The sequence below is a fragment of the Trachurus japonicus genome, chromosome 4, assembly GCF_045865225.1.
Source record: "Trachurus japonicus isolate A0001 chromosome 4, Traja_1.0".
Lineage (NCBI taxonomy): Eukaryota > Metazoa > Chordata > Actinopteri > Carangiformes > Carangidae > Trachurus > Trachurus japonicus.
In genome coordinates, this window is record NC_140910.1 from 1,529,120 (window position 1) to 1,599,960 (window position 70,841).

Here is a 70,841-nt window from a genome sequence, read left to right on the forward strand (position 1 = left end):
CGTGCCAAGAGCCAACTCATGTGAAGCAACAAGTTTAGTATATACCCAACATGTTTCTAACCTTTTCTGCAATTTGCATGTTGGAACAAGAGCAAGATTGTACTTGCAAAAAAAGATGATGACCTTTTCACTTGAGTGGACTTAAAACTAAAAGGTTGGCTATTCTGGGATAAAATCTGAGATTACTTGAAATCAGCTTTTCCCCTGCAAGTGAAATGTGACCTTTGGCCCATATTTATTCTGAGGGGAGAATTCCTATCGTAGTTGAATCTTAGTGGGAGGGGTATCATCATGACCACCTAAATCTACATAATATAGGGTACTACATGTTTACGTCACTTCCCCATGGGACACGCCCCCTTCATTCCGATTGGAAAAACACACCTCCCTCCACCTGGCGAAGGACAGAGGAGGACACAGCAAATGGGGTGAAATATGAAAATAACTATCAACAAGTATCAAAACAACTTAAGGTCAGAAGGTCTCAACAATGATCCATACCAACTCCCCAAAACCACCTGGTCCACGGACACTGACATGTTGCCAGAAATCATTGAATAGATTCAATCAGCCATTAAGACACAGCTGATCGATCGGTGAATTTACTTTCTGTGAAAACTGGTTCTTGACTATAACTCTAGTAAGATTTCTTGCAGTTCTGTTAGGTCATGCATGCTGTAGCTACATGCTGACAAAGTTAGACGTATCAGACTTGTATGGAGAAAATTGCTTTGTTCCTTTCGGCGGTTTTGAATTTTGCCAGCGTAACCGCAGTGATTTCCGAGTACCGTGATGTTCTGTGCATACCCTCTCTATTGCAGCTAAATTTACTGCTGACGGGATTAAAAGTAACACAGAGAGGCAAGAAGAGAAAAATCCACGCTGAAGACCCTTTTGAGGCTGAAAAAAGAGAAATCCAGAATTTATTGGTGCTTGTGTAGAATGGGGAGGGACAAAGCCTCCTGCACAGAGGGAGACAATGGATTATGTCAGAGCTATTCAGTCTCTGTTACTGTAAGTGTACAGTACTTTAGCTTCACACCTAAAAATAGCCGAATAGAGACATTCCCACTGACCACCAGTAGGCTATGTAAACAATAGTACTGTAGCACTTGTAGCAGGCAGTGTATGTAGGCTGACCTGCTGCAAAGGTGTCAATGTGTGGCCAAGGATATGCAAGGCAAGGCAAGGCAAGGCAAGGCAAGGCAATTTTATTTGTATAGCCCGTTTTTACAAACAGTTTGTCTCAAAGGGCTTTACATGGCATCGTAGCAACATCCTCTGTCCTTAGACCCTCACATCGACTGAGGAAAAACTCCATGGAAACCCTTTTACCAGGGAAAAATCTGAGAAACCTCAGGGTGAGCAACAGAGGAGGGATCCCTCACCCAGGACGGACAGACGTGCAATAGATGTTGTTACAGACAAGAAAACAGTTTACAGAGAAGAGCAAACCTCTGTGGTGCTGCAATCAGGTTGTTGATAGAGCACAGGGATGTAGGTGACAGTGGCGGGTGGCTTTATGGCCATGTGAAACTGATTCAAGTTAAAGGGTGCCATTTGCAAACGTGCACAGATGCCAAAAGCATGCAGATAAGCACACCACTAAAAAGACGTCAGAGTGCGTTCAATCTGAAAGGCTAGGGCAAAACCCTCCAGTCGTACCTTCGCAATGATAATGTATTGTTGCTGCTTTTTTTTTTTTTTGCCATGGCCAGTCACTAGAACTGATCGTGAGAAGAAGTGGAGTCCCGCACACTGAGGAACTTGCTTCAAGAGAATATTTATTGCAATGTCTAGATGAGATGAAAGTAATGGTTAGAGCTTTGATTTTTCTAATATCACCACTAAAGCCAGAAAATCAGAATTACCACAACAATAACACAACATGAAAGTCAATTCTATCATTAATAAACACTTAATTTCTTTAGTCTAAAGATTCCCTGTCATACAGGGAGGGGTCACCAAAAACATGTTAAATGGTAAATGGACTTGCACTTATACAGCGCTTTTCTGGTCACTTGGACCACTTAAAGCGCTTTACACTGTTTTTGTCACATTCACACACATTCATACATCCAATGATACATCAGAGGGCAAGTGTGGGTTCAGTCTCTTGCCTGGAGAGATTGAGTTATGGGATATCCCTAAATTTCTCCCTACAACAACAGTTTACCCATCACTGCAAATGAAGCCTCTACAAAGACCATTCTATCAATCATCCGACTTAAAGAAGGGTTACTTCAATGTGGGCCGACATATATTAGCTGACCTTATTATGTATGAAACATCACACCTGACCTGAGGAAAGTGAGAAAGGGGAGGAAATGCTGGCCATGGAGCAGGGATTATTGTGTAACAGACTGGCTATGGCTCAGGGGCACAGTAACATCTTTACTGAGAAACTGGGGCAAACCATAGTGTGTACAGTATGTGCTCCTGACCTGACACTTGAGACTCTTGTCCACTTGATAGCATGATAGCATTGATAACATGGTGACCTATGATTCTGACAGAGAAATGACTATTGGAAGGGATGGATTTGCATGTACTTATGTTTGCCTGTGAGAACACTTAGGGGAAGGCAAGCCTCAGAGACTGGACAAATCAGAACACAATAAGTGCCTGCGCTGCTGAAGATCAGCATTTTTGATGACATAGCAGGTGTGATAAATCTATTCAAATGCTTCATGGCAACAAGCTATTGGGAGGGATTAAATAAGCAACACGTGAGGCCAGGCTGCTACAATATCACAGAGGCTATTATGTTATACAAAGTCAAAAAAGAACAAGAAATATAATCAGACAAGCCAACTGGTATTTTATAGTCCTCCCACTTGAAACATGCATAGCACCTGTCCTGTCAGGTTGGAGTGTATGCTATATTTAAGGTTAAGTATAACAAATTTGATGATATTTGATACACAATGAGCTGCTAAAGCTCAACTTTGTTACACAGAAAGCAATTAATTTAAAATTATGACAAGAATATGATTGACCATAGGCCAAATTAAATAGCTGCACAAAATGGCCTTGATGGGTGTGGAAACAGCAGGCTGACAGTGTTATGTCTGCAACTTCTGATGAAAACAAACTCACTCTGGGTGTGGTACCTTCAATTTGTGTAGTTCTAGGTTAACAACAAATTTGCTGGTATTTCTACTGACAAACAGCTGCTGGTAATACTGTCATCAACACGCATCTGTCACCAAACCGTTCCATTGTATACACTTAGAACAACCAGGGTATGTGTGCTATAGCCGTTTTAGTGGCTTTATTCTAACGTATCTGCTTACGCCGGCAAAAAGAAATGCTCACTGAGGAACTGTTTTAAAAGATCTTAAATTAAGAATACTAAATTCCTCCACTTTTCACACATCATGCCTGCGCAAAATCCTACATATATTCTGGCCCAAGACCATCTCAAACAATAAACTTCTCAACATTACCCAACAAGATCACATGTACAATATAATCACTAGGCGAAGATGGTCCTGGATTGGCCATGTCCTCAGGATGGACACCAACGCTATCCCAAGTCACTCTACATTGGACCCCAAAGGCAAAAGAAAGAAAGGGAGGCCTAAAATGACATGGCGTAGGACTATAGAGAAGGAACTACAACAGCACCACCAGAGCTGGGGAACCATCGAGAAGATGGTCAAAGACAGACAGAAGTGGAGGGACTTTGTTGCTGCCCTATGCGCCATCCGGCGTAATGGGGATAAGTAAGTATTAAATTCCTTGTTTGTGTGGTATATGTGTTTAGTTGGTGTCCGTGTCTGTTTTGCAGGTGATCTAAGAGTGACTGCAAAAATCAAAAAAAAAGAAAAGAAAAGAAATGAACTTGATGTTGAGTCACAGCGAAGATTAAATGCTACATTAGAGATTAATATGTGAGAAAGTAAATGCAGTTGGTAAAATAAGAAGAACAAAAGAATAGCAATTGATTTTCATAGCAAAATGTCAGCAAATGGGCTAAGAGATGCCTCATCCATTGTTGAGCAGCAGGTGCAGCTCACTGTCCGCAATGAATGGGCAGGTTTTGCTGGAATACCAGGACATGACACCCCATTACAGATGGATTGTCATTCATTGAAGTGAGCTGTCTTTGGCACAGCTCTCAGGTGTGAGATTTGGACCATTGCACACTCGGCAGCTGTTCACTGCTGTAGCTGGTCTGATGGCCCTAAATGCACTGGCAATCAAAGATGCGCTGAAGGCAGTGGTGAAATCCCTCAGCTGTTAGACCTAGTCCACAGCTGAATACCTGGAACGTAAAGAGAGAGGAGAGAAGCACATCCTGCAAAAACCAGCAAACACATAGAAATCCTGTTTGGTTTATTTTAGTGCATTCTGAATATGCAGAATTATACCATCCCTTGTAACATAATAATAAGGACCTGACACCTGAAACACAGCTCTGGGAGACCCCAACAGTATCCTGCAGTGACCCAGGCCTGAGGAAACTTTTGGCATAGCAGGTATTGCCAATCTCCTTTTTGTGACTGGCTCCAACCCATTGTGTGTAATCCATTGTGTGAGCTGATTAGCACCCTCTTTTCAAGAGTACTAAGATGCAGTCACAATAACCACAATTACCCCTGGGCCTTAGAGCCTTTACTAAATTAAGCTATTAGCATTTTCTCCTCCCAGTGTTCTGCACACCAGCACAGAGATACCCCCAAATAAAGCCAAGGCATTGTGCACACAAGAGGTCAACAGGTGAGAAGGTGGAGCAGACGGCACCAAAAAGGAGGAAAAAATACTAGAGGAAGGTTGTTTAATAAATTTGCAAGTATAGACAGTGTGCGGGTGTTCTACCTCTAAATTGAAATTTTAATCTGGAAAGCCCCCTGAAGTCGGATCTCCAACTCGGAAAGTCAGACAAATCCCACCAGCCCCAACATACTGTAAGCATTCATGATGGCTGCTACTTGTGTAAATGGCAAAACACTCATTTTACTGTTTATTTAATTTCTCTCATAATTGGTTCACATTTAAGTCAGCGATGTGCATAGCACTGTTAATTTCTTATACCTGGACATTTTTCTTTCACTGTTTGTATGTGTAAAAAAAAAAAGTGCCTAGAGTGTTGTTATCAAAATAGTATTGCTAATAATTAATTCTTGTCTATTTTTCTGACTTCCGTGTTAGTATTTCCACTGGAAAGCACTCAGCTCCAAGGTGATGTCATTCCAAGCTCCAGGTTCTGACTTCAATGTAAATGGACAGCATGCTGTGTTTCCCATTTCTCATTTCCCATCCTAACATGCCATCCTCAATGTGAACTGTTAGCTTGCAGAATGGTTTGTGGGTGATATCAAGTTTGCACACTTTTTAAAATCAGGCCCAGAGGCAACAACTCGCTGTGCAACATTTACTGTCACCACTGTCACCATCGTAATGCGTGCTAGCAAGCTAATACTTGCCCATGTGGATGCGGAGCAAGTAGGTACTGAAAAGTCACTGAGGTATCAAGGTTAAAAGGATTCATTGTTTTGGGATTGTGGATATTTAAAATTTCATAGCATATTTGCCAAACAGAATGTTGAAAGACACTTTCTTTAGATCACAAGGCTGACCAAGGGACAGATCAACACTACTATGCCATATTGCTAGCACGGAATAACAAAAATAATTTTATATTTAAAAAAAACCTGATCAAAGCCGCTTTCGGTTGCAGCGCTGAATTTAATACATAAACAGCTGTGCACAATATGGCAAAATTATTACATGCACTTATGGTACTAAGATGTTACTTTACAAGTGTCTAATGCCTCAAGCTGTGCAAGTTCTCAGAAATGACAACTGACCTAATCTGGCATTGACTCAATATGTGCAACAGTTGTGGCCCAACCTAGTGGATTCCTGTTTCACAATTCTCATTTCCAGGATACAATGGTTTACTCTTACCAGCTCATTATGTCACTTTTGGAATTACTTGAAGGAGAGGATACTCAAATAGAATTTTCTACTATCAAGCTGACAAGGCAAGCAGCCTTTGTGCAAAATATGGTCTGTGTGTGTGTGTGTGTGTGTGGGGGGGGGGGGACTGAAACAGACAGACAAGACCATGCATTCCCTCTAATTCCCCTACCCACTCCTTTCCGCTTCCTCCACAGGAAGCAGTGTTGCCAGTCGGCTTCTACAGTGTGAATGTTTAAACATAGGGTGGAGACGTTAAAAATAGAAGGTACACACAACAGCTAAGGAGCCAAGGACAGCATAGCAGAATGTGAGCCACACGTGAGTGCATTATCAGATCAAAATCAAAATCACAAGCAATGAAGCATATGTCTTACACATGTCTGCTGCATGCAGTCATGCCTTTTTTGACCTTTGTGCTTATTGTTCCAGTGAACTTAGCACTTCATGAGGCTCTGTTGTCAACACAGCAACACAGCCCTCAAATGTACTGTCCAAGCATGAGTGGATAAAGAAGAGGGAGAGCTGCGTCATAGGAGGGCTGAAGTTCAGCCCCTGACATATGCAGGGACACTCGGCAATGCCAGCAGTTACTACAGCACTCTCAGGATTGGAGGGAGGCACAAAAGGCATAACTGGTTGTAAACGAAATGAACAAGGCAGAGTGTTCTCTCTTACTGACCTGCTGTCATGCACCTGGTTCAACTCTCCTCAAAGTGGCTCTAATGATGTAACTTCATGCACTTGGTCATAGCTAAAAGGAAAAAAAAGCTTATTGAGCAGATAGTAGTGCAAGACAAGTATAATCAATTGACATGTCTGTCACACCTGTCTCTTAATGTGTATTACAATAATTCTGCTAGGTCAGTAACAGTCTAGATGTAATGCACCTCAGCAATATTAGATTGTCACTGTTTATAGATAAAACATTATGCTACAGTCGATTCTGGGTTTTGATATGACATTATAAATGTGCAGCACCCGTCTATCACTTACAGCCAGATTAGCTTAGTATGAAGACAAGAACTTAATGGTATATCCTGATGTTCATATTACCACACAGACATGAGAGAGAGTTAGCTCTCATCTGACCAATGCTCGCAGCAATTAACTACAATCCTACAAACCGAGGATTCATAAAAAAGAAAATGTGATCTGTATGTAATCTTATTTTTGAATCAAAACTTAAGTCAAATAAATGAGTGCAAGAGAGACCTCACTCCAGTAAAGCAAACACAAACAGGAAATGTTCCCACTGTGTAATTCCTGTATGTGGACTGAACCTTTAAAATCCTGCTAGCCAAAAGAATGTCAGCAATGCCTTCTGCTGTGGTGTGCCTGGCTGCCTAGAACATGTGCTGTCTATATAACATTTTGCACACTGAAAGCATTGATAAAAATATATATTTGAAGTGTTACAGCAGGGAGATTTCTTTGATGAGCTGCAGAGCTTTCCACAAGTGGGCGACCACAGTGCCAAGCACATGGTCCTGCAGAGTTTATGACATTATATTTTCCCCTCAAGTGTGCAACTGTTCACTGCTTAGATCTGATCTGCTGCCCGAACAACACAAAAAATTCTAGTGTACCTCTCCAGTATTCAGAAACCTTTTTTGAACATTTTTGAGTTTTCAAAACAATTTATAAAAAAGAGAGAGAGAGATCAAGAGAAAGATTTTAAAATCGAGCTGACTTTTTGTCTATGTTATCCTTTTGTGCCACAGCAGACAGTGTTTACTGTCCTGTTGTGGAGGGATGGAAACACTGAATCTTGTGATAAAAAAGACATACAACTTTGGAAAATACAAGGATAACCTGACTGGCTTTAGCTGAACACAGTAGAAACAATATGTTGGCATGTGAGTCTTCACTTTCAGCTGACATTATCCCAGTTAAAACGATCACTTGTTGCAGCTCCATAATATCAATGAAGTATTTTCTTTGATTATGCATTAAATCAGACACATCCCCTCACCCATGAAAACAAACCCTACAGTGTAACAAGCAAGCATAATAAGAATCTTGTTTTCTGATTACCAAGGTGTTGTTCAGCGCCTGATAAACAAAAAGCAGGCTGAGAGCTGCAGGCTAAATGATTACTTATCAGCTGTCTGGTTTAAAAAGTGCTGGGCCGTGGGACGGTGAGCAGCTCCATTATCTGCCCATAACAGTGCTAAAACTGCCTGGCAACAACAACAGCAGGCTCCACATTCCACTCCTGGGCCAGGATCTGTGGCTGTGACTACAATAAGCACTGAGGCTTAGGCATATGTGAGAGGTACAGTGACAATGCAGATGGGCTATCAGTATTGTGCCACACACCAACAACTACTGTTTGGGCATTGTGCTGTTGAACAGAGGCACCAGGGCAGGTGTCTAGAGAAGCTTTTACAAGGTTAACTGCATCCTCATGAGTGCTAATCTCAGACAGCCTGATACTATCTGGGAGCCAGACCGTCCAGTCAGGCGTGTAGAGGAAAGAGACAGAGGCCTCCCAAAGAGAAACAACATACACACAATGTCTCCTGTGCACTCTGGTGAGACAAACTGTGTGACTCAGGCTACTTGTACAACATTCCAGTCTAGGCAGGGACATTATCGATTACAAGATTTCATGGTGACAGATTTTTCAAAGCGTCGTGGATGCTGTCCAAAAAGCTTTCGATCTACTGTGTGACATGAAAAGACACAGAAGGCGGCAGTTTTTGCGCTGTAGACTTCAATAGACAATGAGGCTTCCAAGGCTCTGAGTCATCGTCTGAAAGTGTCTCTCTTGGCCCCATACACTGTACACCTTTACCCCCAAAGCCCTGCAGCAGGAAAAAAACAGCTTTGGCAAATGTGAGGTCAGCAATAGGACAGAACAAAGTCTCACTCCTGTTTGTTTCTGTCCTCCTGTCCTTTTCTTCCCACACGGGCCCAAACGTCCTTTTCTTCTGGTCTGCAGACAGTCACAGCCATTTCACAAGTTCAAAACTTTAAAGGATAATTACCCTTTTTTTTTACAATCTGGACCTTATTTCTAGCATAAAATACGATCATTTACTCACCCAGATAACTTTGGTGTCATTACAAGTCGTTCCGATTAAATTTGATCCAGCTGAGAGCCGCGCGTATAATGCGAGTCTATCGGGCACCGGAATGAAGTCTCTAAATAACACATTATCCGCCGCGAAACTCATTAATTTCACCAATATTTTGTTATGATATGCTAGTGCTATTCCCCTCTGAGTCCAGGGTTAACTGTCATCAACATCCGGGGTCTGTAGGTTGACCTACTGACCTCTGACCTGGATGACATCATCTCTGAGTGCCGCGCGGTGCAGCTTTTTGCTACTGCTAATACTATGGTTCGTTTCTGCGTGTTTCCGACTTGTCAGAACAAAATGAGCAGCTGGATGAAGTTCAGCTTCCACAGGCTTCCTCTCTGCAGCCTGGACTCACTAAAGCTCTGGCTAGTTGAGATAAAAATGGACCTGAATGCCGAAGCGGAATGATTATTATCAGAATGAGCCGGGCAGTGGTCGGAGATGACATCATCCAGGTCAGAGGTTATAGGTCAACCTACAGACCTCGGATGTTGATAACAGCTAACCCCGGACTCAGGGGGAATAGCACTAGCGTATCATAACAAAATATTGGTGAATGAACGAGTTTCACGGCAGATAATGTGTTATGTAGAGGCTGCATTGCGCTGCCTCGTGTACTCGCATTATACGGATATACGCAGCTCTCGGCTGGATCTAATTTCGTCGGAACGGGTGAGTAAATGATCGTATTATATGCTAGAAATAAGGTCCAGATTGTAAAAAACGGTAATTATCCTTTAAGTAATGTGCTATATGTGCAAATAGCATCCATGTGTGGCAGGACGAAGGAAGTCTGAACCCCCGTCTCCCAAGTAAGAGTCATGTGCACTGACCATTCAACCAAAGGGACGTCCCTGTGGCCAAGTAGCCAGGGCTAGTGACAGGACCGTCAACTGTCTGTCACACATGGATTAGGGTTCTCTTTGAAATTAGGGTGACTTTTGGAAATCAATAGCAACACGTCTGATTGTCACAGTCATCCTGCATTTGCTCTGCAGCATCAATCTGTCTGTAATGAAAAAATGGTTCATTTTACTGAAATAACTTATCTATCTGTTAAAGAAAATCAGCTCTTTCATTCCAACTACATAGGAATGTACAACAAGCTGCAGAAAATCCCCCCACCCTAACTGCAACACACTGACCACGTTCTGCTTCTTTCACATCAAGCATCTAAACAAGGATTATGGGATGCAAACATTGCCATCTGAGGGCATGGAGAACTGAATAACATGTCAATCCAAGAAGCCAACACACTTTTTTCTTTTCTTTTTTTTTTTTTACACAGCCCACTGCTTTAGGATAAACATCAGCAACTCTTCCTCCACATTCTCACCAAGCTCTAAAAACTGACCTTTTCACACTATTCCTTCAAGGTTACTAACAGGGGTTCTCTCACCTTTTCCCCACTTCCCTCATGTGCCAAGCACACACCCACCCACACATTTTACATGCATGCAAAGGAGGCTTTGTTTCATTCTTTTATTGATTTCTCCCCTTCCCACTATATTCCAACAATGCTGTACATGAGAACATTCAGCAACAAGCACATTTAATTCTTAACATATTGCTTTCATAGTTCAACTTCATTTCTAAATGCTGCAGAATGAGGTTTCATGCAATGGATCAATAAATGCTGATTGTTGTAAGCCCATGGTTCTATTCCAATAATTCCCCAGGTTGCTAAACTCCAAATTTCCATCTGGCAGTAAAGTAAAAAATTAAATATGAGTTTAATTTGTTTTATCATTAAATGCATATTCTCAAATTCATTCACAGCAAATGTATCTCATTAATACATTGCTAATACAATTTGAGACATCAAATGCCTGATACTTGACTTGTGGACCAAAAATGGAGGGGCTTCTTGTAAATATATTTCAGTTTCATAGTAGCCCTTCACCAACCGGTTTCTAACAGAATAAACAATTCATTTGTTTTTCTTCTCAACTTTATTTAAGTTGTAGCAATAACAACATCTCAATCTTTCCAGCTCACATTCGTTACAACAGTAACAGTACAGTAAAGTTACAATTATATGACAGTATAACAAAGGTTAAGCAAAAGAAAAACAATCAAGATAAACAATTAAAAATAGATCAACCTGGATTAATTGAATGACATCAGCTCCTGCACGACGAGATTTACCTCCAGACTGTGACACAGAGTCACAGCAAAGGCTGCATTATAATTAATGAATATTTCACATTCTTTCTTTGATAACGTCTATGCAATTGTCATTGCTGTTTTAACAGCATAACAGCTGTCACGTCTGTATCATTTGCTGGCATTCATCTGCATGAGTCGACGAGACTCATACAGTGCATAACCCTAAACATACACCTACTTGTCAGTCAGTAAATGTCCCTTAGACAAATCTCAGACACTTCCAGAAATCCTTTGGGTCGTTGCTGGTTCACAAGTTACTTCCAGTGACAGCTGCTAATTAAACCAAAACTTTCATTACCAACAAAAACCAGATATCCCATCTACATTTTACACTATTCTTACATTCACCAAAAAACTGATTGAAACATTCTGCAGGAAAACAGTGTGTGCTTCCTCTAAAAATGTGCACAAGTGCCTGCGGTGCCCCTTACACAGAGCTGGGTGAGGTGGATGTTTGGGATTCTTTCACTATTAGTAATATCGATTCTCTTGGCTGACTGTGTATGCAAATTCTCTGGTAATAGCATGAAGGCTTACAGTGGCAAAATGTCATTAAAAGCTTCAACCAGTGGTGGAGCCTCCCTAAAAGGACACACTGGAGATGGTATAAACCCCAGTAAGTCTTATGTCCATAAGCCTTCTCCTTTGCCTCCCACATGATTGCTCATTATGTGAAGTTTAGTGCTCACTCAGCTCTGGGGCACTCCAAAGTTCACAGGGAAGACAAGAGGGGGGAGACATTTCTGTGACTGAGGTCAGAGGGCTGTGTTTTTCCCAGCCCTCCCCTTATTCTGTCTGTCTCTGTCTTGTTTATCATGATAAGCAGTCAGGTGTCTCCCTGTCACCTACCACCACCACCATGCTCCCTCAGTGATGGGCATGTGCTGATTAAATCATCCTCAACAGCTTTTTCCCTGAGAACACTTACAGAATAAGGTTGGACAATACAAGGTAAACACAGTTTTGAAGACACATTGTCATGCTTAAGTTAATTATTTACATGAGTGAATAACATTTAGTTTACAAAAAAGAAGATTTCTCCTTGAAAAGGAAGGGGCGGAGACCTGCTTATTATCCAAAATACATGATATTCATGCCCTGTCTGGCGCAAAGAGTTCAACTAATCACTGAGTCTTTTTCAGTCATGCATGTTAGAGTATTATGTTGTGTCCATTCAAAGCACCAACCAGGATCTCACAGGGAAAATATGTGTGGGCCAGTTGCAGTGGTTTGTGTTCAGAACAGCATAACTCCAATGGAACGTAGCTGCAATGCTGAGCAGCACACCACCCTATTTCACCCCTAATGAACATCAATCAAAGGTGCATGTTTACAGCAGCATGGGCTGCCCAGTGCATAGTCATAAGGCAAAGCAGTTAAAGCAACTATTTTTGGACCAGAAAATATTTCCTTTGCCTGGTGAAGGAAAATGTTTCAGAAAAAAATAAAACCAGGAAAGAGTTGCTTGTGGAAAGCATGCATGGCATGTAACCAGTGGCTGGGCAGACTTTCATTGTGACATTCTGGTCGCTGCTTAGTCTTCCTTTCTTAACTGACAGACCCTTATGTTTGTTAACTGCATGCATGCCGACATTCACTGGACAGCTCCTGCAGCAAAGATCACGGTGACTGGAATTCTAGACACATGGCACGAAAGTGTCTCGAAGAGGACACAGTAGTACATGAAAAGATAAAGAAGTCAGTGTGGACTGTTTATTGTCAGGACCCTGTGGCCTCAACTAGGGTTTTTTTTAACAGAAAATATGTTGCCTTGCAGCAACACTTTGAAGGGTATCAAAAACAATTACCACTTGCTAAATGCACACATGAAACTGTGGTAATAATTCATTCCTGTTAATGATTATGTGTGGGCTCAGGATGAGCATTTTCTTCCTACAAAGCATTATGGGAATGTTCCTGTGCTAAGAAACTACTTAACTTTTATGTTATTAATTTGATGTGTTAAATTGTAAATACTTTTTCAGGGGAAAGAGAAAAATGGTTGAAATCAGTGGGTGAAGAGGACTTGTAAAAACAGCAGTGATACTCCCATGAGCCCCTGTGCCAAAAAGCCATCGTCTACATTATAGATGGGACAGAAAACACAGCTAATCTCAAGTGGTATTTGCATGCATCTAGGGAACTAAGAGGTCACCCAGTCCACATGGAAACATTTCCAAGATTGGAGTCCATGTCCATAAATAACATTAAGAACATACATTTCCAGGAGTCTGAGATTTATTTCTGTAAGCAACAAAGACTGCAACATACTGAGAAAAGAAGACTTTCCAGGGATATTGCACATCAAAACAATATGTGTACAGTTTTTTTCCTAACATGTGGCATGAGGGTAACAAATGACTTCACATTCCATCTGTCTTAACATATGGTTACAGATGGAACCTGCACCCGCAAAAAAAAATACACAACCAGTGCTGACTTTCTGGTCATGGATGCAAGCCATCAGAAATGTTGATTAAATGAGTATTAACCATGTTACTTCCTGCACAGGGAATAACCACTCCCATCTCTGCCCATAACTAACCTAAAAGTGTAGGAGTGTGTATGTGTGTATGATGGGAGTGGGAAGGGGGTTGTTCAGGAAACGGATGTAGTGCAACAGAGCAGAAGGAAGAAGGAAGGAATATGCCCATATATGAGCAGATGCTTATGAAACAGGATGGAGGATATGCCTGAAGAGGCCTGGGCTCTCCCCTGGGTGCAGCAATTATGCAGTAAATGTGTAAACCTCCTCCTACATGTATAAACACACACCAACCAGTGAGAAACTCAAGTTGCACCGAGCCTAAACTTTCATTCAACCTAACACCTACACCCTGGTCTAAAGTGCTGAGTTATCCTACCTGAATGGCCAGTGCAAGTGTTTACAATGCAATCAGGGAATGGAATTCTTATCATTTAAATAACCAGTGGTTTCAGTGTTGAATCGCTTAACAGTAAGCAGGTTTCTATATTTGCCAACTCTGCAGAAGGAGGCCACGGAGCTCATTACAGTAAGAACACACCTGCACATGGTTAACATGGTAAAAAGAGTTCTTTTTCATTCTCTGTTTCAATGCACTGCAATGATAGGCCTCTTTAAGCAAAAAGTGCCACCACACATGAATGTCCATCAACACGGAAAACACAACAAGAATACAAAAAGGAGTGTGGTAGATGTTCACACTGGATTCAAATAGCTTCAATTGTGTAGACTAATACTGTATTACTAAAGAGAGGTGATCTGATCTAACCATATAATACAGTGTACACAGCTCTACAATGATGAATGTTCTCCTTGGAGCTGAGATGTAGAGGTTTAGACTGCCTGATAGTGCCATCATGTGGAGTAAATGTACTACTGCAGCACTAAGGTCTGTGGTACTCGGTTTTGACAATTGTTTACACACTTAAACTGGAACTTGAAATGCAGTCACTCAAACCTGAAACAAGTGCTGTTGGGTCAGATGTTAGGATAAGGCAGTATGCTAGAGACGGCAGCATCGGCACTGGCTACTATCTACTAGATAGTGTGGTATATTGATGTGTTGATGAAAAGAAGGGATCGCCGCCGACACGTCTTCACTTGTATTAAAAAAAGAACAGTGTACAAAAAATGCTGAATCTTGGAGCATCTCATGGTGCCAATGTGAGATCTCTCTCTATGGCTCAAAACCACAATCTTTATATGCTTTCTAACTCCAAAACTCCACCTTCTCCCCACATAAGGATGTAGCTTACCATATTAGGCATTAACTGTTCGACCTTAACAGAAGAATGCTGTAAATGCAAACAATACCTGTATCTGTTTAACATACACAGTTCATGTTTTGTGTTCATAAACACAAGACAGGATTTATTGAGATAACATATAACACTTTGTACATAAAGACAACAATAACTATCTTACAATGTTGATGGAACTGCCAGTTTTCCAGATTGGCAGAATAAACTATCAAAAATGAATCTGCTATCTCAAGAGCTTTATCCCATGCAGATGCTACCTCTATATTTGTATAAAGGTGGCAAGAGAGGTTGAAAGGGATTTTTAAGATTTCCTTCAGTTCAACAGCTACCAAAAGATATGCATCAATTAATAGATTCATAATTTATTTTATATACACATTTTACACTAGTTATTGCAAACTAGTGAGACTTGTTGCGTACGAACTGATGAAGCCCCTTGGAGGCTTCATCAAGAGGCGAAACGTCTTCCCAGACAAATACAAGTCCCGTTGCCTATGATTCAATTTGCCCAGAAAAGAACGATGACCTGGATGAATGAGAATATCCATAGAGATGTTAATACTACATTGCTTTTGGAGCTGTCCTGGATTATCACAGTGCTAGTCTTGTGTAGCCTATCTAAGGAAGTGAGTACAGGATAAAGATCAGACCACTTGTTCTTGGGACTGCCACCCAGGGCTGGATTGGCTATAGGTCGATGTCTGGTGCGCCGTTGGCATGTTTTGTGCTGGTACAATCACAGCGGTAGTCTTTAAAACATGGAAAACAGCCCAACTGAAATCTCAGCCATTCCTCCTCGGCCCGCTCCCTCCCCACTGATATTCTGAATTCTCCTGAAGTTATAGGTTGAAAATGGAGAATGAGCAGAATACCACCATCTATTGATCAAGATAGGAATTGCAACAACACACTTAGGGATGCCGATCAGAGGAGCACAAAGGATTACATTTTTACCTTCATTAAACAGCTTCGGACTAATTGTGATGTTAGATAAAGCAGCTGCAAAAGAACGTGAGCTCTGATCAAGACAATACTGTAGCTATTACGGTAATCCAAAAAAAAAAAAATCTCCTGTGTTCCACTAAATAAACATTTATTCTGTGCGTTTGAGCAGGGGCAACTCAACAGGCACAAACAAACTTGGCAGCAACTAAAGATTAAATATAAAAATAACTTTGGTGTGGTATAATTTCATATACCAAGGGGTATATATCAAAGATATGTTTAAGTTATATGTTATAAAAGCATTATCTGTAAAGCATAACCTTATTTCTTAAGCTGCAATAGAGAACGCTAGACCACATACTCTAATTCTACTTACAATTAATAATAAAATTTGACTCCTTACCAACTGAGGCCCCAATAATGATGGAAAGAATGTGGAGAGCAAAATTGAATAAACACAAGGAAATCAATTTCTGAATGCTCATGTTCTCGATGACTGCCCCTGACATTTTTAAACAATTGTTTAAAAACTGAAAGTCAAAACCACCCTTGGTCAGTGGACTAAGTTCGCTGCAGCTCGTCCACCTGCTCACACCAATCTAACTGTCCTCAGGAATACATCTGGAATCATTGTGAAATAGAGCACAAAAGGAAGAATGGTGGGTGAAACCATTATGTGTTTAGATTCAGAAAAAAAACAGAACAGGTGTCTATAAAACACGATTCCTTTATTGCTTAAAGAATACAAGTTTGAAATATGTGTCACAACTAGGTTATCTGTCTTTACACTGAGGACTGACCACAGTCACAATGCAAATGTTTGACACTGCACCCGGGCAGAGGGGAAATAACAAATTCAGCCTGGATATCAAAGCATCTCACAAAGTCATAGGTTTATATTCCTCAACAATTTTTAACCTTGACCTGCTGACTTGGAGTCAGTAACAAGAATCACATTAGCACCTACACTTTTAAAATACACTCGATCTGGGCTGTAGTCTCTCCTCTGTCTTTGGTTCTATGAGACAAAAATATTCCATTTCTGAAAAGTGCAGCTAATGAGCAATACTGTTGGTGTTTCAAGGTAGAGAGTAATATATTTGACTGAGCTAAAATGAAGCTAAATGTCAATTTATTTTTCTACTTGACAAAAACAATTCCAATATTCACAACTGCTCAAATGATCCTCTGTTTAACAAATATATCAAGACTGAATAAAGAAAATCCTTTCAGTAAAAATGACCATCATACCACAGGCAAGCAGGAATCAACATTTCTGAAAATTTTCCAATCCAGTTCTCCTAAACCACCAAAGTGATCTAATCAAATGGATAACAAAAGTAAGCTATTGATTGGAAACTTGCAGCATTATCACTGAAGTTCACTGACAAATCCCAGGCAACAGCTGCCCTCAGGGTGTCCACAATACATCCAGAAATTCTACAAATTACACACAAAATAAGACAAAGACAAAATTTAACAGAAGTGATTACAAAAAAAAGGCGGGGGTAGAGACCAATCAAAAACTTCAGCAACAGCCTCTCATTCCAAATCCTTTTCAGGTACTGATATCTGAATGGGTGGCTATCTGCAAATCCCCAATCATCATTCTCCTCACTGTCCATTCCAAATGTGCATTCTCCATGTTTCACTGATGGATATCAGCAATGAAACACATGTCATGTCTCTGCCTATGACATTACTGGGATCTGTGTGCCAACACTGTCCCAGGAAAAGATTCAGGCATGTTGAACGGCATTCTGGGATTACATGTCATCCTCTTCGTCTTCATCCTGAGAGGAACCGACCTGCTGGGCAGTGCTGGCAGATGCTGCTGCCATCTGTGCCTGCTGGGCAGCTTGCTGCATCTGTAACCACTCCTGCTGGGCAAGCTCTGCCTGCTGCTGCCGTGCCTGAAGGCACCGTCAAACAAAATGGAGATGTTAGACATGGAACTCAACATTAGAATTTTTTTTTGACAATTAAAGAAGGATCCCTGGGCAATATCTGATGTTTGTTGAGAACTCAATTTCATGAAAATATTCTAAGAACAAGAAGAAAATATCACAAGTGGCATGCAAAAAGGTTAGTGTTCAGCGATCACAATCATCATCGTAATTATTTCGATCATCAGCTAGATTAGTTGCCCTAGTAATGACAAAGTTGCTGTCCTTTTTCCTTTCTACATTTAAATGTCTACTTTACTACATTTCCTGTTTGTACACAAAACTGAAACTTAATATGTAAATGTTTTTAATCTAACTGCTGTTGGAGAGAAGAGGTTGATAGTCAAGCTGTCATCCCTGATGGAAAATTACTCCCATCTGATGAGGAACATCCTGACCAGACTGGAGAGCTCCCTCAGGCTCCTTCTACAGCAGCACTCAATGCATATGTACATGGACTGTACATTTCACACACACTGCTGGAAATGCACACATTTTTCTTGCTAATATAGCTCTTTTTTATTTCTCTATCTATTAACTGTGTTCTATATTCTTCACTGTTGTCTGCTACTGCAACACTGTAAATGTCCCCATTGTGGGACGAATAAAGGTTTATCTTATCCTAATTGTGTGGAAAGAGTGACCAAGCAAAAACGTACATGATATACCCTCTTAGAGAGATATAGATAGATATTGAAGCATGTAAAAACAACAACAAGCTTAGGAAAAACAACAATCTTAAAAACTATTCTATACAGTGAGTGAGTCTCTGCATTAAACATTAGGTGTCCAGTAAATTGAGCCAATTCTCATCACAACATAAATACAAAAAGACTTGGAGATTTTTGGTGACTTATGTTTTAAAATTATACCTTGGCAAACAATTCCTGCTGTTGTCTGAGGAGCTCTTCCTCTGGTATGCCAAGGTTCTCCAGCCGAGAGCTGGCCTTTCTCCTTTTAAGAGCTACAGTTTTACACTCCTGCAGGACGTCTTTCACTTCCGTGATGTATGATGCGAAACCAAGACTCTCCAGGGCTGTGGTTTGAAAACAAGAGGAAAGTGAAATGATTATCACGTGTTGTTTAAAAACTATTGGCATGGATATGGACACATCCCCTACTTTATTTCTCATTGTATTAAACTGTTCTGGACTCACCATTGATGACATGCTCAGGAGATATAGTCTTCTTGTCAGACTTGTTGCATATTTCATTGGCTTCTGAGGATATAAGGTGGATAAACTCTGTGCAACAGTTAACCACAAGCTCCCTGGCGTCGTTAGCCACCCGCACGTTGGGGAGAGTTTCTTTAATCATCTTGTTGATAGCTGCCCTGGGAATTGTGAGGTCATCGTCGTTTCCAGAGGAAGAAGCCATCGTGGCAGGAAAATGTTCACAAACCAGATAAATGAAAACTCCTGTTGTTGGCTGTGAAACACGTTAGCAGACGTTGACAGACCTTCTCGACCCGATGAAGTTGACGTGTGATGCCCGGATAGAGACAACGTCAACGGTGACTGAAGTTAAATCTCAGACGTTTCCTCAAACTTAGCCGTCTGTCTAGCTTGTCTACTGGGCTAACAGCTAAATGTCAGAGTTGTCCCGGGTTGAATGCAGGCTCAACGTGCCCCGCCGCCAATATGGAATGTCACGGAAAATAAAATGTTCCAGAGACGTTTACGCACAAAAACACAAAACAACGTAATGCAGGAGAAAATACTTAGCCAGCTCAGTAGCTAGCTAGTAGCCGCGGTCCCCGTCGCAAGAAAGCCGCAATCCAGAAGACAAGCGAAAGCGGAGCGAGAGAGCATGGCTAACGCTAGGCTAACAGCTAACAATGCAATGTCCGTGCCATATGTAGCTGGACAGTTGGACCGGCGGGAGAGGACGATACAACACTGCACGTTACTCGTCTCTGAATCGCCCAGGTGAGCTACACATCGTCAAACAATCTTCGAGCTACTGGCGATTAATTTAGAATTTTGTGTTATGTACAATGTTTAGCTCACATTTTCCCGGATACAACGTCAAACAAAGAGCCGGATATGGTGGGACCACAGACTGTATGGGTGGGACTCGTGAAGTCGCCTCGGTGTTTACCGCCATCTGCTGTTACTGTAACTTAACGTTATTCTGCCTGCACAGTGTGCACATTAACCATTACCGTATGTAAGTTAGGCAAATGCAATTATGGCAACTAGTAATGCTAAGATCTAATCATAAATATCTTTATCTTCTCCATTTTCTCTTAAATGCATGTGATTTTTTCCCCTCAAAAAATGATAGATGCTTTGTTGCAAGGGAGGGGCGGGGCTATTTCCTACGTCAGCAGCATTCGATTGGAAGTCACGAAATGTCGTCAGCGGAAGTAATGTTTGCCGCCAAAGCGGAAAAACGCCACTGTCGCTTTACATGTCATGGATAATAGACCCAAGATACATATCAATAAGTAGTTAACAATATCATAGTCAGGCATAAACACGCTATAGTCCCCGGCTAGTTTGGCTTAGTAGCGGTCCATATATAAGGTAAGCACGATTCTCTGGTCTGTGTTTGATGCTCAGCTATACTAACTGGCCTACTCCAGCTAATTGTTAATGGCGGCTTATTACCACTATCAACCCGGTGCTTCGGCCTTGTTTTTATGTTCTATATATCCAAGCAGTATGTTTGTTTATCTTATGTTTTACCAGAGGCAGAAGTCAGGAGTCATGCAGGCATTTTTGAAAGGAGCAACTGTTCACACGACCAGACCTCAGAAGGCAGCAGGGGGACCCAGCACAGAGAAGAAAGCCAAGGCTGTTCCTTGGGTAGAAAAATAGTAAGTAAAACCTCAAAGGTTTGCTGTGTACTGTGACTGTTTGATTGTATCAATTAATCCACCAGAATGTGCTGTACAGAAGAGTTTTCGGCTGCCCGTCCTGGGTGAGGGATCCCTCCTCTGTCTCTCACCCTCAGCTTTCTCTTGTTGTTTCTTGGGACTTTTTCCTCAGTGGATGTGAGCGTCTAAGGACAGATGATGTTGTTACAATGCTATGTAAAGCCCTTAGAGATAAACTGTTTGTAAAAAGGGGTAAACTAAAATTGCCTTCCCTTGCCTTGCCATCACAACAACAACCAGCCCCTCATGAACACACACACACCACAAGAACAAGAACTCGGACCAGACCATTTTCTCATGTGACTGTTCCTCTCAGAAATGTGAAGAGTGTTAGTCACCTAAATGTGGCACACACCTTAAATCACAACAATCCTGTAAACGACAGGCATGCACATTACATTCATGTCAACATTTGTGAGACAGAAAGGCAATTACAAACAGTTTGTCTCTAAGGGCTTTACCCAGCATCATGACCACATCCTCTGTCCTTAGACCCTCACATCCACTGAGGAAAAACTCCCAGGAAAAAACAGGAGAAAGCTCAGGGTGAGAGACAGGGGAGGGTTCCCTCACTCAGGATGGACAGACATGCAATAGATGTTGTACAGACAAGAAAGGCAAGGCATCTTTATTTATATAGCACATTTCATACCAAGAGGCAACTCAATGTGCTTTATATAAAGACAAAGCATTTAAAAAGAATAGCATAAAACTGCATAAAAAACAAACAAATTAAAAATTAAAACACACAGTTAAAAGCAAGACCAAAGAAGAAGGGGACAAAAAGAATATATAAAACTATTAAGATGACTTCGATTGCAAATCCAAGATTACAATTTAAAATTCTTTAAAAGAGCCGCTGTCACCAGCGAGGCTCCAGCAGCTCGGAGCCGAAATAGGAAGCTCTCAGCCGACAGTCCCGCCCGGTCTTCATCTGGAGCAACACCGTGTCCTCCCGCGGTAAAATGTGATGGTCTCTGGGCCAAAGCAGGCCGGCACCACCGACCCGTACCACAGAAAAACCGCGACCACCGGTGGGGCTGGTGTTCCCGACCTGCTGAGGCCGAGAGACCATCACATTCTGCGGCGAGAGGCTGTGACACGGCACGGTGCATCTGTGTTATTGTTGAATTTCAATGATTTACATTCTCCTGATCTGTTTGGGACATAAAGCCCTTATATTAATTCTGCATATGTTCTTTGGTGACTGATTTGATGTGACTGTTGGAGGTCAGATCTGAGTCTATCAGCATGACAAGGTTTCGGACTTGGTCTTTAGTTTCTAGAGACAGTGACTCAAGGTGTTTACTGACAGCAACCCTCTTCTCTTTATTGCCAAAAACAATGACCTCAGTTTTTTTCTTGATTTACCTGAAGGAAATTTGTAGTTTTTGTTTATAATTCATTGTTTTATTATTATTATTTATTTACAGCGAGTGTACCAATAAAATTACCACTGAGTGCAGTGTGTAATCTGTGAAGATTAATAATATTGTCTATATCAAATGTGTCTGATTAATTAGTGAGACATGCTAACTGAATATTTACATGCTCTGTTTATTTTCCAAACCTCAGCAGGCCAAAGTCTGTCGATGAGGTCGCCTTTCAAGAGGAGGTGGTAGCAGTGTTGAAGAAATCTCTGGAGGGAGCGGATGTAAGTAGCATTATTTATATATGAGGGGGTATGACCTCCCTTTGCTGCCCAAACAGCCTCATTTCTCTGGGGTTTTGATTCCATAAGATGTTGGAAACATTTCTTTGAGATTATGCGCTTTGTTGACATGATTGCATCACATAATTTCTACAGATTTGTCAGATTTTTCATGGCAAAAAAATACATACCGTAAAACACCAAATAAAGGCCCGGGCCGTTTGCTTAAATCGCAGGCGTTTATTAGGGACCTGCGTTTATTTATAGTGTGTCTCCATTCAACCTAAACCTACTGGACCTCCTTCTGGGGAAAGAGGGGCTTCACTTCGTGGCGGCGGGCGGCGGTGGAATGATACGTGTTTCTTGAGACATTAACTCATTGAGTGCCAGACCTTTTATGAAATGGTCAGTGCCATGTGCCAGCGTTTTGGGGCATTTTGAGTAATATGTCAAGACCCAGAGAATATTTTGTACTATGACTCTGAAAACACCAAACAGCTCAAAGGAAAGAGGAGACTCTCTATTTAACTAGGGAAAAAACCATTTGTTTGTACCTTGTTCCATTCTTGATTTATCTTAAGTTGAATAGAGCCTGGTTGCACCAAAAAGACCACTTTTTTTCTAGAAAGCTGAGAAAAATGCATTTTTGTGAAAGAGAGTCTCTCAAGAAAAACGGTGATTTATCCGTTTTAATTTTGGCTTCAAAAACATGTAAGACATCTGAAAATTTCATTTCACATGTTTTTTCATTGACCCCCCCCCCCCCAAAAAAAAAAAGACAAAACAACAACAACAACAACTAAAATACAACAAGTACGAGCGGTTGCTGCCCCCTCAGCCTCTCCTACGCCCCCCTCCCCCTCCACCCCCTCCCCTCTCCTCTCCTACTTCTCCTCCTGCTTCATCCCCTCGTCTCTGAAGTACGGAGGGAGACGTCGTGGCGTCTTCAGCCTCAGTGCTGGACGCGGCCGCGGCAGCGACGCACCGCGCTGATCTCTCGGTTCGTCGTCACGACGTCGGTTTACAGCAACTGGTGAAACTGACTCCGCGATCCGCTTTCTGGTGCTGATCATCTGGATGAGTTTACCTTTTCTGCCTCCTCCCATCACTTCATGCTGGAGCTATGCTAATAGTATCTGTGGCTAAGCTTTCCTCCAGCTCCACGTTACACTTGTTCCAGGCTCTGCCCGTCGTTTTTCTCTAGAAATAGAAACTTTTTCCAACTTTTTTATCTCTGTACCGATCGCGCTCGTCTTCTCCTTCTTCTTCACTTCTTGCTCTGATCTACAGTCTTCTTCGTTCTACACATCCCAGAAGTCCCAAAATTACTCACACTGGCCCTCATTTATCAAACTTGCGCAGGATCTGGTGTAGATTCTGGTGTAAATATCAGTGTAGGCCAAGTGTGTGATTTACTAAAAGTGTGTACGCTGCTGATTTCGGCGTAGAACCGGCGTGGTGGTGGTGATAAATCCGGCGGCTGAAAACGAGCCTAATTTAAATGTCACGCCCGATATATTCCTGCTTTAGAGGCGTCGCCCTGCCCCTTTTACGACATGGAGACACGGAAGACGGCCAAGAAGAGAGACTTTACTGACATTACCGTGTTGAACAGGGAGAGGGCGGCAACATTAAATATCTGGACATTGATAGATTAATAATTTTTGTGATTGATTCATCTCAGTTGCTCAAAATAAAAGTCGAGTTAAATTTTCAACACGGACTTGGTTGTAGCGTTTCTTTTTTTTTTTTGGCTACTTTTTATCTTTTTATCAATATAAACAACAACAACATGTGATCCACATCGCTGCGTTATTAGACTATGGTTTAATAATCATTCTGACACAGCAGCACTCCTTCCTGCATGTTCTACGCTGGTTCCAAATGTGCGTACACCTGGTCAGAGCTGGCGTGAGATTTGTGCGTACCGTACGCTCACGCTCAGATTGATAAATGCCGATCCTTGCGGTGAATTTGGTGTACACCCATTTTTTTGGTGTACGCAAGTTTGATAAATGAGGGCCAGTGTGCGCGAGAGCGTCCCCATTTACCAGCCGCAGAAAAGTGCATTTGACGTCTATGGACGTCAATGGCACTCAAGCGTTGGATTTTGATTGACGTCCATAGACGTCAATGGCACTCAATGAGTTAAAGACGGCCGGGGCAGACTCGTTCTCGGTCTCGCTGACCTCCGCGGTCCAGACCTGCACAGGTACCAGGGAATGAAGTAACTAATAATAATGCAATGTAAGGTAGCCTAACTAAATACGCGTACGAGTAATCAGAGCAGTAAATTGTTTATGCTACTTTTAAAAGGAGTAATAAGTAATTTAAAACGAGGAGCGAGCCGAGCCGACACTGTGCAGCCCAGGACAGGTGTTGAAGTGCAGATGAGAGGAGTGGACAGACCTGGCGGGAGCAACCAGCCCAGAGGCGCCTCGTCTGTCCTCAGCCGTCTTTAATGTCTCGAGACACCCCTTTCAATCCGTTTAAGGTTATTTGTTTATGTTTAGGAAGGTTATATTTGCATAAAATAATTTTTGGCAACCAGAAAAACAATGTTTGGGATGGGCGTTTAATACAAAAAATATTTTGCTACACCCGGCGGATAATTGGAACTGCTGGCAAATTGGGTCTCAGCCATTATTTGAAGTTTTACGGTAAAAGGAATTAAATCAACATAAAGACAAAAATCAGCTAAATAATGTAGACTTGCTGTGATGTCCCACAAAGCCAAGAAGGCAAAGTCTCATTGGAGTTTGTGTTGCAGCTTCCCAACTTGCTCTTCTATGGTCCTCCTGGCACAGGAAAGACCTCCACCATCTTAGCTGCTGCAAGAGAACTTTATGGGTGAGTAAACTGTTGATGGGTTTCGGGTTGAGAAGCAGATACTTTATTTGTTCGTCAGTTTTATTTAGTTAGATGATTTGCCTGCTTTCTCTTGATGGATTTGTACCCCTACACTGTGTCCTACAGCCCAGAGCTGTACAGACATCGAGTGCTGGAGCTCAACGCCTCTGATGAACGGGGCATCCAGGTCGTCAGAGAGAAGGTTAAGAACTTCGCACAGCTCACTGTGGCTGGAACTCGTTCAGAGTGAGTCAACATTAAAAATAATATGGAGCATTATTTTGAAAAAAATGTAAAGTTGGGATGAATAGATTTGGTGTAAAGTAATGCGTTCTATATTATAGTGGGAAGCCATGTCCTCCTTTTAAGATCATCATCCTGGATGAGGCAGACTCTATGACAGCACCAGCTCAGGCTGCACTCAGACGGACCATGGAGAAGGAATCACGCACCACTCGCTTCTGCCTCATCTGCAACTACATCAGCAGGTCAGCTGACGAGTCACAGTGATCAGCATGCAAAAACACACTCTGTGAGGGTCTGATTTGACATTGCTGTGTGTCTGTGTGGTCTAGGATTATCGAACCTCTGACCTCCAGATGTTCCAAGTTTCGCTTCAAACCTCTAGCCAATCAGATACAAGAGGAGCGCCTGCTGCAGATTTGTGACAAGGAGAACCTCAAGTACACAAAAGGGGTAAAAAAAACAAAGTATATGAGAGTATATGTTGCTCTTAGGTAGATCAGTTCAAACATTGATACCACCAGATGAGAGGCAGTCAACAGGAAGTGACAGTCACTGCAATATTAAATAAGTTAATTGTAAGTTTTGTTATTTCTGCGTAGCCAGTGTAATCATTAGCAGGTTACTCACCAGTTGCCAGATGAAATGTTACAATCTGGCATCAAACTTGGGTCCTTTCCTCGCCAAGATAATCTTTGTGGAGGATTAATGACTGTTTCTTTTCATTTAGAGTATAGCAGCATTGGTGAAAGTGTCTGAGGGAGACTTGAGGCGAGCCATCACCCTCCTCCAGAGCGTGGCGCGCCTCAACACCGACAAAGAGATCACAGAGTGCACCGTCATTGAAATAGCTGGGGTGAGACGGCCGTCTTTGTGTAATATTGCAGATGTATACTGGTAACTGACGACACATGAATTTGTTACTTCAAACATCTGTACATCTGAAATATTGCTTCACTGTATATCAGTCCTGTCACTCTTGTGCTGTCTTATAGGTTGTCCCAGAGAAGATGATTGACAGCTTGCTCCAGATCTGCCTCAAAGGAACATTTGAGAAACTAGAGGTTGCAGTCAATGTAGGTGTTTACATGTCAGTGCTTTGTTCCTGTGTTTGTGTCTGAACTTACAACACTGTTTTTTCTTTTGTTAGTTGTCAAAAAGAACCATGAGAGCCTGTTTCATCTGTAGTTCCACACATTTCTAAAGTTGACAATGCAAGTGAACTCATTCTCTGTACATCAAATTCTCACATGGCAACTGTTTTGTCCGTCAGAACATGGTGGATGAAGGCTACGCAGCTACGCAGATCTTGAGTCAACTCCACGAGTCGATCATAGAGCAGGACCTGACTGACAAGCAGAAGTCAGCCATCACAGAGAAGATGGCGGTAAGTGATCTTATGCAGTGCCCAGTGGCACAGAAAGATAGGCAGGCCATTATATTAAAGTGGGGAAGTAGAGGAAAAGCTTGTACTTTCACACTTGGTGAGGCATCTATGAGTGAAGTATCATGATTTATTGAGGAGCATTGAAAACTAAGTGGTAAAAGTGGATGGGATGAAGAGTTTTGAATAAGTGTGATCAAATCTGTAGCTGCAGACAGATAAGACACATTTTAAATCCATGTTGGTACACTGGGCTTCATATCATTTAGGTAATTTGGACCAAAATTACACTTTTACTGCTCCATATCTGCTGAATGAGTGTTTCCCATACATTCATTTATTCATGGCAGCCCGCCACAAATAAATTACGTCCGCCACGAATAGATTTTACGGCTTTTGGCTCGACCAACGCAGTATCGTTCCGTTGTAGTGCGCGGTAAAAGCGAAACTCATACAGGAAACACTGATGTTTGTACGTCGTGTTGCAGTAATTGAACTTCAAACAATACAACATTCTCTGGTAATCATGCTAAATCTTACCCTCCTACAAGACATACTTTAGACCTAAGTTAATTTGTTTTTCCAACCAATAAAACTGTCATGATGAGTAGTATTTGAGTCCAACATTCAGTTGTATTACTGCCATAATTCACTCAGATCAGTCAAAATTGATGTCCTTCGGCTAAGTTTGTGTTTGTTTCCTCCCTGATTCAGGTTGTGGGCAAGTGCCTGGCAGATGGTGCAGATGAATACCTGCAGATATTGAGTCTCTGCTCAGTCATCATGCAGCAGGCCTCCCAGAACAGCAGCTAAAACTCAAAAGCAGCATCTCTTCCCCAAGGAAAAGGCTTTCATCTGATTCCAACAGGACCTATGGACCGCTGATCACTCTGATAAAACTAAGGTGCAGTTTGGGGCATATTGTCTACTAGAGAACACCAGATAAGAGTGGGGTTGACTGTCAGAGACTTCATCCTACCTTCTGTATCCCGCCACTTTATAGTGAGCACAGATTAGACACAACTAACAGATATTATTGTTAAATATTCAGGTGTCTTGTAGTTTGGTTCATGTCACTTCTTACCAACCAACCCTTTGTATACTTTTTGAATTTTGGTAAATAATAAATACTTTTCTATACCTGTTCAGCATCCCTTCCTTTGAAGTCTTGGCATGATATTGACATAAACAGATGTTAAATACACAATACTACTTCTAAGATTTAAAATGCATCACTTTGACTGCGTCTGACACCCATCGACTCGAGTGTTTTAGTTTAAATGAATACAAATGATTTGAAGTGATGACATAGATACCCACATTTGGTTTCTGATTCTCTGTTATTCTCAGTCATCACGTATTTCTAATTTTTTTTATACTCATCAAATGACCTCTCCAGACAAAAACAGCACCATTCCCAACCATCAGTGGTGAATGCAACATGAATGAACAATGAACATATTGGCCAGCAGCTGTAGCCTATTTAAAATCTTGAAATGTCTAGTCTTACTTTTTGTCATTTCTGTTCCCTGCTTGTAATATTTTCTGCAACCAAGAAAAGTAACAGCATCACCCAAAAAATCTGTATCAGTCAGGCCCTAGTAACTAGCAACAAACAAGTAAAAAACAACTAGGGCCTAGTTGTTTGTTGTTTACACATGATTGAGCAATCTTTACTTCACAGGTTTAAACAAGGGTCGGTTAATTTGATTGTGAATAAGATCCTCAGGACATGTTTAATTATATGTTTAATTATTTTCCATTATTCACCATTTATTTGCAAATACATTGCATCCCCACCTTCGAGAGGAATTAGTGCATGGATGTCACTCAGACAGGACTGTCAAATTTCCTGTCAAGGAGTGTTTGAAAACTGATTAAAGATCGTGTCAGTGATTAAATCAGATTTCAGCAGGATCATCATTAGGAACTACATTTAACTGTTGATGAGTGACAGATGCAGCAATATATTGCCTCAGCCAGTGCAAAATGGGCTTTTGATGAGTCTTGAAAACCCTGACTAGGCCAGAGACGGAGAGTTGGAGTTCAGTGCAGTAGAGTGTGTCCAAATATAAGCCATTACAAATGTAAAATTTGACACTACATTTTCATCAAACATTTTAAACACAATACCAATACATCATCATAACATACTTGATAGTATCTTGCTCTGGCTTTCATCACACCTGCAAATTAAGCAAAGTATCCCCACAGAAACACATTAATAGTAAGTAGCAGCAGGGCGTTAATGTTACAGACTCTTCTCCAGAATGGAGTCTCCTGCAGGGAGTTCAGTTCAATGTTTTCAGCCACTGGAGGTGCAGAGGTAGAGTTTAGACCAGTTAGACCACAGAGCCACAAAGCAGCTCTTCGCCACCAGGAATCTGAGAGACAACAGCGGCTGTTAGAGTTGACTGGGCCAGACGTGATCTGGGGTCCTGTGAGGTCGATCCGAGGCTCCTGACTATATCTTGACCACCAAGTGAGCCTGTGCAGCTGGAAAGGAGATGAGGAGATCAAGAAAAAACAGTCTGTGCCACTATACAACATGTGATACAGGCTGACTATAAGTACCTAATAGTGCTCCATATAGTGCACAGAAAGATTTCATAGAAATATTAGAGTGGTATAAAAAAAAAAACCATTGATGTGAGCAGTGGTGCAATATTACAAAAGGGTTTCATATTGCTGCTGGTGCTGGACCAAGGTAGGTGTATGAATTTTTATCTTATGTGAAGTACAAAAGAAAAGCATTGAGAGCACAGTCTCACTACCACTTCCTTCACCACTATAAAACAACACAGGGACATTATGATTGCGTCCTTGTTTGCACGATACAGTCAAAATGCAATATAGAACCTTGCACCAAAGCTTTGTGTAGGATCCTGCTGGGTTGTCCAGCTCCTGAATAAGTGAATCTTGGGTACTAAGCGTTTAAACTGTTGTGCACCCATCATAAATTGAGGTATTTATCTCTGCAGCCTTTGCAATAATCAAGCAGACATTGCAGACACCTAAAGGGACATTGTGTAACTTCTCCTGTTATCTATTCACGAAAATCGATTATTTGGTTCAGAAGTCTGTTTTTCATTAATCAGTAATCCCCCCCATCAACAAACTGAAGTGTCCGTCTGCTGTCTGCCCAATTTCAGGTGAATGCAGCATGAAAAATACGATTGAGTTGCTTGTGATATACAACTGCAACGCGAGATGGGAGGAATTCCTACACAATGTACCTTTAAGGGACTTTCTGGCACAGCTGAACATTATTAAACTACCCTGTATGAATATCTTGCTTTGTCTGCAAATTGCAAAATACTGAGGACTTACATGAATAGATCTGAGAACAGATGAGAACATAAATTAATTAAATGATTATACAGGGCATGTTCCTTACATTGCATTCCGGTATTGGGGCAGTCACCAAGCTTACAGCAACAATGATGAGGCAGGTGAGAGCCAACAGGATGAGAGCAAAGTACAGGTAGTGGACATCAGCCAGAACAGCAGGCCGATGATCAGGCTGACCGCAGGAAGGAGCTAAAAAGGAGAACTCAAGAACCATGCGGACCAGTCCCACCACTAATCCAATCATCAGACCCCAGAAAGCACCCTGCACCATACACAAAATATTATGGCACAGTCATCTAGGTCCAGAGTCAAAACTATGTCCTAGCAGAAACAACATCCGTACATACATTTAAGAAATTTAGCCTGATTAATAATTGAAATTCTAAATGGAAAATCTGTCAAATGTATGAATGAAATTTGTCAAAAATATGAGTGTGTTTATAACAAGTGTGTGTGTGTGAGAACAAGAGAGAGAGAGAGGGAGAGACACCTGCTCATTGGCACGTGGCCAGAAGATAGCCATTAGGAAAACAGCAGTAATGGGAGGAGCTAGAAAGCTGGTCACTGACTGGATATAATCAAACAGCTGGCCACTGTTGGCTGTTTGGATGACTGGAATCCACAACAGACTGACAACCACCAATACCAGAATGAATACCCTGAAAATACACACAGTACTATTATTATTATCATTGTATTTACTTCACAAAAGCAGTGATCTCACAAATAGAGGACAAATTACAGTAAGAGACATGTGCCTAAAGTTTGACAATACAGAATCCTTTGTCTTTATATTGGGTTTGTCCTTTGAATTTTGGACCATAGCAAAACAACTACCATTCACTTACAACTTCTGTTGGTGCCAGTCATATCTGAAAATATGCAGCCATACTGAAGCTTTGGTAATATTAAGCAGGATTTTTTTTAGATCTGCATAATTGTACATAATAATTGAATAATAATTACTGACACACCTATCTCAAAGGTCAGTGCTTTGCTTTTTTTTTTTTTACTTAGGCTAATTTCCATGATAGAGGTGTGCACAGAGGGAGAGGGCAAAGTCCTATACTGTATTTATGAACCTGAATTACTGATACTTGTGTCAGTATCGGTTAATTTGTATTCCCTACCTCCCAACAATCATGAGTTCCATCTCAGAAGCTGTGGGTCTAGCTCGATGGTAGAGGTCCAGGGTAAACAGAGTGGAGCTGCTGTTGAAGATGGAGGTCAGCGATGACATCAGAGCAGCCAACATCACTGCTAGCATCAGACCACGGAGACCTGCACAAAGGTTGTCATTACACAGAGGAAAAAAACAACAATTAAAAAAAGAGGCAAAAAGAAACAATACTGAAAGACCAAATAGTTCAAATATACATCTATAGTTCAGTATCATTACATTGATTTGTTGTCTGTTCTTCTCGTCCTTACATTTTTTATTGGCATCTTCATGATTTAATTGGCAAGGCAAGGCAAGACACTTTTATTTGTATAGCCCATTTTGTCTCAAAGGGCTTTACAGAGCATTATAACTATCCCTCATAACGGCTTTGAGGGATGTAAACAAACAGCCTAAGCAGCGGAACTTCCATCCACTCCCATTCATCGCTGCCGTGGCGATGCGGGGACAGACACAACTACCACAAACTAGGAGCAATTAAACTGAAAATCTTCAGATTCCTTCTTTTAGACCTGAAATGTCAGGAAAATACAGCATCGAGTTGAATTTGTCCGAAATTGTCCTTTAATGACACAATTTGCTTCATATTTACTATCTATTTGATGAATCTTGAATTTATTGTCTGAAGTTTCCTCTTTATGTCCTGACAGTTGGCAGTGAGGATCCATTCAAAGCCATGATCAATGCAAGATTTTCAGTGTAATTGCTTTGTAGAGTTACAGCCTCCAAACATTGCAGTTCACACACACACACACACACACACTCTCTGGTCATGGTAGCCTCAGATAAAGCAGATGGGGAAACGGGTACAAAAACTTGGAAAGGAGGCTCCTGCATAATTATGTCAAATGCAAGATTGAAAACAACTTACCCACTGGCATTAGCTCTATCACTAGTTTAGGGTAGGCGATGTTGGAGCAACCAACTGGGGTTCCACACACGCTCTGACACACCGCTGGGTCCACACAACCTATTTCATCTATATACACACGCAGGTAAGAGGAGAAAATAAAACATGTAAATCTTTACTTTCAGAAAGTTTATGAAATCTCATCACAACCTTGACACCAATTATCATTCAGTAACCGATGGTAGTAGAGGGAAATATGTTTATACAAACAAAAATTCTGACCCTTCTTGCTCAGTTTTCAGTATTTACTATATGTCATCCCAACTCGTGTTGTGACCCAGACCCAAATAATACATTGATATGAACCAATGATTGTTCAATGACATGATCAACTCTGGAATGTGAAGTGTTTTACATCACTGTATTTTAAAATGGTTCATATTGCAAACTTGGTGGTAGGGAGGGCCCTACTAACATGATTTCAGGGGCACAAGTAGAGGAAAAACATTTTGCTACATGATGTTTCTAAAGGGTTTTAACAGGCGCTACCTGGAAAACTTTCTCCCCGAGCCGACAGCTCTGGTGAGTTTCCGTGGTTACCTACGGTCATGCTGCCACTCAACGTAAAAAATGGCGATGCAACATGGCAGCCTCGGTTCGGTGCGTCGCCCACTTATATGTATTTGTAACAACTTGTAACAACTCATTCTAAGGTACGAGAAAGCTTTCATTTGTATGCGGGTGTGATTCCAGTTCAGTGAATTGATTTTTGCTAATAAAAAGCCAAATAAGTTACATACTGGGGCTTTAAGCAAAGGTATTCATCTGTACACTTACGCTATACAGTGTGGCTCAGAGGGCTTAAGTTGGAGTTTAAATTTTCTAAGGGGCGGGTGGAACATTTGTATAGTTTTTTTCAGGTTGATACTTGGGTTTGGGGCAGTTCTAAAAATGTGTGCTTGCGTTAGTTATCCAGGCCAGTTTCAAATATTCAGGAGTTTTTGAGCATGGGGAAGCCATGAAAAAGCAATCCAGTACAACACAACTCTAAACAACATCAGCAATAGTTGAATTATTATCAACTAAGTCTTCATACTAGGTCCATACTGGAGTATTTATTGGTTGATTGGTGAGCCCAAAAACTGTTTAAATGAAGTGATCAAATCAAAATATTGTCTGTACTCTAACATTTGACATAGTTTAACAAAGAGAGAGGCAGACTGACCTGGGAACAGTGCTCGGCTAATCATGCCTGGCATGACAATGAAAAACATGGGCAGCACCTTGAGGTAGCCTCCTAACACACTTCCTCCTTTGGCATGAGACAAAGACTTGGCTGACAGAGATCTCTGGACTATAACCTGCCAAAGAACACACACACACACACACACACACACACACACACACACACTGGTAAAAATATATTTGGATAAAGCACAAATTGACATTAATGGGAATGGTGAAACTGGATGAGAAAATATCAACTTGAACAAATCATGACATTTCATTTTGGATAATTATTTTACGATACTGTGGCGATAACTTTTTTGTCCTTTTTCTGCGAGGAACACTTGTGATAAATTAAATCAAAATATAAAACCTGTGCTGCGTGATTATGTCTGTTTGGCAAGAATGAAAAGTGAAGGAATCAAATGTTCTTTTTAGTACTACAGCAAACTGACCTACAAGGTGGTATTAAAACCACATGAACTTCACATGTGATTTTCCACATGGGAAACATTTTGCACATGGGAATCATGTGGTTTTGGCCCAGTTTTATGTGACTCACATGTGAATTCCCACCTGAACCCATTTTCCACAAGACTTATTTATTGCATTGAAATGTGCCTGACATTCTGGAAACCTGCCTGAGGTTTTAGTGATGTGTGCGCACTGCGCGCCAGTCAGCCAAACTACCACTAGACCGGCTGTGCTCCGCCCTGCACCAAAAGTAGACCAGGTTGGAGCTGGCGAGCTTTCAGCGCACTTTCGGATGAAATTTCGCACGAATTTGTCACTGCGCCAGGGCTGCACCTCCCCCTGTTGCGCTGCCACACCTATCTCAGTGCGCCTCAGTCTGCCAAACTGCCCGAGGCCATGTTGCCCTGCACAAAACTAGCACTGCGCGAAGTCAACCTTTTTTTCCTCCTTTACATCATCTGTCCCTGATGCTGCGAAGACAAAGTGTCTTTGAAAGTGACTTTGATAAGATCCAACAAGCACTGTATGGTATCAGACATGGTCCTGATCTCAAGCTTAAATACGTATAGTCTAAGGGATAATGCTCGACGAGAAAGAACATTTCATGAACAGGTGTAAGTGCAGTCAAATTCACCTGATCTGTGCACCAGACCCACGTGGCCAGCACTGTCAGCCCGAACACCAGACCTGGCCAGGGTATATCCCCTGACACCAGGTCTCTGAACATGTGGAAAGCATCACTGCGAGGTAGGTGGCATGTAGTGTTGGCAACTGTCACGGAGGGAACAGCTGACATATAAGAGTTCACAAGACCCTCATACCAGCCAACTTTGGAGAATGCTGACAAAAAAAAACACACACACATCATACATCATACAGGCAACATCAGACAGTTTGGAGAGGCTATAATATAATGTGTTATGTGTATGTAACAAAAGTTCACACAAAAATTCTTCTTTTCAAAAAGTGTATGTTGAGTGCTTTATTCTCTCTGTGTGTATGAGCAACCTACCTATGAACATTAGCGCAAAGGCTCCTCCAACCATGATCACAGTCTGAAGTGCATCAGTGTAGATCACTGCTGCCAAACCACCTAAACATACACACACACACACACACACACACACATCATACATGCAACATAAGTCAGCAGTCAACAAGGAGATGGCAGATCAGACAGTGTCGAGAGCCTGTTAGATCAAACACTGCACATCACTGATTTGAAATGATGAAAGTAAATGCACTTTCGAGGGCTTAGAACCAAAAGGGCCTAAGTGACATTTGACTAACTTTACAGGAGAGGCAAAACAAAATTTTGACCACACTTCAATCAATTGTATTCATTAACCTTAAACCACAGACATGCTTATATGAATGAGTATTTATGTAATAAACTTATGACATATTAACACAATGAACATGTTCTTAAACATTTAAAAATAAAAAAAATATGTCAAAAACGTCACATACGCCTTTTTGGCACCAAACATTTCCAAGTCTTCTAGGACATATTGGGCGTATCTGCTGAACAATGCATTGAACTGATTGAATAATTAACACTTGAATAAGTAATTAATTGTCATTTAACTCATTCATTAATTATTTTAAAATGGTCCTATGTTTCCCGCTGTTGCCGGTCGATTGACTCTCTTTTCTTATCTGGACTCTCTCTATCTATCTGGCCTGTCTAGCCTCTACCTGGTCTTTTTTACTGTATTAAACTTAACCAACTCTTTTGTTCATTGCCTAAACCCAACCAATTGTACAATTACACTTCTCATTCAAAGTCACAACTCAACTTCTCACTCAAAAATAGGCAAAAATCTGCAAAGTCACAACTCCACTGCAGGTATGGGACCAAAAATTGCATGTTCTCCTGGTCCTTTTGAGGGAAAAGTGGGGAACATACAGTAGAACCTTTTTTCTAAAAAAGGTTTCTATGTTCCCCAGTCACACACAAAACAGCTACATAGGAGCCGGGGAACATAGGGATGACCCCGATAAGGCTCTCAAGGCATGATTCTGTCTTACTGTCATCACTCTTGTGAGGGCATACATTCAAAAACAACCCTGACTAATCTTTAACTTCTTTAATATAGGATTCATCAGTTTGTTTCATAATATTCATCAAAATCTTTTCTGCCTCAGACAGTTCCATGTCTGCAGTTTTCTCAGCCATTTTCAATGCTGTTTAAGGGCACCAACTACACTTACACCCTTCTGGCTCTGAACAAACATGTGGGTCCTACATGTATTTACATGTATTTTTCAGGGCCAGAAGGGCGCAATTTTTGAGTTATGTCTTTATTGTTTTGTTGCTTTATTCAATACAGTTTGATCTCAGATGGGTCCTTTTGGCATCATTGGATAGAGCTCATCGAGACCTTTGTTTTGATATATAGAACTAATTTTCGCCCAAAATGTCACTTACACCCTTTTGGTTCTAAACCCTTGTTATGTAGCGCTTTTCTAGTCACTTGGACCACTCAAAGCGTTTTACACTGTAGGTCACATTCACCCTTTCACACACACATTCATACAGCGCTATAGGCACAGCGCGGGTAACTAACCATTCACACACATTCAAACACCGAATGGACGAATTGGGGGGCAAGTGTGGTGGTCAGTGTGTGCTTACCTGCCACAGTGTAAGCAGCAGTGACCAGCAGCAGTATACCTGTGGAAAGATAGAGATCCCAGCCCAACGACACCTGGATGAACAAAGCTCCTGAAAAGATATCTGTCTGGTAACACACACACACACACACAACACGCACACATGAACACACACACAGGAATGTACACAAATACACACACAGAAATGTCACTTAGTATAAAAGAATCTGCCAAGTGAAAAAGCGTGAGGGTAAGTGAGAATGTCTTACAGATATTTTGGTGAAGATGTAGAGGATGAGAGACAGTACAGACATGTATATGCGTATCCTCTGGCCTCCAAAACGTTTGGCCAGGTATTCAGGCATGGTCACCACACCAGCAGAAATATAGACGGGAATAAATATCCAACCCAGAGCCACCAGGACCCATGCTGCCTACACAAACACACAGGTTACAAAAACACACAATGTCTGCAAATTTCTGTTTTAATTAAAACGCCTACAATGAATGCAGTACATGGAGAAGAATGAAAGGCTGGCACTACACAAATCACCTAATTTAGTCAAACACCTAAATCACTAATGTAGCTGGTTCTGGAAGTCATACAATTATTAAATGGTGATCACCTGTAAGAAATTTGGAATTGGTTCGCCATCAAGAAGATAACCATAGCGACAATTAATCTCTTATTAAAGCAGAAGTAAGCGATCCGGTCGTTTTGGCTAATGCTGCGTTCCAGGCAGGCTTTTGAAACCGTAAATTACAGCTTCAAGTCACAACTTACGACTTTGTTGCGTTCCAGGCAACCCACTCGTGTTTTTCCGACCTGTTTTACCGGTGAAAGTCACTATAACGGCCACTCGTAACTTCAGACCCGTGAACTCGTACCAGATCGAACTGGTACGACTTCACAGGTCGGAAAAACACGAGTTACGAGTTTCCTTGAACGCACCATAACAGTCCTCGTCCCTACGTCACCACATTCACGGCGTTCCTTGGCTGCACACACAGCCCTGCATGCCGTTCTCTTTCCTCATTGGATAAAAACTGTAGGATACGATAAATGTTTTCTCCTCGGCTCAGAGCAGAGCAGAGTGACTGACAGACCCGTGTTTCAGACCAAACACTCTATGTAAGTGATTGCTGTCGGAAGATATAACTATTTAAGACTTATATTAACACAAATATATCACTTACTTCTGCTTTAAGTCAAGACAGGGATGCAGGACAAGGTTATTATAGTTTGAACATTTTAATTAGTTTTCAGTTTAGTTTTATTATAGTTCAACAAGTGATTAAGCAGTTATAGTTTAGTTTTTATTTTTGAGGAATTTACTAGTTATTATTTAGTTTTTATTTAGTGTTAGTCTTAGTTTTAGTTTTAGGAGAAAGCCTCTGTCAGACCTCTGAAGATGAACTTCCAAATGTGTGGGATTTTTCCCTTTTAGTTGCATCCCATAAATGTTCCCATCAGTCCTCATCACGTTACATGCACTCTTATAGGTCATACTCGAAGCCATTCTATATTGAGCTGTGGCCTTTTCTTCCTGCAGCTTTAGCATCTCCAAGAAAACTAAAACTAAGCTGATGTTATCTGCAATTCAGTTTAGTTTTAGTTAGTTTTGCATTGTTTATTGTAGTTTTTATTTAGTTCTCGTTTTTGGAAGAATTGTTATTTTTATTTTAACTAAATTATTTTTTCACTGCTAGTTTTAGTTAACTATAATAACCCTGGTACAGGATAACCTACAATGAGCAATGAACATGCAGTTCACTCAATAAAGTTAAAAAAGGAAAGCTCATAGACAATTTTTCTTACATTCCATTCAAATCCCCCGACAGCAATACCTCCTGCTGCTCCTGTTCCTGCTAGACCAATAAACAAACCACTGCCAACGTTACTGGACATGAGTGAAGCTCCAATCTATAAGCAGATAATAAACAGAAACAACACCAGATTTTTATTTTGCTTTTGTTGAAAAAAGCCAGTGTGTAGAAATTACAGAATGGTCACAGCCTGTGAAAAACATTGTAATTATTTGGTCTGTCAATAAAATTGTATCTTGGTATTGGATAAAGATAAAGATGTAAATGCAGAGGAGGAAGAAAGGGAAAGGCCTAACAAGTTTTTCTTCATGCAGTGAAGTTTCATGATGCCACTATCATGGTGACAAATTGACATCAAAACACTGCAGCTGTTGTCTGTAAATCTAATCACTATTTTTTTGAGTAAGTGTATTGTGATGCTAACTAGCTTTAAATTTGGAATTAACTTAGTTGGGGCACATCAATCAAATGTAAGTTGTCTTAATAAGTAATTAATAAGTAGTTTCAAAATATTTATTCAGAAAGACTGTGGATACACAAATGTAATTAGAAAATTAAATCAAAATTAACTAACAACTTTAATAATGGTGAAGAAATGGTGCACCACACATTAGTTTACCTTAGCAGGGTATGAGTGCAGACAGCACAGCATATACTAGCCTATATGTATGAGCTGATAGAACTGAGATGAAAACATCAGGGCACAGCAGGTACTCACAGGCCACCAGGTCATTGAACGACCAGCCAGGAAGTAGCCTCCCACAGTGTTGCGATTGGCTCGCACAGATGACTGCAGAGGAGACACAGGATAAGATCAGCAGTGCATTTTAATCACAACAAGCAGGATGGCTTTACCTAAATACATAGCCTATTGACTAAAGAACAAGAGCCAAAAAGAGAGAAGCACCTTTCATGTGCTCTTGATAATGAGGAAAACTACTACTCTATGGAAAGTAACGTTAAGCTCATAAAGAAATGTACAGTATTGTCTTAGTCTAGTGTCACCTGCTTATAAATAAATAAGGCATAGTGAATAATTATATAAATAAATTATCAACCTTTCAAAGACAAATTGGCTCTTTACCAGATATTATCCAGAGCCTATTTCCTCCAAGCATGTTCTGGGATACTTTCATAACATTAAACACGTAAGTATAAAGTGAGTTAAGCCATGTCTTACCCAGATTCCAACCACCATGACAAAGATAAAATATACAACAACCACAGCAATGTCAACAGCATCCAAACTGAATTGTGTGCCAGGAGTTTCTGCAGTGGTGAACCCAGAGGAGCTGCTTCCTGCATGCCAAGCACAACAGAACTTCACAATGGTATAGGAGCATTTTTCCTCTCTCATTGAAAAGAAAGAAAGAAAGAAAAGAAAGAAAGAAAGAAAGAAAGAAAGAAAGAAAGAAAGAAAGAAAGAAAGAAAGAAAGAAAGAAAGGCTAGCGACTGTAACTCAACAAGACGATGGATGATGTGAGAATGTCAGCTGCTTTCATGGTAGCTGTTTGATTCAACACCAGAGAGGCACCTGTTCACATCCACACATTCAACCCAGTGTCTGTTCCTGTCCCTGTCCCTGCAGGTGGTGGGCTACATTAACAGGATTGACATTGTATGCTTGTCAAAAATAGCACATCAGAGATGAGAGAAAGTTACTTGTCACTAAGCTGTTAGCATCCTGGGTCAGAGATGATGCAATCTCCTGTCAATCATGCCAAATCTGGAATGTACCATTGTTTTTCTAGGGTTTTTGGTTAGGGTAACAGGGTTGACATAAAATCAGGGGACACCGATAAATTGGTAAATATTTATAATAATTAATATATATTATTACCAAAAACACTGTTTTATAATAACATAACATTTTGCCAACAATTTACAAATTAAAAGTCCTGTTGACGTTCAACAACAACAGTGAGGGACAGGCCAAAAACCTCACCCTCATCAGCATAAAAGTCATTTTATTTATTTTAAATTATATTTCATTGACTTTAATTTGATGTTATAGTAAGGAGAGAAGACATGGTAATGTTATATTTTGAAATTACATATTAATTTGTTGTTATCGTCATTTTATGACTGATTACTTCTTGGGGACGCAAAAGGCACCAATTGTATGCTAAAAAACTCAAATAAAATTCTACTGTAAAACAATTAACCAGTGAAGTTGCGTGAAATATGGTCACAATGTCCTGCTCTTTAGTTACAGAATTGAATAATGGCTGGAAATGTTCACAGTGAAGTTGACCTTTGACAATTACACCAAACATCACGTCATCAGTTTATCATTGGACATTTGTGTTAAATTATTATGTCATGATTACTTTCATGTAATGAGTTAAACTACAGAGACATGGTGAGCCAACTGATCATATGGTGCAGTGACAGCAATCTCATTCTTAGTGTGGAGAAGACAGATGGGCTTAGGTGGAGAGCCTCAAAAGTCTGGTGGGTCCTACTCTGCAGTGGAGACACAGCGGTCGAGGGCCGAGTGCAGGACGTTCCTGTAATACGCCTTGCACCAACATTCAATCTGGAGCAAGTTACATTCAATCAGGAAAGTCGAGATAGGATTAATTGTTTTTTGTTGTTGCTTTTATCACAGTGAACATGTGTCTCGTTTATCTGTTTCCCCCTATATTCCTATGTTTCATGCTCGAAAGCTGTCTGTAAAATCTATGTTTGACATGACTTAAAAGCAAAGCTTGGTGTAGAAACAGTTACACACTGTGAGCCTACAATATGAGCTTTAATTGAGTGAAGAAACATTCAGACCTGTAGTGAAAATGGCAGCCATGTCAAATCCAATCTTCCAGATCGTGTTGACTTCTTTCAGCCACTGGTTCCTCCAGCTTTTCTCCTGATTAGTTCCTCTGTTTCTGTGTTAGTCAGTTCTGCTAAACATAAGAGGTAGGCCTGTGAAGACAGACTTTAGCTTAATTATTAATCAGTTACTGAGATGGTCAAACTTCACCAGGAAGCAATGATCTCTTGGCAAAGACTAACGTTGATAATAAAATTCAAAAGGTCAGGTGTCAACAGTATGACCCTAACACCCTGATATTGTGCAGTTTGAGTCCATATTTAATTAATTAATGATCCACAGCTCAATGAAAATTGCAAAAATAATATGGTCTTCTATACCACTAAGACTTTTATATACTACAGTTTCATTCTTAGTTCAGCGTGTCTTAATTTCTCATCAATACCACTTTCACGAAACAATAATCATACGTTTCTTTCCTCTAGGCCTTATTATGTTTGACATTGATACACCAACAAATACAAAGGTTCCTGTTATCCTCTGCATTGTACATAGTGGTATAGCCCACAATCCAGCATCTGTAAGTGTTGAGGATAGCAAGTATGAACAAGAGCTGGTATCAGCAGCAAGTTCAATGATTTGTAGGACTGAACAATCTATCATTGAAGTGGACAGATGAATAGGTTCACTGTTCAGTGTTAAACTAACAAAATGTTCACAGAGCTGCTTCATGTAAATGTTCAAAAACAGTGAATAGCTGTGTGTGCAGCTCTCTGACAACCAACAGTCAGGTTGACCTGCTGCAGCTGCTGTGGCAGGTTTATTTTTTTATTATGATGTTTTTTTCCCCCCCCTTGTAGAACATGACGACATATAAACAGGTTATGGTCCCCATAACATGGGAATGCATGTCTATTTGTTGGCTTCTCAAAACAGGAAAAGTCTCATCTCTATTTTACTAGGCATGAACCAAAGCCCTCACAAAAGATGATTTAAAGGTCCAGTGTGTAATATTTGGCAAGGCTTATTGGCAAAATCTGAATATAGTACCCATGAATATACTGTATTTGTATAAGTGTATAATCGCTATAAAAAAACAATTGTTTGGTTTTCATAGCCTTATAGTTATTATTTTATACATGCTTAAAGCAAGGATTCTTGTTTGTACAGCAGCCCAAACGGAAAATCCAGCCAGCCAGAGAGAGTTTTGAGCGCATAATTAACCAACAAAGAAGAAGGTGGAATATCCCTCAAATTAATTTTTAAAAAGAAGATTTAAATTTGTCGTAGAAAACTGTTAGATTTGTAAAACGAATCTGGAAACAACAGAAGAACACCTGTTTTACGAATGTGAGACTGTCCAAAATTTGTGGAAATCTCTGCACAACTTTATCCAGTTCCATAAATATTTACTTCTGGTTCAAAACATTCAAATAGATGAAATGCTCAAAGATAAAGAGTTTTTGGTGAATAACCTCATTATCATTACTAAATATTATATACAAAAGTGTCGATATGCCAAATCTCCACCTTCATGGCTTGCATTTAAGAATGAAATATCCTTGTTACAGAAATGTTTGAAACAAATAAATAATCCCCATGTAGATAAATTGTACACATTTATAGCAAATCTTAACCTGTCCTAACCCCTTGTATTTGTTTAGTATGGACTTGTTAAAATATTTTTTTTCTTTTAATTGTTCTTTTATTTATTTTATTCATCATCTAAGATCTGTCATATGTTTATTTTTATATGTGATAAGCGATGCACTACCACAATAATTTTTCAGTTTTAATTATACGTATTATGTAAAATAACTGTTTATCTTTGAGTATGTCATTGTTCATGTAATTTGGCATGTTTAAATTAAAAATAAAAAAAAGAAGGCGGCGGCGGTGGAAACAACAGAGAGTGAGTTAGTAGTTAGTCAATGGAGAAGTTTTTGAGTTATAATTCCGCACGTTTTTTTGTCCTGGAGGCCACCGTCACTTTGCCGACCGGAGGGATGACCGTGAGCGAGCGCTGCAATCTAGAATCTGAACATGGTTTCCCCCCATTTAACACACTGGACCTAGAAAAAGAGCATAAGGTAAGCTATGTGCCAGGGCCTACTTTTATTGTAGAGGGTGGTAAACTCTGTGCTGATAACTCACAAAGCTACTGTTAAGGACAGGTTATATACCAAAATATATGGACATGTACCTCTTCAGAAAATGTATTGTTCACCTGGCCAGTATGGATTTATGTACAGTTTCTATTGGAAAATTCAAATGGGCATGTCCAGGGTTCAGAAACAAGAATATACTACTTTATTTTGATGTCAACTTATGCAACTCATACCTAAAATAAAAATAGCAATTCAGAACTTCCATATTCTAAGAGGAGGTATGTATACATTTCAAGATTCTTCCACTCCTTGAATCATTTTTTTTAATGAACTGACACCCCTAATGTGAGTATTGTTTTACACAATCGAGGAGAATTCAAGTGAACTGATATCAGTTTATGTTGTCATCTTTACAATAACTTTATTACACAAACTCTTTGTACAACATAAAGGAAATGTTACAACAATCTTCATTCTTATAGTTTGGGTGGTCCAGCAAGCTTCCAGCCCTCCATCTTTCCGACTTTTGTGAAGAAGGCGAGAGTTCCCAGACAGAGACACGCTGATGTACCTGTTACAGCACTATGGGCTGAGGATGTACAGAAACACACACATAAGACAATAAGTCTTTCTGTTGCTGTATTCAAAGGGTTTAACCTTTAGAACAATAATAATAGAATCACATCATATCCATGCAGGCACACAGTAGGCCTATATTAGAATGTGAAAAAACTGCATGGTGGGAAAAAAATAGCTAAAAGAGTCTACGTAGTTTTAGTCTTGTAAATAGTGACCCACAGTCTTTGTAAAATCTCAGTCTGAGACTAGGCTGTGACTAAAAACTCTAAACACTTGTCTTTAGATGTGAGCAGGTGTGAGCTGATAGTTTCCCAATAGTCTTTTCCAAATCTTTTCAAAGTCTTCTGATGTATGAGTAGCATAAGACACAAGAGAATCATGTGATGCAATGATGACAGACCAAGATCAATTTTAGGTCCCAAGAGTTAAAGGGATAGTCGAACATTTTGGCAAATTTGCCTATTGTCATAATCTCTATAGTCACAGGAGTATGTTCATTACTTTTAATTATTGGTGCATGTTGTTTTGAGATCCTTGGGGCAGAGACTCGAGCTGCTCAGTGAACACAATGGAGGTGAATGGTCCCTCAAAACTCATCAAATACACAATCCAACAACTCCAAAACGCTCTTGTGGACAAGTTGTGACCTGCACATTCACCACGCTATTAAATAATCATGTGTATAATATAACATTATGACACACACAGCAAATACTCAGAACTACTTTTTGAAATCACTCAGCTGTGTCTGGAATGTAGTTCCAGCTATGGATTTACCTCGAAAACAAAAACTCTGTCTCGCAGTGTTACATTATTATTTCATAACATCGTGAATGTGCAGGTTCCAACACGGGACCTGCACCGTTCACCTCCATTGTGTTCACTGAGCAGCTCACATCTCTGCCCTGCTGATCTCAAAACAACATGCAACAATAATTAAAGTTAATGATCCCACTCTTATGACTATAGGGATTATGGCAATAGGCGAATTTGCCAAAATGTTGAACTATCCCTTTAAGTACAGAACAGTACAACAGAAAGTACCCATTTTTTCTACTGCCTGGGCACTGATACCTACTTTTAGCGCCAAGGAAGATCCCAGAGGCACAGCCCCCAATGAAGTAGTCGAGGGGGTCATTTGGAGCTTCACGAGCCTGAGCACTGAGACACGTCCCCATGCCAAAAATGGCTCCCATGGTGGCTAGTACAACATAGACACCCATATCAATGTTAAACAATTTGATGCAATCATCCTAAGCAATTTGTAAAGTTCATGGAGCAGCACGTTAGCTCATACAGTCTGGATCACATGACTAAACTTTTGAGAGTTTCTTTTATTTGATATGAGGAACACACTGCTGAGCAACACATCTGATTGGTCATTTATAACAAACCAAAAAACTTACCCATGGTAACAGTTGTGCTGGTAGCTCTCTGTAGCGCTGCCAATGCAGAATCAGGCTGGAATGCCACTATGTGATAGGCAGAGCCAACCAAGCCTGAAACCACACATGAAAATCAACAGTCATGTTACAAATGGTTGACATTGGGATCTCCTGTCTTTGAATAAAGTCATCCGCCCCTTAGAACAAATCTGTGACACTGGACTATATTAATACAACTCAAATAGATCCCAATGGGACTGGAGTCAGTTTATCACTCACAAAAGAAGGACAGGTATTGCACATGTATACCGTAAGTAAAATACTTTATATTGTTATACTATTTGGCGATTTGCAGAATTCAGAAGAGTAACTTAAAATTCGGTGTGAATGTCAGACTGTAGCCTGGCTAACCCCAGACCGCATCTCAAACTGTCCAACAGTGTGTGCAGTGCGTGTTGTTGTCAAAAAGCGTATAGTTGTTTGGAGGATTCATTGGCTGCTTGAGGCTTGTAAAAACACACGAGGTGACGCTAGACGGCTGAAATTCAATGTACAGCATACCTAAATGTTTGTATGAGTGAAAGCAGCTTGTTTCAATCCAGTCCTTGACTAACCTGCTAGCTCAATCACGTTAGCATTAGCTAAAGCAAAATGTCTAGCTGTAATTTAGCACAACGACATGCTGCTAGCAATAACCAGCTCGGCGAGAAATAGTTTTATAAATGCTATTATTTACCAAGAGCTGTGCCCAGTTTGGTAGTTATCCATGTTTTCCCGACACAGTCCGTGCCCTCTGGTAGGTCCCAGTACCCCATTTCGGACTTTGCAAAGGACACACTGACGAAATGTCGCGAGAAACCTACGTGTGTTTGCTGGTTTGCTGATAGCAGGCAATCGAGTTTGAGACATTACCACCACCTACTGGGCTGGAGTGTGAAGTGGTTATGCATGCCATTCACAAGCCTCATGTTGTACAATGAAGGTTTAATTTGTTAACAAACGTATTTTGTGTGGTTGATATAGTCATAAATAATAATAATGAAGGTTACCTATTTTACAGGAATAAGGAAGACAAATGATAAAATACAATGCCAGATACCTAATCAGGTATATAGGGGTTTATTTAACATGTCATGAAACAGTAAAGAGATGGCAATCTGCTGATAGTTTGCTGCTCCAGTCCTCTTAAATGGCCTCCCAAACAAAGGTATGTGCAGCCCATCATCACTTTTCAACAACAGAATTCGGAGATCATCCAGTTTTGATGATGAAAATTCATAACATGGATACACAGATTTAAAATAATTCATCGACTTCACATTGGTTTATCCATCTTTAATAAGTTATTTACACTTCTTAGAAAGTGACTCTGCAGACAAGGCAGGCCTAAACTCGACAGCAGTCTACTGTTACACATGGTATTGAGAAAGTTATCCTGCCATTAAATTGTCTTTTCAGTTTCAAATGACTCAGTTTAAACACTGTAGATGGAGCTTTACATAAAACTCTGATTTGTTGTCTCAGTTGTGTTTCATATTCACATAAAAATAAGTTATTTCTTCTGCCAGAATTGGCTGTATTTGTCAGCTTTGAAGTCATCTTCATAGTGGACTGTTGTCTCTTTCTTTATCTTCCTGACTTCTCTCTTTTTCTGCCGAGCTCTACGCTCCTCCTCAGAAAGACTGGATAGATTCACAGGCATCTTTGAAAACACAAAAAGAGACACCAACAAGTTTACAAAATATGACTAACAAATACACATGTTTACAATCTAAACCTTTTCCCCCCTGTACTAGTAGACCAGGGTTTGAGTTAAGCATGTGACAGCAGGGCATTGTAAAACTGTTAAAAATAAGAAAGAAAGAAAAAAAAAATCACCAATCATACAATCAAGCTATTACTACTACTTCTGACAACAGAGAGACTGCATAATTTTATTTGGCTTAGCTTTGTCAGTTCTGAGAAAGTAAGCTGATGATGTCCTGGCAATGATGATGCGTTTCCATTACCCCTGTAAATGCGTAAAACCTAAATATCGCAAATAAATCTAGTAATGGTTGTTTTAATGGAGAGAGTATGAACGATACAAAAATCCTGATCACAGCCTGAAGCGACACTGTTGCTATGACGAGAGGAGGCAGCTTTTAATTTCCGACAGCTGAACATTGCACCGTTTTTAAATTTGAAGCTTTATCCATCTAAACAAAATAAACTAGAGCAACAACTGTCCTTTTTTAATTGTGTTTTATATTGTTTTCATATATTTTACTGATCGCAATTATAGAATGCAGGGTTCCTACACATTTGAAATTTCAAAGTTCCATACTTTTTCCAGACCTTAATTTCAAGACTTCTCGGTAAAAACATTTAAATAATTTGTGACATTTGAGTATTTAGATGTGTATCATGTAAATAAATAATGCAATTAATCATTTGTTTTCATTATTCTGAATTTGTATCCCATTATGTCACCAAATAATTCCAGGAGCGCATACAAAATAATTAACCCAAATGAATTCAGATAAGACTAAATCCAGATAAGTATTAAAGCAGATAACAGCGGCACGGCCGTTTCGGCTAATGCTGTGTTCAAGGCAGGCTTTTGAAACCGTAAGTTACAGCTTCAAGTCACAACTACGACTTGGTAGCGTTCCAGGTAACCCGTAGCTCGTGTTTTTACCGTCCTGTTGTCTGTGAAAGTTCCCTATAACGGCCACTCGTAACTTCCGACCCGTGAACTCGTACCAGATCGAACTGGTATGACTTCACAGGAAGGAAAAACACAAAGTACGAGTTTCCTTGAACGCACCATGAGTTAGCAGCCCCCGCCCTTGTCAGGCATCAATTGGTCCTCGTGCTACGTCACCACATTCACGCGCATCCCTTGGCTGCACACACAGCCCTTCATGCCGTTCTCTCCCCTCATTGGATAACACTTGTATCCCACAAGGAAAATTTTCTCCTCGGGTTACAGCAGAGCAGAGTGACGGAGAGACTCGTGTTTAGGCTGAAATACTTCATGTAAGTGATTGCTGACGGAAAATAGGACTATTTAGGACTTATATTAACAAAAACATTCCACTGATATCTGCTTTAAGATAAATATATTTCCATACAATAGTTTCCATTTTCCATACTTTTCCAGGCCTCGACGTGTATAAAATCAAACCCCATACTTTTCCATACTTGCATAGGAACCCTGAGAATAGGAGTGTGTTTTATTGAAAACAAGGCTGGGTGTGTGCGCATGAAAACCTACAGTGGGGTTTTTAGGTGCTGTACAAGCAAATCTCATATGTCTCAACAAAGATCTTTTTAACTGTGAAAATAGCGTAGACCTATTCAAGATTTGTGTTTGGGCAACACTGCCACATAACAGACGAAACACTGAAAATAGTTAATTCTTGGCCACATCAAAGTGAAATGATTAACTTTACCGATTATCCATCTGATTATCTGTCCTGCTGAGAGTGCACAACTTCTTTCAGTGGCCTCCATAGACTGTATATAAAAGTAAAATATATATAGCCTAATATATATATATAATGAGCTCGGATCAACAGGTGAGGAGCATATTCCCTCAGCTGAACATCAGATATGATCCTGTAGCTAATTCCTTCTGTTTCCCTTTGCTTTTCCTCTCTCCCGTCTGTTTTGAGTCGTCCCATCTCATTCACCGCTTTCACCCAACCGGGTTATTATAATAAAACTTTAGCGCGTGAGGTACAATCATCATCATCAACAGTCTGATAACTCAGGCGGTGTCACAAAACAACATCTGTGTGAATAACTAAACAATAGTTCTTTCTGTTACAGTCTCAAAACACCTTTCAATAGAAATACCTGCAAATAGGTGTGACAGTTGATGGTCCTGTCACTAAGCCTCCAATTGACCATGAGCCCTGGCTACTAAGCCACAGGCATATCCCTATAGTCGAATGGTCAGTGCACATGACTCTTACCCAGGAGACTAGGGTTCAAACCCCGCCCGGGCCCTCCTTCATCCTGCCACATAGGAATTGTACTTTTTCTAAATTTTTAGAAATAACACTTTTATTTTGTGAAAACCTGCTATGGAAATGCAGCTAATGTCACGGTTCATGGTTCTGGTGACATGATGCTAAATTCTGAGCTATGTCATTCATTTGCTATACTGGCCTATGATAGGCTACTTTGAAACATTGGGACTGTCGACACTATACAGCAGGTGACCACAATGACCAAAATTAAACACAGCACTTTTACAGCACTTCCTTTCCATTCATTAGGCTATATCTTCATTTTTTAAAACCAATTTCTATTAATAAAATTACATCAAATAAAAAATGAAACCCATGCTGTCAAATGAATCAGTTCCACTGGATGTATTCTTTAAATGTGATCGATGACAAATCAATCATTAAGAAGCACTGCAGAAACATTACATGGTAAAGATGGACTAACCATGACGATGCGCCGGGGTTCTGTGTATCTGATGTTGAGCGTAGATCCGTCCGGCCGGACCAGCATCACTGGGTACAGTCTCTCGTATCTCTGCCGATCACAGCGGACTACCGACGTCCTGTTGGAGTTGAGCTGAATAACTTGAGTGTGGATCTGAGAGGCTAATTGTGGAGACCGGCATCTTGTCCGCGTGGACACGGGGGAAACACACCTGCACACATCATTATTATGATGAGACATTGATTTTTGTTTCATTCAACACAAGTTAGGAGAGATTTCACGCGACTCTCTCTTTATCACTTTACAGAAAACACTAACTAGCATGAACCCGAGCTGTTAGTAATTAATATGTCATCATTATTGAACTGGTCTCACCTGAATAATAGAGTGTGAGGAGCGCAGAGTTTCATCAGAGACATGTTGTTGGCCGTGATGATGATATGAAACCCCAATGCTGGTCCGGTGGCGGTGCCTTCGGTGCCTTCGGTGCCTTCGCCCTGACAGGAAGCATTTACTTCCTGCTGAGGAAGGTCAAACACTGGAGTTCACAGAATAACCGTCCCACTGAACCACGGAGCAGCGCAGAAGCGTTCCGAGCATATGTGCTCTTCTTTGATTCTGATTGGCGGCTGGTATCCAAGTTATAGGTGCATTGCCGCCACCTACCGGAAAAGAAAAGAGAACCTAATCCCCCCCTCCCCACCCTAACAAAAAGAGAGAGAGAAAAAAGAAAAAAACAATGAAATCCTCTCCATTAACCTTGTTTCCCTCAGGTATTTCCTTACATGCTTACTAATATTTTCTGACCTTTGCAACAGGTTTCCTAACCCAATTTTCTCCCTTTGCAGGCCTGCTTTTAGGGTTAGGGGTTAGTTTCCTCTCCCCCTCACTTAACATGCTGTAGCCTACTGTCTCATGTTGTTTGCAACTTCTACAATTACCTGTGGGATGTTTCCCAATTAGGGCCGATAAGTAATGTATTAAGCCCTGTGTGCCCCAGCCTAAGACGGGTGATGGCCACCTCCTCCTTCCTGCTCCTGCTCAACACCCGTCCTCCCCCCACTTGCTTCTGTATGTTATAAGAATGCCTTCCTGTCTCGTTTATGTCCCAATACTCTTGCCATACCTTTTGCATTTGTGTTTTTATAGTTGATTTTCCTTCAGCTCTCCCGGGATGTTGTTGTTGTTGTGATCTGACTGCCTGTTTTGCAAGTATGTCCACCTCCTCGTTGCCCTCATGGTTTCATTGTTTTCATGATGCTATAGTGCATATAGTCTCCCTTTAACCAACTTAGAGCAAGTGTTATGGCTAAGACCGAGCATGTCTATGGTTCCCTCCCATACAAATAGCCTACTTAATTACAAATAAAGTGAGAGAGGTATAAACCAAACATTAGCCTATTTGTTAAAATTTAAGAAAGATGTGTGTACTGTTCTCTGTGTGAGTCTGAGCCTGAAACTGTGATGCACCTGTTTTGGCACTGTCATCCACTGCCACCTTCTGTGTCTAGTATCTGTGACTCGAATAATAAGAAAGCAATGAAAACATATACTAATTTGTGCTCTTTATTCTCTGTATTTATTTAATAGCCTTCCCCCCTGGCTGTTGTTCAATTGTTTGTTTGAAGGTAGGCTACATTAATAATAACTACCTTTATATTGAATCTATCTCTGTAAATAAAGATTTATTGAAAAAACATATTCCGAAAGATGCACTTATTCTCCGTGGGGTTACTGGCGTTTGGCCCAAGCAACCTTTGCAATCCGCCACCTTCTGGACAGGAGTGTGGATCAGAAACACAAACTTCCTTTTGATGCTATCTGCAAAATGGCTCTAAACCAGCGGTACTCAATAGGCGGCCCGCGGGCCGCATCCGGCCCGCCAAACCTTCCAATCAGACCCGCGACTGAGTTCTACTAGTTTACATATTACTGTATACTGTATTTCTCGGGCTCCGTGCGCCTGTAAGTCAATGCGCTGGGACATGGAAACACGTGCGGAGCGTTTGTGTGCCTGTGAGGCGCTGCACTGGGATACAGAAACGCCGACGAACCCAAATCACCATGCGCAAGTGTTTGGGGAGCGGGCTGGACTGCAGGGTTTCCCTGCCTGTCTGCAGAGACCGTGGGTGATTTTCACCGCCGTCTTGGTTCAACTGTGTGTGCATCATGCATGGGGGCCCGTTCAGATGAAGCGTCTTTTGCGCTCGCTCAAACCCATTCAATGTAGCCGCACGTCATGCTCACAACTCAAAAGCCGTAGCCGCGCGCATTTGATGAGACGCAATTGTTTTTTCGTGCACGTCTACGACGCACAGCTGCACGACCTGCTTCTCCCCCGGTGTTGTGTCCCGGTGCCCTCGGCCTGTGTCTCTCCTACTGTTTCCCACTGAGCTCTGCCTCGTTTGACAGGTGAAGGAAGCCCATGTGTGGAAAGACGTCGCCTCCGAGATGTAGAATGTGTGTTATAGAAGAGAAACACACATCTCAGGACCAATGACTTGTATCCTCAGAACAGAGTCAGACGTCCTGTGATGGTCAGGTCATATTTAAGCTGAAAATCACAGGGCATGTCTGAGGATACAAGTCAGCAGTGTAAAGCTCCAGCATGATATGTAAATGATGATATGATATGGCAAACAAGACATTTACAAAACACCGTTAAGTGTATAAATAAAAATGATGTGCTTACAAGTAAAATAAAAAATATTTAAATTATTAGACGAAAAAAGGTGAATTTAATTTCAATCTCGGCCTATTTGAATGTTCGGCCCCCAAGGTGTCTGTTAAGAAAAATTCTGGCCCTTTGACAAATGTATTTGAGTACCCCTGCTCTAAACCCACACCCCAGAACTTTTCTGTAGAAGGCTATGTCTTAAACATTTACAGTCATTATATTTCTTTCTAGTTGATCAGTTTTTGTGTCTATTGACTGTAGTTTGGACATTCTAAAATGACATGCTCATTTAGTTGTTTTTTTTACAGGCTATTGCTCACTATCACTTTTCATAATTTAGACTATCAGGTTTCGAAAACTTTCATCAGTTTGAAATCTTGGACTACTTTGTTTTGCAGCATAATATAGCCCGAGCCTACTGATATCAGAGCACAAGCTATCAACTGATTGATTTGTATCAAAACCATTAATGTTGTTTTCACTTAATACAACTTCCAGTTGGCCTCCTCCAACCTTCATCTCTTTTCTCACTCATTCTGATAGGCTAGCCCACTTCATTTTCTGTAATATGAATACTGATTGGATAATGATAACTCCCCACTGTTATGTCATTCAGTATTCGGTACCCTCCACCCACTTGAGAGACGAGTGTGAAATCAATAGCTGATTCTGTGCCTTTTGCCGCCAGGGGCGGGTCCAGAGTTTTCTTGTGGGGGGCACAGGGGGTAACAACAGTGAATCTGGGGAGGCCGCCCAAAAGTAACAAAAATGAAGGCTGCCACTGATCGTTCTCTTCGATATTTATTTGTACAGTTACGCAGTGTTTACAGTAGTCTTCATCTTGCTTTTATTGACAGCATCAAGCTCGGTTTCTCCAAAAACGGAGCTCCCGCTCTAGTTTCAGAGAAAAATGCACTTTTGTGCAAGTGGCAATCCGCTCATTTTACCAGTAGCTACTCTGCAGTGTGGCATGTCTCCCAAATGATTTCTACAGCTAAATAAGTATTTTTGTAGGCAAATCTACATCCACTGGGGAGCGCTAACGTTATACAAATGGGTCGAAAGACACTCAAAAGACTCTAATGACATTTCTGAAGTGCAAGATCAAAAATTACAACAATACAACAGCCATTTACAAACAAAACAGCCCAGCAAGTTTATTTGGAGCAAACAAACAAACAAATTAATTAATTAATTAATTAATAGCTACATAGCCTGTGCAAAATAAAATAAATAGAGTACAAAACTAGGTGTACCCTGTAACTATCATTTCATGTAGCTTTATGTAGCAACTATATAATTATGCAACACAACACCTCCTACACATAGTTTTCCCTGCTTTAGGCTGTATAGCATTCCACAGGATGGAGAGGAACATTGCAGGCCTTACAGAGGAACCTACTTGTTTCTTTTCGATGACCTCTCCTATCACAGACCCTGCATCTGCGGCTGATACAATTCCCTAAATTTGGACAGAACCAAATCTAATACAGGGCGTACTTTGTGCAGCTTGTCTTGTGTGTTAGGGTTGCTGTTGCCACTGAAGTGCATGAAGCGCATGATAAGCTCAAACCCTTTTATGCGTTTACCAAATATGGGGGGGGACAGCAGTTCATCATGGACCAATACATACATTTAGGCAAGGTTTACGGATGATACCGGTAAGAAAGTGGAGGCAGAGGAAAACCTTCATTTCATGCACCGTGACAGGTTTCCATGACTTGATGTGGCTGTGAGGCATGTGTTGGGTTACCGATGATATTGTTTGTTGTGCATAAAGGTTGGTCTGCTGCTCGACAATACTCTGGATGAGCTCGGGTGTGAGGAATAGCTCTACAAAGTCCACCGGCTCTTCAGACTGTAGTGCTGCCGCTGCTCCTTTGGGTCCCGGGGGCCGGGGTTGCTGTGAACACGAAGTCTTCAGGCTGCCAACTATCTTTGCGCCATTTAGTAGCCCGAGCTTTCACAGAATGACTGCCTGGGCGTCTCCCTGGGTGTCTCCCGACACTGCCATCCCCTCTTTGCAGTTCTTGCAAGTTGTCACCCCCACCATCATCAGATCTGGCACTGTCTGTGGATTAATCAGTGACAGATAGATGGATGTACAGAGAGACAGACAGACAGACTTCAGACCATGACAACTAGATTAGTCTTCACCTCAGAGGAAAAAGGGTAAATGTAACTAGGCTACCTGTTGCTGAGTCCAGGTTCATGGTCACTGCCTGTGGCTGTGATATTGCATGCCAAGTAGAGCATGATCACAAGAGGACCCCTGGCCTCCATCTGTGGGAGATAGATTGACAGAGAGAGACAGGCAAAGGTTTCCCATCAATACAGAATATATTTAATTTCTCCTAGTATAGATGTGGTAGTGTACCAAAAAAAAGGAGTGATTTTGTGGGCATAACATCAAGTGTCAAAGGTAAATGTAGGATAGGTAAATTAGAATCAATCAACTTTTCAGAGTCAGAAAAACTGCCCCTTTATGCCGTTCTCTCTCCTCATTGGATAAAGGTTGTAGGATACAAGGAAAGTTTTCTCCTCAGCTTACAGCAGAGCAGGGTGACTGACAGACCCGTGTTTCAGACCAAACACTCTATATAAGTGATTCCCGTCGGAAGATATAACTACGTCATAATGTCAAGAAATTACAATACCAAGAAATAATAATTAATTGCGGAAGTAATATCAAGAAATAGCCTAGAAATAACAGTCAATTTCATAGTAATGTTGAGAAATATAGCCAGGAAATAACAATTAATTGCATGGTAATGTCAAGAAATATAGCAAAGAAATGACAGTCTAGTAAAATAGACGTAATAACAAGTTGTAGTAGTAGAATTGCGGTGAATTACTGCTAAGTAATTACCTAAATAGCCTGTCGTTTCCATGATATAGTCAAGTACTTTCAGTGTGATTAACCTGATGTAATTGTAATTTCCACAGTCTTACCAATATGGTTAGCTGCAATATCTGTTTCCCAATGGTAACCCTTTCATTTCCAGGCCGTTAATTATGTCATAATGTCAAGAAATTACCAAGAAATAATAATTAATTGCGCCCGTGCTTTTCATTACAATAGCTACATAAACATAAAGTAGTAGTAGTAGTAGCGGATGCTGGGTGCCTTTTTCTTTTTGAGCGCTCCGTAGGGGCGGGTAGCCGATATGGTCTGTTTGTAAAACTACTTAAGACACCATCATATTTATGTATAATTAACTGTATATATTTTTTTTTATCCACTATCATCGGGATATATTTTATATACTAGGAAATGGATATGGCTGTCATGATAGTCCAGTGGTGGCATCCCGGCCCAGCATGATGCTGAGAATGTTGAGGTGCACATTTTTCTATAAATATCTCTTTTAAGACCCCATAAGGTAAAAAGTACACTTTTAGAGGCCATGCAGGTAAGTCTGCATGGCCTTGAACCATACATGCGACCGCTTCAATATTTTTGCAAAAATGTGTCCCAGGTCAGAAGAAACTTTTTTGTAATAACACCAAGACAAAATTATGAAGGGCATCAGTGTGTTTTATTCAAAAAATGCAACAGGAACTTGACATCGACTGGGAGTGTGCCCTTGACAGTGAGGAGCCCCTACCAGAGGGAGGGGTTATTGTTCCTAAGTTCCCCATGCCCCTGACCATCGGAGAACTAGCAAACCTTCAAGATGCCGTGGACACAACAGAGCCATCTGACTCCCATGGTCGTGATATTTACTGCCGTTGTCTGCAAATATTTCTGTGAACTACTGGTAGCAGAGAGTAAGTAAGTACATAACAGTAACACATTAACATTTAATTTTAAACTGTAAACTAAACTCTGGAGAACTCCTGCCCAGATGGAATGCCTCCATCAGGACACTTTTAAAATCATTGTATTTTCTCATATGTTTGACAGGCAAGGTTATGGTCTTAGTGCACGCACTAACACATGGATAGCAGATTCTGTGATCGCCAAACTCTGTGTTGCAGTGATGATTGAACTTGATGCTGATATTCAAACATCTCCTCTCTTCTTTCAGGACAGGAAGATGGCCTTGCCCTGTGATCCACTGGAGAAATGTTTTTGGAGACAGTGAGGGAAGTCTCTCTCCACCACAGATTCTGTTAAGTTGCGGGCCTTAGTGTTACTGAACATTGTTTATTTCATAAACTTATACAACAACTTATACAACTTATACTCAATAACATCCAGAAGTCACAATTCATGCAATTTTAAATGCTTGCAATGTTTTCTGTCAGTCCCCTGTGTTGATGCTGCCCAAGGCTTATGGACCTCCATGAAGCAGTTTTTTCTTCTTTTCTTCTTCTCCACCCAAATAGACCAATGGTCAGTGTTGTCCTGATACACAGATGTAAGTCCAGAAGAGATCCACTCCACTATACTTTTTATTGTATGTCTGGACAATGGCTGGGCAGGTAACCTGGCAAAGCAAACCAAGGCAAGCAGATTTGAATAGCACATTTCACAAAAAAATAGAGAAAAGGAAAGCAGAGGGAGAGAGAAAGACAGAGACTGAGAAGGATTATTAGTACCAAAATGAAATTTAGTACTGAAGTAGAGAGAGGAGGGGGTGGAGGGGTATATTAGTAAAAAAAAAAAAAAAATCACCTGCACTTCTGCCTTTTTGCTCTTATCCCATCTTTGGACAGAAGTTGTTGGGTGGGCTGAGGCAAATGTGGACAGGAGATGGACGGCACAATTATCATGCCATTTCACAGCCCTGAGTTAACCAGTTGTCAAAGAGCAGCTTGTTGGACTGGTTGGTTGGGATAATGCTTTCAAGATGCAAAACAATGTTGCAACTTGCCCCTATATCTAGCATGCCATTCAGTGGTGAGATGGGGCCAGTGTGGACCTCAAAGTCATCAACAACAGCGGCAACAGCACCGACAAAAGCAACACAAATCAAAACAACAAAGACTATCCCAACTATCAGTTCTGCCCGGCTCCACCGTCCTCCATCTGTGGAGCAGAAGCAGATGATCAGAGATCAGGGATCAGCTGTCAGGTCTGTGATTAGTGAAGAGAGATGCCATTGTTCTTCATCTCAGGGTCCACCAGCTCCACACGAAAGATGGATCTTGCTGTTCTGTCTCAGGCTTTTGGTCCCTAACACAGAAATAGATGTGATCTTTAAGGCCGTCTTGTTCCACTGCACAGCATCGAATGGGTCGCTCGTGGAACTGACACACAACAGAGTGACGATGTCTCCAGTGTGAGCTCTGATGTTGAACTATTTTGGCACAGGACATCTCTGGACCAAGTACTTTGTACAATGTCAGAATAAAATCCCTCTTTATTTTAGTAAAAGTATTTCCTTTGGTGGTAGAGGTATCACCACCATTATACTTAACACATTTTCTTTCATTGTTAATGAAAGAACTCACACACACACACACACACACACACACACACACCCCTCCCCTCCGAGCTCATATGGCCCTCTCCTCGGAGCCTCCTAACGACACGCCCCCCTTCAGCACAGCAGAGCAGTCACTTGCAGCTCATGTACGCCATCTAGAAACAACCCGAGGGCGCTGAACGCTGTGAGCGCCGATCTCCATAGGATCTGAATGAGAAGTAGACACCCAGAGCCTGATCTACTATGATCCCAGATAAGTGGCGCTAAATTGCGTGCTCCTGGTAAAATTTTGCGTGTTTGGTTAGCGCACGAAAAACAGGTGATCTACTAAGAGTAACCCGCTAAATGACAGCACACGCAAACCGCAGTATTTAAAGCAGAAGTAAGCAATCTGGTCGTTTTGGCTAACTTCTTGTCAGCCGATGGAGTTAGCAGTCCCCGCCCTCGTCCCTACGTCACCACATTCACGCACATCCCTTGGCTGCACACACAGAGAGGACCGTTCTCTCTCCTCATTCGATAAAGGATGTGGGATACAAGGAAAGTTTTCTCCTCGGCTTACAGCAGAGCAGAGTGACTGACAGACCTGTGTTTCAGACTAAAGTGATTGCTGTCGGAAGATATAACTACTTAAGACTTATATTAACACAAACATTCCGCTTACTTCTGCTTTAAATGAGGGTTTTGTGAGTGGTAATCGTTTCCGCCATGGAGAGAGTGGACAGAGAGCTGGATGGCCACATGAAATTTGATCCTATGGATTAATAGAGAGCTCAGGTGGGACACTCAGTCCACACTGACCAGAGGGATCAAAGACAGGGTGAAGACAGAGGTGACGTCTCTCAGTCCCGGTCCCGGAGCTGAGCAGCCACATACTCGAGAGGGAGGAGAGGAAAGGAGAGGAGAGGAGCGCACAGGAAGAGAGACATGCGGCGTGCGTAACGGCGCTTAAATTTACGGAGCCCCTACCCACCAAACATTGGACGTCTGATGGACGTGCAGATCATGTCTATATTGCGTCCGTCGGTCCAAGACCAATTCTGGACGCCTAAACGACGTCCAAACTAGGTCCACTATTTGGACGTCTAATCATGACCTCACTTGGACGTCAATATGCAGTTAAACATTTGGACGTCAGGCTTGGTCACTTTTTTTGGACGTCTAAGACAGGTGCAGGAAATTGACATGATTAATGATTGTAGTAGTTTTAGTAATAGTAGTAGTGGACAAATAACAATATTGTTATCAACATGATTAATGAATACGAATATATATTGTTTGTGATTAAACATTATAAGAGACGTCCAAACAACGTCTTGTCTACGTCATTTTTATATGTCTAATTTTGGTCCCCTGAAGGTGCAGACTGTTACTCCAGATGACGTCCAAATGTGGGCATTGTAGACATCTCTTCTATGTTCAATTTAAACTCATTTAAGACATTGTTGTTCTTGAGTAGGCTACATGTGATATTTTGTTATTTTACATCTTTGTTTTTCCTACTGTTTTTTTTTTCCAATTTCATTTCATTTTATTTCAATTAATTGATTAATTAATATTTTAATTTATATATTTTGAAATTAAATTTGTGGGAGATTATGGCTTCAGAAAATAATTTCACCCGATCATGGTTCATAAGAGTAGGGAGAAGTAAATATAATTTTGAACAGTCTTTGATAAGAGCCTTTATTATTTAAACTAGTCAAAGGCACTCTGATTGGCTGAGGCAGCATGTGATCATACTCTGATTGGCTGAGGCAGCAGCAAACGCCACTCTGGTTGGCTGAGGAAATACACCAAGCAACTGGCGCGTTTCTTCTCCTGCAGAAGCAGGCTGTGGTCAACACAACGCCTTGGTTACAACAACATCGTTTTCCCCTAAGTGGAAGGTAAGTTTGCTTGGTTTAGTTGATTTTATGTTTACTGTATGCATTTATAGTGTCAGTTTCTTTCCGGCGCCCATTTTAACCGATGTGTCATTCACACAAGACGCGCTGCGGCGTGCACCTTCACGGCCCGGTGTCTGGTCTATTGGTTTAATGAGTAGCTATGAGGATTGTTGTGGTAAACTGGGATGTGAGTGGTAGCCGCGGATGCTAGCCGCCACCGCTAGTTAGCATCGGGCTAGCGGAAGTTAGCATCGTGCTAGCGGAAATTAGCATCGTGCTAGCGGAAATTAGCATCGGGCTAGCGGATAGCATCCACTGCTTGCACTCACTAGCATCCAGGACAGCTAACAGTGCTAACAGCCCTCCTATACTCTGCTGTACGGAGCTCCTCCTGGGCTCTGTCATACACACAAGCTTCCACTAGCTACTCTTCCTGGGTGCTGTTTCACAGTGAGGATGGTGTGTTGTGCAGTTTCCACCAGAGTTTTGCATGTATTTTAAAAAAAAAATCTGTAACACCACACGTATTTTTCATCCACTTAACAATTATGCACTACTTTGTGTTGGTCTATCACATAAAATCCCAATAAAATAAATTAAAGCTGTTGTTACATGACAAAATGTGTAAAGTAAAAGTGTTCAAGGTGTATGAATTTGACTTTTGCAAAGCACTGTATCATTCACATTTATTTATAAATGTTTTTTTCCCCTATAGGCTCTTCACTAATATGCCCTGATGGTGACATCTAATATCAAGGGAGAAGACAAAGGTTTATAGAGCAATACAAGGTAAGCCCATATGTCATATCTTAACATTTGCTGAGATGGTTTTGTATGAATCCAGTATTGGTAGTGGAGACACAGGCTGCAGGTTGTCTTTGCATATTTCTAATTATTTGTCTTCTTCTTCTTCTTGTGCAGATGGAGCCATACATTTTGATGACACAGCCAGAGAGGACTCCATAAAGACACATGCTGGAGGAGAGGGATACACAGCAGTCACCCAGGACTGATTATCCATTGTGGAGAATCTTGTCACAGTTTTGTATCACTTTTGTACATGTATTTTCTGTGTTAAGTGCAGTAGTTGGTTCTGATTTGTAATTCTTCTCAAAACACATTGAGTTTATCACTTTAATTTTGATTGTGTTATATTTGTTGTTGTGCCACAGACCGAAGCAAGGTGGGCTGTGTAACTTTATGTATTTATTAGTATTTTACCAGCAGTATTGATTTCAACAGATACCAATAACTTTATTAGAATGACATGTTTGTGCCAGTGATTAAGAAAATAAAGATGGAAATAAATGAATGGGGATTGAATTGTGATTTATTGGTAAACCTGTGTATAACTGTAGTCCCATATGTTTACAGGAGGTGGAGGATCTGTTTCCTGTTAATTTTCCTGTAGCTTCATCTGGCTCAGCAGCAGGTTTGAACTGGAAATGCATTACACCTTTGCATGCATTCCAGGTAATCTGCTGCTGAGAAAACCAAATGAAGCTATAGGAAAGTGAACTGGAACAGTCTGACACCTTCTGAAATGGGACTACAGTTATGCACAGAGCCTAGAAGCAGTATAAAAACAATGTCTAAAATTAGTTTAAATTTGATGCAAAAAAGACGTCGAAACTACCACATTTGGAAGTCAATAGCACTCATACGGCGGCGTCCCTGTGGACGTTCAGTGGATGTCGGTTTAAATTTTGACGCAGAAAAGACGTCTATAATGACCACATTTGGACAACAAATAGCCCTTATACGGCGGTCCTGTGGACGTCAATACTGGACGTTCAGTAGACGTCGGAAAAAGACGTCGTCTGGAGTAACAGTCTGCACCTTCAGGGGACCAATATTAGACGTGCAAAAATGACTTAGAAAAGACGTCGTTTGGACGTCTCTTTGCTCAGTGGGTAAAGGGACATGGAAGAACTTTTTTTTGACCAGGCTGGGACTGGTCAGATCGGACCAGTCCTAGCCTGGTCAGATGAACATGAACTGATGAAGCCTCTTGGATGAGAGGTGAAACGTCTTCCTAGACAAATAACTAAGTCCAGTTGCTTTCGATTTCACCTCCTTTGAAATACTATGACCTGGACAAATGAGAATATGCACAGGCCTATACACTTTTAGTAACGATCCCACGCACAATTTTATAAATGAGACGAGCAGCAGAGATAAAGCCTTACTACTCCACAAAATGACACAGGAAAGCTGGTGGCAAAACTCTCTACACACTCTCTCTCTCTCACGGGCAGTGACACGCTGTCACATTTCAGCACTGAGACAGCGGACAGTGCACTTTTTTTGCAAGATCTCGCAAAAAAAAATTTTCTTTCCATGTCCCTTTAGGGGCTCCGTATAAATTACTTTTAACACACCTGAAAAACTTCTACAGTTTGCTGGAATGACCCGGATGCGAGGAAATGCAGAGATATAAGAGCTTTTGCCCTGGCAGGTATTAAATAAATAACATTTAAAAAAGCTGTGTCAGATAATACTTGCCTTTCAAACATACTAAATAAAAACACAAAAACTTCCACCGCAATCTGGTTTGGTAAATCACGTTGCGTGTGCTAAATAAATCTATCTGCATCTACTCTTCACAATATTTTGCACGTCTGGCCGAACGCCCATATTTGCATATTCATCAAGGCGGACGTGCTAAATTCATTGCGCATGCTTTTTTGCCCGTTTGTCCAATAATGTAAGACAGGAAATGAAGGACCTGCCTTAAATTGAGGAAGTGGTGGACCTGTGCATAGAGCCCTGCATTTTTTTGTGGGTGACATCAAGTTTGCACACGTTTTTATACAAGCAAACCTTTAGTAGATCAGGCCCCCAGAGCGCTAAAAGCTGTCTGGTGGACACGGCCCCTGCCGGTGACTGAGGTGTGATTTCTTCTGTAAAAGGCCACTCAGTAGTGTTGTGTCGTTCGCGAGTGATTCGTTCGAAGGAACAAATTATTTAAGTGAACGTACTGACTAGAATCACTTCCTGACCTGATTCGTTCCTTTCTCAGTTCAGTAGTTGAGCTCAGCAACGAGCGTGCAGGCCGATAGTGGAACTGCTGTGTGGTCTGTGAATCACTGAATCACCTGCGAATCTGGTGGCGGAGACTCTCGTTGCGAGGGAACGGTGCATGTTCAGTGATGCGTTCACTGACAGTTGAGCCGGAGGTCGCTGTTTGTTGTGATCTGTGTCCAAATCACCACCACCAAATTGTAGCAACAAAATGTTGGGCTACTCGTCGTGCAGCTTTCACAAGTTATGGCTATCTGTGGGCTAGCAAATGGATGCTGACACTCCTGTCGATGCACTGCGCCGTGCCGACCACAGGGTCTGCAGTGACCACTTTGACCGGGATGACTACTACCAGTCAAAGAAGAGACGCACTAAAGGTAGACATATGTTCATTTCTCCTTTCTAGTATGTTGTCGGACACTCATTGTAACTATCTGAGTCTGTGCACGTTTATAGGGTGAACTTTGACGGGAGCCACTTGCCCTGTTGAAGAGCGTTAGCTGGGCTACAGGCTGCCTGCCCGGCTCAATACTGGAGCCACCGACCTCAATAATTGCATTATCCATCACTCACGTATACAGAAAATACAGGGCCCAGGTTGCCCTCTTTTTAAAAATTTTTTGAATTTATTTATTTTTTGGGGGGCGTTTTTTGCCTTTATTTGATAGCACACTGAGATAGACAGGAAAGGGAGAGGCCGAGAGAGGGGGAATGACATGCAGGAAAGGTCTGCTCGAACCGGGGACGCCTGCATTGAGGACTGTAGCTAGCCTCTACATGGGGCGGCCGCCTTAACCACTGCGCCACGCACCGCCCCCAGGTTGCCCTTTAAACATGCCAAACCTATGTTTTCTTACTAAAGGAATCCAATGGTGACTTCAGAATTGTGCTCATAATGAAGCTGTGGCGCCCCCAAGGGGTGGGAAATGAAATTGTGGCGCCCCCAAGAAGTGGAAAAGGAAATTGTTACTCTAATTCCCGACCCCATGTCAGAAGTCCTGGGAAAAAAATACTTTAAATTTCTGCATATCATTATATAAACAATGACAAAGGTAAATTAAAACTATAATCCGTACATAAATGTTATATTTATTACACCATAGGCTGGTAACAGTCGGGACTCGGTCAGCACAGAAAACTTAAAAACTTGAATTTCATTGAAGCAACTGAAGCAATCTTTACCAATTAACAGATTTATCAAACAGAAAATGGATCTCAATATAAAACTCTTTACAAGGGGGGGTGCCCTAGTTTCGTAGACCAGGCGCAGTCTAGGCGCAGCACAGTTGTGCCGGGGTGTGTCCAGGCGCATTTTGCAAGTTTCGTGCAGGGCGCAGTCCGGTGCAGGCCGGTGCAGGCACTCCTCCCATCCCTCCTACCGGCGTGAGTGGGAAACGAGGAGGAGAGAAGGCATGGAGTGGGATCAACACAGCTGATTCAGATCTTTACCATCAAATGAGCTCCTCTCCTCACCTTCAACTGCGCTGTGGGCGATGTGCACTGCAATTTTGTCATTTTATACTTTGACATGGACAGAGGAGACAGCGACGCCAGAGGCCGGACCTCTCCCAGGAGGAAACAGGTGTTTTGGTCCGGGAGGTCCGAGCTCAGAGCGGCGGAATAAGGAGTTTACTATCGTTAAAAGTGTAAAAAAAACAACTAATAAACTAATAAAGAAACTCACATTTAGTAACCCATATTTAAACCCTGTGTAAGACAGATGAGAGGTGTACACTAATCACAACATAAACAAACACCATGGTTACAGGGATGAAATCAGGAGCATCTCAGCGTAAAGGACGCTCTCTCTCTCTCTGTCTGTCTGTCTGTCTGTCTGTTTTTTATTTATTTTTCTGTGATGAGAGTTGCTGAGTATAGGCTATATACTCACTATCTGATGCCGAAGCTGTTGTGGTGGGCTAAAGGCTCATTTATGCTCCACGTACGGACGTAATTGTATGCGTCCGTTTCAAACGTTGTTACCGTCACTGCTCACATACTTCCATGCGTCCTTAACGTTGGCATGGATGTTATCCAACACATCCACTAGGGGGCAGCTCAGAGTCAAAAGTTTATGACAACAAACATGGCGACTACGGAGGCGATCTTGATAATGTACATAATAAAAGAAGAAAACGGACTCGTTATGTGATGCGGTGGTCGGTAAGGCCGTTAAATTAATCACAGCTGGAGGAGGAGAATTTTTTTTCTCTCATTCAGCTGTCGTGTCTTCTTCTTCTTCTGTCTCACACTGGCTCTAGGCTCCGTATCGGGTAGTGACAGCAACAGCGCCCCCACGGTTTCCGGTGGTACTGCTCCGTTTGGTGCGTATCCGTAAGCTTTGTGGAAACGGACGAAAAACGGACGAAATGAACGCAGAGTACGGACGAAAGGCTCCGTCCGTATCCGTATGCGTATTTAACGTTGAGCATAAATGGGCCTTTAGAGATAATAGGCTAGTTATTTTGTTTTTTTTTTCATTAGTTTGCGTCACAGTTTCAGCTGTGTTAATTTAGTCAGGCTGAGTTTCCATTACACGTACCATCTGCCTTTGATCAGACGTCAGATGTGCCGGGACAATCTATATAGATAAATTCATGTGTTGATTCAATTAGTTGCATTAAATAGTGTTTGTTGTGATTATTTATTGCATTTAAATGTACCTGGAACTGTGGAAACCTGCCTGTGAGGTCTTGGTGACGTGTGCGCACTGTGTGGGTCAGCCAAACTACCACTGCACCGGCTGCACTTCGCCTTGCGCCGAGAGTAGACCAGGTTGGAGCTGGCGGGCTTTCAGCGCACTCTCGTTTTGGCACAAAACTTCCACTGCGCCAAGCTGAATCTGAAGCTGAAGTTTCTGGTGGAAACTTGCATTGCGTCAGCTACACCACCCTGCACCGCACCACGAAACTATAGGGCCCCTAGTCTGTTGTCTCGTCTCAGCAATCAGTCCAATCATATGGGATTGAGTGTGGAGACACCGGAATTGCTGGCAGTGGTCTTGGGTAAAAGAAGAAACTGGATATTAATGGAAAAAGAAAGAGATTCTGAACTTACCCTTATCACAGGTCTTCATCATTTTCCTCTGTGTCATTCGGGCCACCGCAGTCTACATCATTCTCACATTCACTTCCACACAAACAAAGGTCTATTTAGCTACAACCTTGTGCAGTGCATATTTCCCTCGGTGAGATATGCACCCACCCAAAGGTGCAACCTTTGTTGTATTAGGCAGTATATTGCCATTGGGGTCTTGCTAGTTGGAGTTTTACAAACATATTAACATATTATGTCAATGTCAATTTATTTATATAGCACATTTCATATGGCAAGCATAAACTCAATGTGCTTCACGATAAAAGCAAGATGCAATACATGTTGAGTACATATTAAAACAAACAAAAAGTTAGTGCATATTAAAACAGAAGCCAATGTGTTAAGACAAACAAACAAACAAAAAACTAATTAAAAGCTTGCGAGAACAGGTATGTTTTAAGATTGCGCTTAAAAGAAGATGTTGTTGGAGATGAGCGGAGTTCAATGGGCAGAGAGTTCCATAGTGTTGGACCATAAAAACTGAAAGCACCTTGAGCTGATTTTGAATGTATACGTGGTATATTGAGAAGAGATTTGCATGAGGATCTGAGGTATCTGTCAGGTGTGTACTGGGTGAGCATGTCAGAAACATAGGGAGGGGCAGCACTGTTAAGAGATTTAAAAACAATAAGTAAAATTTTAAAATATTAATCCATGTTTTGATAGGTGTTATAGTTTTTGATCAATCCCTGATCAATAATCATGATCATTTTGGAGAAATTATGAGATTATAATGAGTGTGTGTTGCACAGAATGTTTGTGAATGTGAGTGCGTGACATCATCGGTTAGAGTGGGAGAGAGCCCAAAAAAATTCTACATTTTTTCTTTTTCCACACTCCCCCTGGACACAATTTACACTCTACACACATGATTTTTTCCAAATTTGTAGACAAACTTGTTCTGTCTCTCACCATGTGCTCAAAACATCAGAGAGACTTACAGAATTTGAATTGTCAGCCTCTAAATGCGGCCACGTCTGTCTCTGCTCCTCATTGACTCCAATACAAAGATTTTCTGACAGAAGCAGACCCTTGTTTTAAACTTGCACGTTTCTGCAAAATATTTACTGTAACACCAAAATCATATCAAATTGTTCAGGAAGTCCTTGTGACACACACGGTCTGTGTTTTTGTCTAATAGGAGTTACCTTTTTGTCAGAGTAAGCCCAAATGTGAGACCAGTGCAGAAAATCGCTCTTTTTCTCGACGCACCCACACACACACACACACACACACACACACACACACACACACACACAGGTAACCTAATGTGGTTAAAGCTCCTCCATATCAGTGCTCAGTGAAAAATGATCATCTGTCTGATCAGCTCTGTCTTGACCTTAAGATCGTGAGTTTGATTCCCATGTTGACAGAGATGGCAAAACCGGCCGTAGCTCCCGTGGCCCTCTCAAAATTTCCCAGAGGAAATGTTCTAGTTTATTTGATGTTATACAGTGAATAAATCATCCAAAAGTAGAGTACGTGTTTAATTAAAGTTTTTTGTATTGCAAATTGTTCCATTCTTCTTGTCTCACACTAAGCTATTGAGTTTTACAGTTATACCACTGGTAGCTTCTCCACATTGACTCAAGGCCTATACGCAAAACAATACTCCAACTGTTCTCTGATAAATATTACTAAATAACTAAATAATACTATAGTATTATTTTAAGACAATACTAGGAATACTATGTTTATTGAGACAAAAATCAAAAGTTAATCAGTGAAATTTACTGTAATGTGTTTTTACGTAATGTGTTGCAACCATCCCTGATCTGTGTTGCAACTGACCCCAAGTCAAAGGCTGAATTCTTCCATTCAAATGAATATTGTGATTGATACTGTATGTCATATGTAACCATCTTTAAATGGCATGGCTAATTAGCAGACACGTGTCTGTTTAAACAGACAACAAACTTAAATCAAAGTTTGGTGAGCCTTGTCCAATAATCTGTGAGTAAGTGGTAAAAATGTGAAAAGTGCAACTGTCCCCTGCAGTCTCCCTTAACTTTTTGGACAGACCTTGGCTACTGAGAGGAGAGTGTGTCTGTCTGCTGTGTCCAGAGTGGAGGAGGCATGAGGCTGTGAGCTGTATGTCAGAGAGACACATGTCCTCTGACTGTCTCTCTGAGTGATTATTTTACAGAAAATAATCTAGTTAGTTAGTTAATTTATTGACACAAATCATTAAAACATAACGTTTGGGTCCAAACAATGAACGATAGACATCTGAAATCACAGCTCAGTCTTTTGTGTGTTCAGGCTTTTGGCAGCAGAGCAGCACAAAGAGTTTTAATGTTCCACATTTCAGTCACTATTAGTACAAACTTACAAACATTAAAAAAAGAGAGCAAAAACTGCTTTAACAATGGTCTTTCTCCCTGAGGTTCATCCATGGTCAAAGTTTGGCGCTGCTCTTGTTTACCATCTCTGACCTGACTTGAAGGTGTTTCCCTCAGTTCACCGCTGTCTCTCACTTGTCAGGGTGACTTCAGAGAGACTCCTCCTCCGCTGCAGGCTGCTCGGCCGGAGCGCGTCTCTCCATCCTTTTTCCAGCAGCTAGCGGCTCCATGGACACGCACGCACACGCTCACACACCCGCGCAGCCGCCGCACTTTACGCGCTGCTGATCTCCGTCCACCGCAGCTCCACCACCGCTGCGTGATTTCATGAGTTTGTCGGCGGGGTCGTGTCTCTCTGGAGTGGACCGTGAAGCGACAAGGTGTCAGTGGATTAGTGCTGAGCCTCCAGGATTACTTTTGACTGGACTTTGATGAGGACTCTGTCCGCGGCTCCTGTCGGATGATGGCTCAGCCAGTCTCCGTCATTCCACTACTGGGCATTATCCTGAAAATCACTTGTGTCGCTGGTAAGAAACTCAATAACAACTGTAAACTTTTCCATCTTATCTGCTGACTAAACTGAATAACAGGTGACGTTATTTTCTAATGTATAAGTTTGTAACCAAAATTATTAGATTGATTATCTTTTTATTATTATTATTATTATTATTATTATTATTATTATTATTATTAACTCCATGTGTTCCTCAGGTATGAGTTTATTAGGACAGAGCCATTCCTCAGCATGTTTGTGCTTTAGAAACAGTAGTAGAAGGACATTATGTTGTGTTGTGTTGTGTTGTGTTGTGTGTTTTGTGCCCAGTTGGCACAAATGTGTATGTTACTAAAAGAGAATGAAGACAAAGTAAATAAAAAAAAAGAAACAGTGGTGGAAGGGAACACTGGTTAAAAAAAGAAAGAAAAAAAAGTATTGTAGTCTCAGCTCACCCCCTTGGAGGACAATGGGATATGTAAAAAAAAAAAAGAAGGAAAAAAAAGGAGGGAACCATTCAACTGAAAAGGTTTTATTCCATCCAGGCATTACCCCAGTTTGTTTGTTTTTTTCTTAAAGATTGATTGGTAAGTTAAGGGATTCTTGTGTGAAATCAAAGCAACATAATGTCAATTTGGTCAGCGCAATGAGAGGCTTTTTTTTTTTTTTTTTTCCATACAATACAGTCTGTGACTTAGGGCCTCAGAGGGAGGAGGTGGACAGCCTGTATCCTCAGAAACAGGAACCCCACCTACACCACACTGTGCTGGGCTATTGAGCCGCACCAGGCCCATCTTCCCCTGCTTCCTGTTTTTACACAGCTCCGCCATTTTCTGCAGCAGTGGAAAAAATGGCTCTGAGTAACTACAGAGCCAGTTATAAAAAACACGTCCTGTGCTGCAGAACCTTCTCTTCTACTTTCAGTTTCTCCAATCTGCTTATCATCTGATTTCAATGTCATTAAATCTTTTTAGGTTAGGAATTTTGTTTTTTGATTGTAACCTCTGGCCTCTTTGATATAACTTATTAGGGACCAGTAAGACTGATGTAATCTCTGCTGATTGTGTTAGTTTGACTGGTTTTATTGTTACTGGTTCCTGCAGCCATTGAACTGCGGTTCATGCCTGATCCACCAACGCTCAATGCCGGCACTCACCGACTGAACAAATCTGACAACCTGGAGCTGACATGCAGGTGTGTACTCGCTGAATTCGCTCCATTACACCCCTACACCTGCACAATCAATCATCTTTACCTGTCTGTCCCTTCGCCGGCAGAGGTCGCCAGTACCTGACCTGGTCGACTCCTCCTACAAGCACCCACTTCTCCATCAGCGACTGCAGTGGAGCCGGGCTCTTCTGCACCATGCTGAGGATCTCCAACGCGACTGTCAATGAGACCGGACAGTACCAGTGCTCCTACAGGGACCTGAAAGTGGAGGATGGCAAGACCTCAGTTTCAGCTTATGTCTTCGTCCACGGTATAACTCACTATATATAAGCTTTTGATTATGGTTATGATTATGGTCTTTATTATGGTGTGGATATATCTCTGTCCTCATTTCATTAAAACATGTTTGTGATGTTAGATAACAAGGTGCCGTTCGTGCCATCTGACAAGGAATACGAGGTGGTTTTCATCCGTGAGGGAGAGCGGGTGGTGATACCCTGCAGGGGCTCGATGGAGAATCTCAACGTCACGCTCCACACTGTAAGGAAGGGTTGTTTCTGTGTTTAATGTGTTTTTTATGACACAATTGTTACATTTCAGTAATATGCTATATGTTTTGTGGCGGTTTTTAGTGGTTGATGTGGAAAAAGTTTGAGAATCGGGATTAAACAGCAAGTTCAGTCAGACTAAGAAAAGACTGATCTTGATCAAAGTGAAACAGACTTTATAGCGATATTCAGGTTCTTTTGGATCAAGCTCTAGAAAAACTGAATCCTGCATCTCCCAAAATGGAACCGATAACATTTACTTGACCCTTCATTCCTGGTTAATGCCCATGTTTTTAAAACTCCTTGCCAAGTTTTTTGTCTCCAGGCTTGAGCCAAAATAACCCTGAAGGCATCACCAGGGTTATTTTTCAGGCTTCAGAAAGCTCCTCCAGAGCTGCTGCTGAAAAATATGTCTGACATTATACAGCTTTCAAAAAAATTTAATTGTAACTCACCGTAACAAATAAATGAACCTGTATTTTTTTAAACTGATGGATCACTCTGTTAAATCAGTGGTAGTGAAACTAAATATAGTTCATTTAAGTCTTATAAATAGTGAAAAAAATCAATTCTCAGGAGTCCC

The 70,841-nt window shown here is 41.2% G+C and overlaps 6 protein-coding genes across 10 annotated transcripts in view; 2 read left to right on the plus strand and 4 right to left on the minus strand.

Moving 5' to 3' along the window:
• Positions 1–16,589: 16,589 nt before the first annotated feature.
• dr1 (down-regulator of transcription 1) lies at positions 16,590–19,859 on the minus strand. The gene is made up of 3 exons (XM_085773245.1): positions 18,982–19,859; positions 18,697–18,860; positions 16,590–17,791 (listed from the first exon to the last, which is right to left on the minus strand). Exons 1-3 carry the CDS (start codon positions 19,199–19,201, stop codon positions 17,645–17,647), a joined length of 531 nt encoding a protein of 176 aa, XP_085629371.1. The 5' UTR covers positions 19,202–19,859; the 3' UTR covers positions 16,590–17,644.
• Positions 19,860–20,160: 301 nt separating this feature from the next.
• Positions 20,161–28,393, plus strand: rfc4 (replication factor C (activator 1) 4). 2 transcript variants are annotated; one of them, XM_085773249.1, is made up of 11 exons: positions 20,161–20,352; positions 20,518–20,645; positions 22,281–22,359; positions 25,127–25,206; positions 25,333–25,452; positions 25,551–25,694; positions 25,782–25,902; positions 26,180–26,305; positions 26,445–26,525; positions 26,723–26,836; positions 27,548–28,393. In XM_085773249.1, exons 2-11 carry the CDS (start codon positions 20,536–20,538, stop codon positions 27,644–27,646), a joined length of 1,074 nt encoding a protein of 357 aa, XP_085629375.1. In that variant the 5' UTR covers positions 20,161–20,352; positions 20,518–20,535; the 3' UTR covers positions 27,647–28,393. The 2 variants fall into 2 exon arrangements, with proteins under 2 accessions (XP_085629375.1, XP_085629376.1); XM_085773250.1 differs by having other exon boundaries at positions 20,181–20,352; positions 20,524–20,645.
• Positions 28,394–28,942: 549 nt separating this feature from the next.
• On the minus strand, positions 28,943–41,262 carry slc5a9 (solute carrier family 5 member 9). The gene is made up of 14 exons (XM_085773251.1): positions 41,141–41,262; positions 39,539–39,657; positions 39,077–39,148; positions 38,351–38,455; positions 36,801–36,965; positions 36,554–36,659; positions 34,928–35,008; positions 34,550–34,755; positions 33,440–33,575; positions 32,236–32,343; positions 31,315–31,465; positions 30,675–30,843; positions 30,231–30,446; positions 28,943–29,329 (listed from the first exon to the last, which is right to left on the minus strand). The coding sequence occupies exons 1-14, from the start codon at positions 41,160–41,162 to the stop codon at positions 29,027–29,029; spliced, it is 1,959 nt and encodes a 652-aa protein (XP_085629377.1). The 5' UTR covers positions 41,163–41,262; the 3' UTR covers positions 28,943–29,026.
• A 2,370-nt stretch (positions 41,263–43,632) lies between these two features.
• On the minus strand, positions 43,633–46,021 carry ndufa11 (NADH:ubiquinone oxidoreductase subunit A11). The gene is made up of 4 exons (XM_085773252.1): positions 45,938–46,021; positions 45,223–45,315; positions 44,895–45,017; positions 43,633–43,826 (listed from the first exon to the last, which is right to left on the minus strand). Exons 1-4 carry the CDS (start codon positions 46,014–46,016, stop codon positions 43,714–43,716), a joined length of 408 nt encoding a protein of 135 aa, XP_085629378.1. The 5' UTR covers positions 46,017–46,021; the 3' UTR covers positions 43,633–43,713.
• Positions 46,022–46,707: 686 nt separating this feature from the next.
• mrpl55 (mitochondrial ribosomal protein L55) lies at positions 46,708–50,201 on the minus strand. Its single transcript, XM_085775373.1, has 3 exons — positions 50,020–50,201; positions 49,645–49,855; positions 46,708–46,903 (listed from the first exon to the last, which is right to left on the minus strand). Exons 1-3 carry the CDS (start codon positions 50,061–50,063, stop codon positions 46,754–46,756), a joined length of 405 nt encoding a protein of 134 aa, XP_085631499.1. The 5' UTR covers positions 50,064–50,201; the 3' UTR covers positions 46,708–46,753.
• A 17,979-nt stretch (positions 50,202–68,180) lies between these two features.
• Positions 68,181–70,841, plus strand: part of kdr (kinase insert domain receptor (a type III receptor tyrosine kinase)) — a 19,149-nt gene continuing 16,488 nt past the window's right edge. For 2 of the 4 annotated variants that reach the window (XM_085773255.1, XM_085773258.1), the window contains exons 1-4: positions 68,181–68,574; positions 69,644–69,734; positions 69,818–70,020; positions 70,129–70,250. In XM_085773255.1, coding sequence (XP_085629381.1) covers positions 68,508–68,574; positions 69,644–69,734; positions 69,818–70,020; positions 70,129–70,250 — 483 coding nt within the window. In that variant the 5' untranslated portion in view covers positions 68,181–68,507. The remainder of the gene's footprint in view (positions 68,575–69,643; positions 69,735–69,817; positions 70,021–70,128; positions 70,251–70,841) is intronic. The other 2 variants (XM_085773253.1, XM_085773254.1) reach the window with 1 other exon arrangement.

Bases quoted from the DNA above. Each gene is read 5' to 3' on its own strand.
- dr1 (XM_085773245.1), bottom strand. From the start codon at position 19,201: ATGGCTTCTTCCTCTGGAAACGACGATGACCTCACAATTCCCAGGGCA. The intron at 18,861-18,981 runs GTGAGTCCAGAA...TTCAAACCACAG, and splicing joins TCCTGAGCATGTCATCAATG to CCCTGGAGAGTCTTGGTTTC. The intron at 17,792-18,696 runs GTATAATTTTAA...CGGTGCCTTCAG, and splicing joins AGCAGGAATTGTTTGCCAAG to GCACGGCAGCAGCAGGCAGA.
- rfc4 (XM_085773249.1), top strand. From the start codon at position 20,536: ATGCAGGCATTTTTGAAAGGAGCAACTGTTCACACGACCAGACCTCAG. The intron at 25,207-25,332 runs GTGAGTAAACTG...TGTGTCCTACAG, and splicing joins GCTGCAAGAGAACTTTATGG to CCCAGAGCTGTACAGACATC. The intron at 26,526-26,722 runs GTAGGTGTTTAC...TTTGTCCGTCAG, and splicing joins AACTAGAGGTTGCAGTCAAT to AACATGGTGGATGAAGGCTA.
- slc5a9 (XM_085773251.1), bottom strand. From the start codon at position 41,162: ATGGCTGCCATTTTCACTACAG. The intron at 38,456-39,076 runs GTGAGTACCTGC...ATCTGCTTATAG, and splicing joins GTTCAATGACCTGGTGGCCT to ATTGGAGCTTCACTCATGTC. The intron at 30,844-31,314 runs GTAGGGAATACA...GTGTATTTTCAG, and splicing joins GAACTCATGATTGTTGGGAG to GGTATTCATTCTGGTATTGG.
- ndufa11 (XM_085773252.1), bottom strand. From the start codon at position 46,016: ATGGGGTACTGGGACCTACCAGAGGGCACGGACTGTGTCGGGAAAACA. The intron at 45,018-45,222 runs GTAAGTTTTTTG...ATGTTGTACTAG, and splicing joins CAGCACAACTGTTACCATGG to CCACCATGGGAGCCATTTTT. The intron at 43,827-44,894 runs GTAGGTATCAGT...GTACATCCTCAG, and splicing joins GATCTTCCTTGGCGCTAAAA to CCCATAGTGCTGTAACAGGT.
- mrpl55 (XM_085775373.1), bottom strand. From the start codon at position 50,063: ATGTCTCTGATGAAACTCTGCGCTCCTCACACTCTATTATTCAG. The intron at 49,856-50,019 runs GTGAGACCAGTT...TGATGTGTGCAG, and splicing joins CCTCACACTCTATTATTCAG to GTGTGTTTCCCCCGTGTCCA. The intron at 46,904-49,644 runs GTTAGTCCATCT...GTGTTTTCAAAG, and splicing joins AACCCCGGCGCATCGTCATG to ATGCCTGTGAATCTATCCAG.